The sequence below is a fragment of the Phyllobates terribilis genome, unplaced genomic scaffold, assembly GCF_046119375.1.
Source record: "Phyllobates terribilis strain yellow unplaced genomic scaffold, ASM4611937v1 Scaffold_1__5_contigs__length_1240528914, whole genome shotgun sequence".
NCBI classification, from domain to species: Eukaryota; Metazoa; Chordata; class Amphibia; order Anura; family Dendrobatidae; genus Phyllobates; species Phyllobates terribilis.
Window position 1 is genome coordinate 768,821,820 of NW_027362761.1, and position 72,089 is coordinate 768,893,908.

At 46.5% G+C, this 72,089-nt stretch overlaps 1 protein-coding gene across 2 annotated transcripts; it reads right to left on the reverse strand.

Moving 5' to 3' along the window:
* Positions 1–764: 764 nt before the first annotated feature.
* Positions 765–57,976, reverse strand: FUT10 (fucosyltransferase 10). Of its 2 annotated transcripts, none has more exons than XM_073636965.1 (5): positions 57,711–57,976; positions 40,687–40,871; positions 38,116–38,395; positions 36,994–37,829; positions 765–1,027 (listed from the first exon to the last, which is right to left on the reverse strand). In XM_073636965.1, exons 2-5 carry the CDS (start codon positions 40,762–40,764, stop codon positions 803–805), a joined length of 1,419 nt encoding a protein of 472 aa, XP_073493066.1. In that variant the 5' UTR covers positions 40,765–40,871; positions 57,711–57,976; the 3' UTR covers positions 765–802. The 2 variants fall into 2 exon arrangements, with proteins under 2 accessions (XP_073493066.1, XP_073493067.1); XM_073636966.1 differs by lacking the exon at positions 57,711–57,976 and adding an exon at positions 57,477–57,629.
* Positions 57,977–72,089: the final 14,113 nt, after the last annotated feature.

The window sequence follows — 72,089 nt, forward strand, 5'->3', positions numbered from 1 at the left end:
CACTTGTCGTGACGTTAGCACGGGGTTAAGTGCTGCCTGTGAGCGGCCAAGTATAGCGCTGCTCTCAGGCAAGAACAGCAACGTCAGGTATTTACAAAAATCCTTAGGGGCCCCGGGGGGATACATTGGGGGGATAATATAAAGTACTGGACAACTTCTTTAAGCCTTCGGCCATTTCTTTAGTGGTTAAAGTCTAGGAGTCTCTTCTCATTTTCCCAGACAGAAGTCCTCTTTATCAGCTGTCCTCAGCTCAGCAGTTTTGTAGACTTTCCTCAGAATGGCATTGCTCTTCTGATCTGAAACATGACCTTCCAGAGTTGAAAATGCTTACTTTACACAGGAACTATTGCTTCAACCATTCATACATATGGTACATGAGGCAACCCATTAACCTAACACAGCAAAACACTTGTCTGTACAACTATGTCTGGTACTGCAGCTTCCATGATTAAATGATTCCATGGATTGAGTGGATAGTGCAATAAAAGTGTCCCTTCATTTTGCTGATTGGGATTCCCCCACAAATCACACATCGGGGGCATTACTAAGAGCAGGACAATATTGTTAGTTCTGGAAACCCCTTATAGTTAAAACTTGATAAATGAATGTCCCATTGTATATTGGATCCATAGTACTATTTAACAATGTCCAAGAATATGAAGTTAGAATTTATACATTTGGCTCACATGTTAGTGAAATAGTAGTCTTCAAATGTTCATCATTATCTAGATTTTCCAACCTGCTTGTTAGTAGATATTATCTAGAATTAAAAAAAAAGGTTACAGTTTTCTGTCCACAAAGTCTAATGTTTGAAAACAAGATTCCAAAATTCTTCAGATGTAAAATTTGTGTTCCTGTCGATAAGAAGTCTCAATGCTTTAGCTTCTTTTTTAGACTGTTCAAAGCTCGGTCTCCATAGTTCCCTCATACTGGTCTTCAAAGAACGTTCAGGAATGAATGAAAATGGTTTGGGGGCCGGACAAGACAAATGTTTGGAATCAGCTTTCCATCGCTTAGTTTGCAAACCCTAAAAAAAAAAAATTATCTATTATGAAAGATGAACCAATACTTAGGCATTAAACATATTGTTGTATACTTTTTAGTCCTCATTCACACATCCGTGTGCTGCATGTGTTTTTCACGGACCCATAGACTTGTATTTGCCCTTTTCATCCATGATAACGGGAAAAAAAATGAACATGTCTCTGTGAGTTTTGCACAGATACACGGTCTGTGAAAAAACACCAACATGTGCACCATAGATTATAATGGGTGAAGAAAAACGGATACAACACGTACGTGAAACATGGATGTGTGAATGAGGCCTTAGACTGTATGTACACAAAGTGGGCAGATTATTACTGTCTATCATTTACACACTGTAAATACAAAAAAAGGCAGTCAGAAGTGTCATATCTAAAGGTGCATATTGATAAATTTAGTGTAGCTTTGGCACATAGTACACTCAGTTTCCTATTCTATAGTACTTTTTGGGTGATATGCCCAGTAACTTGAGTTAAAAAAAAAAAAGTGTTGCACACTAGTAATAAATTTGGTGCCTCTTACAACTCAACAAAGTTGAGGTCTCTTTTCAAAACAGTTTAACCAACTGTCCAGCAAACTGCCAAAATCTATTCTTTTTGGCTCATATTTTTAACAGATGTGACCAAAATTATATTTATGCTACAATTTTGGCACAATCACTGCAGGAAATCTGTCACAACAGTAATAGTAAATTTGCCCCAGCATTTAACACATTTTTTTCAGTGTTTCCGTTAGCATTTTTTAATTGCATTAGTTTTAATTATTTTTTTATCTACAGAAGTCTATAGCAGGAAAATACAGAATCCTCTGGTACAGTGTTTTTTTTTATACTTTTGGGTGTAAGGGGTGTCCAGATAGAGGTAGCACCTCTGGGGGAGTGCTTGCCATGTCCTTTTATGACAGCTCGCCCATCTTTGGTCCTCATCTGGTACTCAACTCTCATCTGTATCTCCAAGTAACTACTAGCATGTGGCAGTGGGTACACTCTGGAACACCAACTCGGCAGGTGGGCCAAATCAGGTGAGGGCAGCCATCGGTTTTGAGACCCATAGTGACTTTAGGGGTTTGCCTACCCCAGGGGTCGACAAAGTTGTTCAGAATCTAGGAGCCAGCCAAAAAATTTAGGAGCCAGAATTTTTTTTAAGCAAACTTGGTTTTTAATTTAACAAAAAAAACATTACAAACGTTATAAACAACATTTTACTTTTAAAGATAATAAATATTATATTTTGATATTTTAGATTTTAGGCAACATTCTAGTGTTTTTCACTTTGCTTTTTGTGGCCATGAACATGCCTTGTGATTTTAGAGCTGAAGTACCAGTGGTCCACAGCCTTGGCAGGATCAAACGCCTTCACAGATGGCCCATTCATGGTGATCATAAACAAGTCACTTAAACTTTCTTCTTGCATCCTTGATCTGAATTTATTTTTGACCATGTTCATCAAACTAAATCCTCTTTCACAACATGAGGTTGAGACAGGGAGCACCGCCACAATCGACAACAGGTTTCCCAGAACTGGAAATCTCTCGGTGTTGGAGAGTGCCAAATCCAGAAGCTCACACAGTTTCTTTCCTTTTCCAAGGACCTTAAACTCATACCACTCATTGAGGAGTGAGTGAATGCATTGGTCATCACTTTTAGGTGGAGATAGCTGTTTACGAAAATGATGAGCCAATGCAGTAATCTCAACCACACCGTAGTCTTGCAATGTTGTTCCTGCTGGCCAGGCAAAGGTGTCAAACACTGCGGTGGATCTTTCAATATTTATATCACTTAGAAATCGCACTGTCAAGTATTTAACTGCATGATTAATTAAATTAGCTTTTTCCTGCTGAATTGATGCAGTTACAGTGTTGCTCAGTCCATGTAGCTGTACATTTTGAAACAGTCCTTGAAGAGATGTTCCTGAGACAAATCTGGCCTCATGTTGTTTTGGTGCATCTCTAAGTGAATTGATTGTTGAAATTGTGCTTTTCACATGCAACTCAATTGTGCTTAAAAAAAGCTCTTCCCTTTGAAATATAAGTGACAAGTTTTTAAGAATTTCCAGACAGTCCAGTAGAAAATGGAGCATGTGAACAAATTTAAAATCTGTGAGCTTTCTCAGTAAACCATGGGCAGCTGCAGAGGCACTGTCTTTTTCCGCAGCCACACTTTCTAGGTGGATTGTCACGCATTTCCAGTCTTTGACAAGTGCAGACAGAGCACCGACTTTGCTTGCTACCCATCTGACATTATGCAAGTATTGGAATTTCAGAATTGTAAGCTGCAGGTTTTCTGCTACTTGCTTCAGCTGTCGCATTCTCTTAGGTGAGTATTGATAAAATTGGTAGAGTTTCTTTAAAATAGAGTCAAAATCATCAATTAATTTAGCTTGTTTTACTGAACTTAATACACTTAAGTTCAATCGGTGTGCAACACAGTGAATGCCAATTAAATGACTGATGTTTTGGCGTATTTTCTGCACCAAGCCATTTTCGGTCCCAATCATGCTGGCAGCACCATCTGTACCAATGGCAATCAAGTGACTTGAAGAAAGCCAGCCTACAAGACCAAGTGCTCTAAGTTCTTCTGTGAGCGCTTCTAAATATCCATCTGCAGTAGCCATTTCAAGAGGAGAAACAGAAAGAAATACTTCTTTGACCCTGTTGTCCTTGATGTACCTGACATACAGAATCAGTTGTTCAACCCCTGCTTTGTCACTTGAGCCATCTAGCATCAAGCTGACATATTTTGCCTCTTTGAGCTCACTGATTAGGTTTTTCCTGATTATTTCTGCAATATGGGAAATGAATTCTTTGCATCTTTTATCGTTTGCATATTCCTATTGCACAGCACTCCCTAATTTCTCCGTCAACTCTAGCAACCCTTCAAAATCTGTGAAAGGTCTGTTGTTTTTGGCAATATAATAGGCCACATTAAATAGAATGGTCATATGTTTAAAAATGTCTTCATCCATTTTCCTTATACAAGCAGCCAATGGAGTAGCTTCTGGAGCCAACGTTGCATGTTTAGCCTCCACACAATTTAGATGCTGGAGAGACTTTGCTGCTTTTTGAAGGTTTCAAGTTTAAAGGGTCCTGAAAATCCTTTTACGATCCTAGATGCTTGGTCAGCAATGCCAGGGAAGGAAGCACAAATCTCGCATATAGCTATACCAGTTGTATGGTCAAATTTAAGCCATGCGAGTTCTTTACACCACTCTTGCCTAAATCTCCTGGGTCCAGCAGTTTGACAACGGCTTGTTGATGGGGACTCCTCTGCTGGTGGGTCAACTCTTGTTTCTTCAGTTACCTGTTGCCCGGCACTTTCTACCTGTTGCACTGCGCTTTCAAGAGAGGTCTTTGTAAAGAACTGTGTCATTTTCAGTTGCTTTTCATTTTCTGGTATTCTCTCTGTTGCTCTGCGCTTTATTTTTTTCCTGAACCCAGAAAAGAAAAAAAAATGTGCACTTTGCTCTGCTATGCCAATTATAACTTACACATGATCTCTTTACCCTTCTTTGTCCGAGTGGACGAGGCAGTACTCCGGCTTCGTTCTCCCGGCGGCACCCTACTTTGTTCTTCCAGCAGCACTCCGCAGTCCGCCATATAGTACCCATATAATAATGGGATACACTGTGAATATACTGCCATATAGTAACCATATAATTACAGCATATACTGTGTATATACTGCTATACCCTACTTACAAAAAGATTTAGCAATGTAGGAAACTCCATTCAGTGGTGGTCCAGCAGGATAGGGTCTCTCAGCACTTCTAGAGAAGATTAAAAATCAATCTGCCTTATTATCCATATATTTTATTTTCTAACCATAAGAAGTTTCAAATCCTTTTTTGTAGGAACAACACTTTTCTAAATCAATGAAACAACATACTCACCTTAAATGTTTTTTGGAGGGAAAAGTAAAGATAAATTGTTGTTCCGTTTTTTTCTTGACATTTTTTTTAAAATTTTTACGAATGCTTTAAAAATTGCTTTTTAAAAAAAAATAAATAGATGTCATTACATTTATAAATTTTTTATATTCTCAGTTTTTTTCTCAGAAAAATCAAAGAAACTAATTTTTTTAAAAAAATGCCTGTTCCGTTTTTTTGTTGACAAACTGTACATATAGACCCCCTCACACACGGCGTCTCCCCGGGGAGCACGGCCTTTGTATGTACTTACACAGGTAGCGGGAGATGAGAACGGGCCCCCGGCCACAGCGATCCTTCCCCCGTAACCCAACTCTCCCTGTCCAGTCCCGGAGCATAAGGGGGCGGAGCAAAGTGGAGAAGGCGGCCTGAGCGATACTGTCCCTGCTTCCTCCGATTGGATGACTCCGTGCAGGAGGTGGGATTGGATTGAGAGTATTTTTTTTTCTTCTCAACTCCTCAACTCCTCAAGCACCAGGCAACATTTTCTAGGCGCCACTGGCGACCAGGCGCCTGGGTTTGTCGAGCCCTGGCCTACCCATGCATGTAAAGGCTGGATTCGACGCACTGTGTGGAAGAAATCATCTAAGATTCAATGGACAGAAAAGCGATTAGATTCTCAGCAAAGGGTTATGGAGCGTTGAGAGGTCGCAGCGAGGCACATATGCTGGTCATCCGTTGCAACCTGACAAGTGATGAGCGAGCACTAAAATGCTCGGGTACTCGTTGTTCGAGTTGAGCAAATTGGAATGCTCGAGTCCAATGTAAGTCTATGGGAAACTCGAGCATTTTTCAGGCAGCTCCCCCCGGCGGTCTGCAGAAGGCCTGAAAATTTCCCAAATCGATGGAAACAGTGCTCAGATGACATGGGAACAGCATGGGGAAGACCCCTGGAAGCATTTCGGACTCCCAGATCACTGCTGTCAACAACGTTGTCATGCGTTGTCGACGTTGTCATGTATTACGCCACTATTACGGACTCACAAAACATACAAAAACGAAACCTAAATGGATTTTCCTTGGAAATATTTTAAGGAACATCCTTTTCAGGGTAATGACTTGTATATAAGGCAAAATAAATAACCAAAAATAAAAATGCTCCTCCACACCTTGGGCTATGTTCACACCTAGTGTTTTTGCACTTTTGCATTGCTTTCAACCAAGACAAATGCTTTCACTGGGAAATGTCATTTTAACATTTTACAACCTTATCTGACTATGACGTGTGTGACATGGGAACAGCATGGGGAAGACCCCTGGGGCTGGAAGCATCTCTGACTCCCAGGGCACTGCCTAAAACTGTGGTCATCTGATCAGACGTGATCCTATATTACAGCAGTAATAATACAGACATTTTTGGCGACGTGACAAATCTTAAATTCCATTTAAAATGGGCAAGGTGTGTGTCAAGGGATGGGGAAGTGGATGTTATGGTGATGGTGATAGTGCACGCAGAGGCTATGGGCAAGATGAAACTGTGCCTGCTGAGGGAGCACAACAAACACCCACGTCATGTCGAACTATCTTCCTGTCCCAATTTCTAGGGGCTGTGGAATACCACTATTAAAGCCAAAGCAGTGGAGACTTTATCTGCTATCCAACCAACAACCTTTTCACAGTCAGTTTTCCACCATCACCACCCTGTGTTCCACATGGTCCAGTCTGAGTAGATGTGAGTCTGGATCACATTATTATTATTACTTTATCGCCAATTATTACATGGCACTTTATATGTGAAAAAGGGGTATACATCGCAAAAACAATTACAATAATCTTGAACAAAAATGTGACAGCGACTGCTATAGGATAGGAGAGGAGAGGACTCTGCCCGTGAGGGATCAGCCTACAAGGCATGGGTGAGGATTCAGTAGGTGAGGATAGAGCTGGTTTTGCAGGGGTATGGTGGAGCGAGGGTTACTGCAGGTTGTAAGCATGTCGCAAGAGGTGAGTCTTCAGCTTCCTTTTAAAGGTTTGAACAGTAGGCAAGAGTCAGAAATGGTGGGGTAGAGAGTTCCAGAGAAGGGGGGATGCACGTGAGAAATCTTGTTTGCGATTGTGGGAAGAGGAGATAAGAGAGGAGTAGAGAAGGAGATCTTGTGAAGATCGGAGGTTGCATGCAGGTAAGTACCAGGAGACTAGGTCACAGATATATGGAGGAGACAGGTTGTGGATAGCTTTCTATTCCAAGGTTACGGTTTTGAACTGAAGTCTCTGGGTAATGGGGAGCCAGTGAAGGGATTGACAGAGAGGAGAGGCCAGGGAATAGTGAGGGGACAGGTCGATTAGTTGGGCAACAGAGTTTAGGATAGATTGGAGGAATGCGAGAGTGTCAGAAGGGAGGCCACAGAGCAGGAGGTTGCAGTCGTCGAGAAGGGAGATGATGAGCGCATGCACTACTGTTTTTGTAGATTTGTGGTTGAGGAATGTGCGGATCCAGGAGATTTTTTTTACTTGGAGTTGGCATCTTCCTCACCCTGATCATCCTTCCTCCCACCATTCCCACCATTCCGGGTACCCTGAGACAACTGATCCCACACTTGGACACTTCAAAGAGCTGTTTTGTTCATCTTTCCATTTATAGATTCTGGCCTCTCGCTCGGTCCGCTTGGAAGTGGAAAGAGGTTGGATATGTAGTTTGAAGGAGAGATTAGAGTCCAGGGTTACCCCAAGAGCAGTTCACTTTTCCATCGATAAATTTGGGCATCTCGGCCGGCCAGCTTCGAGCGGGGCAACAGAAACTCACATGTAGCAATTTTAAGGAGGGAAAGTGCAAATACTGTCGCAAGAGGTGGATAATGATGAGACACAATAGACAGAAAGTCAGGAGGAGGACCAGTGTGCAGAAGTGGAAAATGAAGTGGTGGACGATGAAGTCACTAACCCAACGTAGCAAGGGGACATGAAGAGTCAGGACAGCAGCACACAGGGGGAGGAAGGCAGAGCACCACAACAGGCAGGAACAAGCAGTATGGTGGCCACAGACACAAGGCGGGCAACATGACAGAAGTTGCGAGTACAACTGTTAGGTCTTCCCGAGCCTGGTTCTTTTTTAAAGACTGTTTACATAATCCCAAAAAGGCCATTTGCAACATCAGCAAGAGCACCAAAACTACCTGCCTGACCACCACCAGCATGCTCAGGCACATGACACCAAAGCACCTGACAAGCTGGGCCAAATACCAAGGTCCAGAAACAGTGTCTGCGGGAGACACCACTGCCTCTTCCGCTGTTGTGCATGCACGCCAATCCCCTATCCATGGTGCATGCGAAGATGCCACCGGCCCTGCACCTGTCATTGCAGACTTGCAACCATCACCATCCACATCCTTGTCCCTTTGCAGCGTTCAGTTGTCCCAACCACAGTCATCATCAGCCCCAGCGGTCTGCCCTGCAGCGGCGGTTACTAATAACCGCAATCCATGGGTGGCGTAGTCGGACATTATCTAAAGTACAGTAGCAGACTACCATTGGTCTGACCACCCTGAGCCGCGGGACCGGGCCGCCTCTACTACTCCCAGCGTCTCCCTACTGCCCGGTTCCGCGTGTCCCACGGCCCAGGGGGCGAGTCAGCTATGGCGTAGTCGGCAGGATTACGTGCCCGCTAAAAAAGGGTACTGCGCGCCTGAAGAGAAAGAGACTGTTTTATTGAAAATTGACTGTGCTGAAAATGGCGCCCGCCCTAGAAGAACGAGCGCCATAATGTGCGCGCCAAAAGACCACAGGAGGCCGCCTCCCATCGTGGGCCAGGTCCCAGAATGGCGCCAAAGAAGGAGCCCGCCCCCAACAGCCATGAGCACGGCTGTGGAGATGTCCATCAAGGTGGGGGGGCTGCCCCTGAGAGTGATTGTCAGCAGAATGCCCCAGGACCACCCCTCATGGGGGCGGAAAGAGAAGAAAACTTCAGGGCAGGGGGTGGTCTGGATCAGTCTGGCCAGGCCGCACCCGGAGATGGAGAAAGGAACCAGCTCCAGCACTTTGGCAAGGGGCCTGCTGCAAGCCACACCACCATGCAGCTTCATAGAGCTGCTAGCCCACCTCCCCAAGGAGGACCCCGAGTATGCGCGGGCGGCGCTGGAGGAGCTGGACCGGAGGATGGTCCGGGAGCAGCAGGACGTGATAGCCAGGTGGAAAGAAGAAATGACCCGGCGGGCTGTGACCCTGCAGCAGGAGGCGCCGTCGACGTCCAGCAGCACACCAGCCACCGAGGGCAGTGAAGACAGAGTGGAGGCTGAAGACGACGCCGCGGAGGAGGCCGCGACAGCAGAGGCAGGTAACGGAGATGCCCCTACCCCGAACCCTGGGGCCGCCGACCTGCCCCTGCACCCCGTTTTGTGGAGCCCAACGCACCTGGACCCGCCGTCGACACCGTGCCTCCACCGCCATCAACCGGCCCCCAGGCCGTCGATGCTGCCAGAGAGCCCCGCCCCACGCCGTGCCCTCTGACTCCGGGCGTGCTCAGCAAACCACCATCGCAGGCCCGGCCGCAAGGCCTAGCGCCCCCGGGCGCCGCTGCCCCGACGGAATCCCCTGCACCCGCTGTACCACCCCAGGGTGCAACTAGGAAACGACCAGCGCGGGCCTGGTCGCAATGCCACGTGCCCCCGGGCGCCGCCAACCTGCTCGCGCCCCCTGCCTCTGCAGTACTACCACTGGGCACAGATCTTTTCGCCCAACATACCAGTCCGGATGGGCTTCCTTTCATCTGGCCCCCCGAGTATGTCAACCCCCGCTTTCGGAGGAGCCCGCCCGCGGAGGTTGAAGTACCATCTGAGCCCCTCATACCTGCTCCGGCGCCTCAGGAAACCCCCCAGCTGCCGTTGGAGGATGCCCAGTTTGAATGTGACCCCACTGGGGAGGACCTAATGGGGTTCACGAAGGAAACACTGGCGGACGCAGCCGAACGGCGGGAGGCCTGACGCCAACAGCTGGAGATGTTTGAGAGGGAGCAGCGAGAGCGTCACGTGAAACAAGAGAAGCTGCAGGTCCGGAGCGCGGAGCAGAAAATGAAGGCCCGGCGAGATCCCCGAACTGCCCGCAGTCCCCGAGTCACCGGGACTGTTGTGAAGTTCCAGATGGAGCGCGGCTGGCGTTTCATCTGAGACCCTGAGACCATCAGCGACGTGTTCGTGACGAGGAGGGATGTGGAGAGCCACCTGACGGAGGGTCATCGAGGGCGGGATCTATTTCCAGGGGATGTGGTGTCTTACACCCGGCACCAAGGCGTGAAGGGATGGTACGCCCTCCACGTCCACAGAGTAGTAGAGGAGGAGGAACAGCACTACTCGGACTCTGAGTACCAGGAGGGCCCGGACGGGCCTGAAGATTATGAGGAGCACGGAGCAGCTGGAGGGTATCGCTACCAGTGAACAGTAGCATACCAGTGTAAATAGTTACCCGTCAGGGTACAAAGGAACTGTTTGGGACTGTTTCAAATTGAGTGTGGTCCCCGTTGGGACAGATATAGGACTGTTTGACTGTTGCCCTATCCCCTAAGTAACCTGGCTGAGGACTGAGAGCAGCCATCCCTCTTCCCTTTACCAGGCTGAGGACTGTGAGCAGCCATTCCCCCTTTTAAACCGGTTGAGGACTGGGAACGGCCAATCCCTTGTATATAGTTGCGCTTCCTAAAGCGCCCCCTACTGGTTTTATAAAAAGACTGCAACGTCTACCTCAAGACAAGTTTACTGGACTGTTGCACCTTTAAGAAGAAAGAACACCTGGTCGCAAGTTGCACCGCGGCCATGATCCAAGAATCCAAGAATGCGCTTTACTTAAAAATGTTTTACATGAGAAAGTTTTATATGCTGCTAGGTGATAATGCAAGAGTTTTATAAGATGTTTTATACAAAAGAGTTCCGGAAGTATTGAAAATGTTTCTATAATGTCTAGTGAAAAGAAAAGTGTGTCCCATAAAGGGAATTGAACTGTGTCGTCCGTTTCTAAATGTAAAAAGATATTGAAAAAGTTTTGCATGTCCTGTAATCAACTGTTTTGCTCTTTTCCAGCCCGAGGACGTGCTGTGCTTTACCAGGGGGGAATGTAGCGCCCCGAGGGTTCGGCCGCTACAGGGGTATTGCACCTCAGACCAGAGGTGTGATATTCCACTCCCGGGTAAGGATAGAGTATGGACCAGGGCTCAGTTAGCTGCATACAGCACACACACCCCATTTCCGAGGGACAGCTCAACGGTGCTCCCACTAGACAGAAGTGCAGGCACGACCGACTATGTCCCTGTCTGGAGTGGGGAGGGGGGTGGAACACCCAGTGCTGTAGGGGCAGATAGGGGTTGGTTCCTGAGCGTAGGTAGGAGCCCATTGGTTGCTGGTCACCTGGGCTCATGGTCAGAGGGAGGTATAAAAGGTGAGCACCATCTTAGAACAGGGTTCAGTCTGTGCAGAGAGATGGGAAGCCAGGGAGTAGAGGCTCTGTAGGAGCTCTGCTCCAGGATGGCCTACTGAGAGGCCGAGGAGGAGGTGAAAGGGAGCTGTGATTACGTCTCATCCCAGCTCCAAGAGAAAGGAACAGAAAGGAACAGAAAAGGAGAAGAGAGAGAGAAACAGAAGGGCTCAGGAACAAGAAGGTGGAAGGGACCCTAAGAACCCACGAGAATACAGGGTGAAGGGTCAGGCAGATTAAGGGTGCCGGATCCCAAGTTGGTGGAGGAGAAACTACCCTCAGCCAAAGACCGGACGTCGTGATCATTTATTGGTGCGACACCTCATGAAACCTGCTAGGAAGGCACCATATAGGACAGCGGAGGACGGGGCCCACGTTTAACCGCACAAGTCCGCAGCAGCTGGACAACAGTGGGTCACTGGTGAGGCAGGCCAGAGGAAGGATTGAAGGGGGTCCTGAGCCATACTCCTGAGCTGCCTGGGAGTTGACCGAGCCCCTCGCCTGGTGGACGCAGCACGGCTCGGGCAGCCATTCCCTGCAGAAGTGACTTGGATATTAACCGTGAGTAAAGTCCCTGGACTGCAGTACGTTGTCTGTGTGCTTTTTCGCTCCTCCGGCACTACCGGTACTGGGACTCTCACCACCATCACTCCCACCATCCATTACACTGCCCTGGGGCCGCACTCTTCCAGTGGGGAGTCACATCATCCCAGCTGCATACATCATCAGCCCCAGCGGTCTGCCCTGCAGCGGCGGTTCCTAATAACCGCAATCCACGGGTGGCGTAGTCGGACATTATCTAAAGTACAGTAGCAGACTACCATTGGTCTGACCACCCTGAGCCGCGGGACCGGGCCGCCACTACTACTCCCAGCGTCTCCCTACTGCCCGGTTCCGCGTGCCCCACGGCCCAGGGGGCGAGTCATTATCTTCAGCACAGCCTGTTGCAGCTTGGCCAAGGTGGTGCTGCAGTGATTTCAGCTTGTGACTGATGTGGTCATTTCAGAGATGGAGGCCGAACTGGAGGAGTAGGTGCAGGAGCTGAACAATGTGATTACACTAGCGAGTCTGGTTTTTCATACTAAAGAAAGATCCTACTGTGTTTTTATTTTATTTTTTTTTTTTTTTTATGTTTCTTCAAAAGTGTATTGGAGTGTGTCCTAATTTTTGGCAGCCCTTGAAATTGTTGCATATGCAATAACAGTTTAGGAGACACACTCCTTAATAATGGGAAGGACAATTCAAATAGATTCTATGTTTTAGAATATTAACTGTCTTATCTGAAATTCTTTTTCGGGTGAGGTATCGCAATATGGATAGCGTATTACACCTATCCAGCCAGGTATTATTGCCTTTTACTGCGTGCTGCCCAAAAAAATTAAAATCTATTCTATTTCCAATTGATAACGCTGTCAGATGCATTTACAATAGGAACAGGTGCTGCTGCTAGGTGTTATCATCACCATCTACACATGAGTGTTCATTCTGGTCGCATAAATGTCTTCCACAGTCCATAACTTTATTTTTTTTATTTATTTGGCCTTATATACAAGTCATTGCCCTGGAAAGAATGACTCTTAACATTTTTTCCATTTTAGCTTATTTTTTGTATGTTTTTTTTTTGTCAGTCCGCAAAAGTGGCATAATACTCTGACAGCATTGTTCACAGATATGCTATTTGTCAGCGCCATCTGAGAATAGGTTTGAACCCTCAACTGCAATACTTTAAATGGAGTGTGTAGTGCCGGCGTCCCTGCCCTCTGCTAGGCAGGGACGCTGTTCCCCTCACCGCTCTGCTCCGTGCCCGGCGTCCCTCTCCCGCTCTGCTGGCAGCGCGCGCTCCTTCCCGGCCACTGTGCTTAGGGCGCGCGCGCGCGCCCTCCCTCCCTCTTAAATGGGCCGCGCGCGCCGTCCTAAGGAGTCCCCGGCCAATGGCCGGAGGACTTTACCATATATAAGGCACCTCCTCCAAAATGGAGGTGCCCGAGCAATGTTGTTGCACCGTTCTACTCTGCTTCAGCCCTCAGGTCCCGTTGCCAGTTACCTGCCAGTTACCTGCCAGATTCCTGCCAGCTTGCTGTCCTAATCCTGCCTGATTTCCTGTTACCTGCCTGCCTGCCTGAGGTCCGACGGTCTGCCTTACAACTCCGGTCAGTCTGTCTAAGGACCAACTTGCCCGCTCACCTGGGAGCGCACATCAGCTACCTGCCTGCTTGCCTGAGGTCCGACGGTCTGCCTTACAACTCCGGTCAGTCTGTCTATGGACCAGCTTGCCCGCTCACCTGGGAGCGCTTCTCCGCTACCTGCCTGCTTGCCTGCCCGGAGGCTCCGCTGTCACGTGCTGTGACCACCAGCTATTCCAGACTCTTGCCCGCTCACCTGGGAGCGCTTCTCCGCTACCTGCCTGCTTGCCTGCCCGGAGGCTCCGCTGTCACGTGCTGTGACCACCAGCTATTCCAGACTCTTGCCCGCTCACCTGGGAGCGCTTCTCCGCTACCTGCCTGCTTGCCTGCCCGGGGGTTCCGCTGTCACGTGCTGGGACCACCTGCTATTCCAGAGACTCTCGCTTGCTCACCTGGGAGCACAAATCCTCCATCTGCCTTGCTAGCCTACCTGGAGGTTCTGCCATCACAGGTCGTACCTACCCTTTACCTAGAGACTGCCCCGGTCACTTGCCGTGACCTCCAGCCCGTTCTTCCAGAGACTGCCCCGGTCACTTGCCGTGACCTCCAGCCCGTTCTTCCAGAGACTGCCCTGATCACTTGCCGTGACCTCCTGCCCGTACACCCAGAGACTGTCCCGGTCACCTGATGTGACTGCCTGCCTGGTCGCCACCCGCTCCCTTACAAGGACCGCTCCCTTGTATAGTAGCCCAGAGGTTCCGCCTCCCAGACCCGTTACAGTTTGCTCGGGCCATGGAACCCGGTGGCACCCAAGCTCCCTCGCTCTCGGACCTGTGTCATGAACTGTCCCGTCAAAGGTCCCAACAGGAGTCCATCCTGGGTCACCTGCGGAATGTCAATACTCGCCTGGACACTCTGACTGTTCCACCAACAACCTCCGCCAGTGCCATGTCTCGCAATCCGGCAGCTCCGCTGTCCACTAACACCATGATATCCTACCCCGGACCTCGGCTTTCTGCACCTCCTCGCTTCGGAGGCGACTCAGCCCAGGCTCGGGGCTTCATAAATCAGTGCACCCTGCACTTTGAACTATTGTCCCACCAGTTTAACTCCGACCGAGCCAAAATTGCATTCATCATGTCCCATCTCACCGGGGAGGCCCTGGCCTGGCTAAATCCTCTATGGGAGAGAGGAGACCCCCTGGTGTCCAACTTGCCTGCTTTTCTCACGGCTTTCCGGAAAGTCTTCGACGAACCCGGACGGAAGACCTCATCCGCATCATCGTTGCTACGCCTCCGTCAGGAAAGTCTCACCGTGGGCCAATATGCCATACGGTTCCGTACCCTTGCCTCGGAGCTGGCCTGGGATAACGACGCTCTGGTTTCCGTCTTCTGGGAGGGTCTGTCCGGCCGTATTAAAGATGAACTTGCCGGTCGGGACATTCCTACCACTCTCGATGACTTAATAACTCTTGCCACCCGGATTGACCTACGGTTCCAGGAGCGTGCCAGAGAGGTCACCCGTGAGAGGAGGTTACCACGTTTAGCTCCTACTTTTCAGAAACCCGTCACTCCTTCTGTCTCTAACCAGGTACACCCTCCTGAGCCTATGCAGGTCGACCAGACCAAGATGGTCAAGACCCGTCAGGACTTACGCCGTGCCGAGGGGACCTGCTTCTACTGTGGCAGTAAGGAGCACCGGATCCGTGCCTGCCCGGAGAGGTCGGGAAACACCTGTGTCTAGGTTCGCTCAGAGAGGTCCACCTAGACAAGAATAAATCCTCTCCATCCCTGCTGTTGTCAGTTTCAATCGTCTACGGGGAGAACCGTTATTTCGAACTAGCCCAACTGGACTCTGGAGCAGCCGGGAATCTTATTTCACAGTCCCTGGTAGAGAAATACCGCATCCCCACCAAACCTCTGGCTGTACCCTTGTCTGTTGCTGCCGTGGATGGGGGGCTCTTACCACGCCCCATCCAACTCATCACCGAATCCATTACTCTGCAGGTGGGAATGCTGCATTCTGAAAGTATCTCCTTCCATGTTCTGCCTGGACTCTCTCACGCCATCTTGCTAGGCCTACCTTGGCTCCAGAAACATGCACCCGTTCTTGACTGGCAGACCGGAGAAGTCCTTCGTGGGGACAGGGCTGCCATAAGACCTGTCTGGTTCCCGTTCATCCCGTCCGTCCTTCTCCTACCCCAGCTAATCTACCTGGACTTCCGATTCCTTATTGGTCTTATGCTGATGTCTTTAATAAAAAGGAGGCAGAGACACTACCCCCTCATAGACCATACGACTGCCCTATCGACCTGTTACCTGGTACTTCTCCTCCCCGTGGGCGTATTTATCCATTATCCGCTGCTGAGACCCGGTCGATGTCCGAATATATTGAGGAGAATCTGGCCAGGGGATTCATCCGGAAATCTACCTCCCCGGCGGGAGCAGGCTTCTTTTTCGTCAAAAAGAAGGACGGCTCTCTCCGTCCCTGTATAGACTATAGAGGCCTTAACCAGATCACGGTGAAGAATAAGTACCCCCTTCCGCTCATTCCGGAGTTATTTGATCGTCTGAGGGGAGCTAGAATCTTCACCAAACTGGACCTCCGTGGGGCGTACAACCTGGTTCGTATCCGTCAGGGGGATGAATGGAAGACGGCATTCAACACCCGGGACGGCCACTATGAATATCTGGTAATGCCCTTTGGCCTCTGTAACGCTCCTGCCATCTTTCAAGAGTTGGTCAATGACATCTTCCGGGACCTTCTCTACTCCTGCGTAGTGGTGTACCTGGACGACATCTTGGTCTTCTCTCCAGATCTCCAGACTCACAGGAGGGATGTTCGTCAGGTCCTGCTCAGGCTCAGGCAGAACCATCTCTACGCTAAATATGAGAAGTGCCTCTTTGAGCAGACCTCGCTTCCGTTTCTGGGCTACATTATCTCTCAGACCGGCCTACAAATGGATCCTGAGAAACTGTCTGCCATCGAGAAATGGCCCCGACCAGAGGGGTTGAAGGCTATTCAACGGTTCCTGGGCTTCGCCAACTACTACCGCCTCTTCATCCCGCACTTCTCTTCCCGGACTGCCCCAATTTCCGCGCTCACCCGTAAGGGTACTAATCCCAAAGAGTGGCCGCCCGAAGCAGAGGAGGCCTTTCTTTCCCTAAAACAGGCCTTCTCTTCCGCCCCGGTGCTGCATCGCCTGGACGGCAACAAGCAGTTCTTCCTGGAAGTTGACGCCTCCTCCTCTGGAGCCGGAGCGGTACTTACTCAAAAATCATCTTCCGGGAGAATGGTAACTTGTGGCTTCTTCTTCAAACTCTTCTCCTCTTCTGAGCGCAACTATTCCATAGGAGACCGAGAGTTATTGGCCATCAAGCTGGCGTTGGAGGAGTGGCGTTACCTACTCGAGGGGGCTCTTCATCCGGTAATAATTTACACTGACCACAAGAACTTGGCTTACCTCCAGCATGCCCAGAGACTTAACCCGCGCCAAGCCCGGTGGTCCTTGTTTTTTGCTCGCTTTGATTTTGTTCTTCATTTTCGCCCGGCTGACAAAAACGTCAAAGCAGACGCCTTGTCCCGATCCTTTCTGGTGTCCGATCTCGAGGAAGAACCTAAACATATCATCGATCCCGCCAGAGTAATGCAGGTGGCTCCCGTGAGTCTAAATCGTCTCCCTCCCGGTAAGACGTTTGTTTCAGTACCTGATCGGGAGAAGATCCTACACTGGGGCCATTCGTCTAAACTAGCTGGCCACGCCGGTCAGAAAAAGACCCTCCAGCTTATTGCCCGGCACTATTGGTGGCCTACCCTGCACAAGGACATAATAGACTTTGTTTCTGCCTGTGTGTCCTGCGCCCGCAACAAAGTCCCGAGACATCTGCCAGCCGGACGCCTCCTTCCGCTTCCTGTACCTGCTGCCCCCTGGCAGCATATAGCAATGGACTTTATAACTGATCTCCCCGTCTCTGCCGGTTGTACGGTCATCTGGGTGGTCGCTGACCGCTTTTCCAAGATGGCTCACTTTATTCCCCTGCCAGGCCTTCCGTCTGCACCCGAGCTGGCTAAAGACTTTATCCGCCACATCTTCCGTCTTCATGGCCTGCCCCTCCACATCGTGTCGGATCGTGGGGTACAGTTCACCTCACGTTTCTGGAGAGCCACTTGTAAACTACTAGACGTCACCCTGGACTTCTCTTCCGCTTACCACCCACAGTCCAATGGTCAAGTGGAGCGGATCAATCAGAACCTGACCAGTTACCTCCGGCACTTCGTTAATGCCCACCATTCTGACTGGGTGGATCTCCTACCATGGGCCGAGTTCTCTTATAATAATCACGAGAGCGAATCCTCCTCCAAATCCCCGTTTTTTGTAGTCTTTGGTCAGCATCCTCGGATTCCTTTTCCTGTCTCCACCTCTGTGGACAACCCGGCTGCGGAATCTCTCGTTAGCAAATTTTCCTCCATATGGGAGAGTACCCGGTCCGCACTCCTTCTGTCATCTGAGCGTATGAAAAGACACGCTGACAAGAAACGCCTGGATCCTCCACAATTTCGTCCAGGAGATAAAGTCTGGCTCTCATCTAAATATGTTCGACTCAAGATACCTTCTTACAAGTTAGGGCCTCGGTTCATCGGTCCTCTGGAGGTCATCAGTCAGATCAACCCGGTGGCCTATAAATTGAAACTCCCGGCCAACTTACGGATCCCTAACTCCTTCCATGTATCTCTCCTCAAACCCGTGGTGCTTAACTCTTTTTCCAAGTCTACAGGTACGCCTCCTGCTCCGGTTTCTGCTGAGGACGAGTTTGAGGTAGAGAACATTCTTGCCACCAAAAGGGTAAGAGGAAAGACCTTTTTTCTGGTAGATTGGAAGGGGTTTGGTCCTGAGGAGAGAACGTGGGAGCCCCGGGAGAACATCCATGCCCCTCTCATCCTAGCTAAATTTCTATCTGGCCTAAAAAAGGGGGGGCCTAAAGGGGGGGGTACTGTAGTGCCGGCGTCCCTGCCCTCTGCTAGGCAGGGACGCTGTTCCCCTCACCGCTCTGCTCCGTGCCCGGCGTCCCTCTCCCGCTCTGCTGGCAGTGCGCGCTCCTTCCCGGCCACTGTGCTTAGGGCGCGCGCGCGCGCCCTCCCTCTTAAAGGGGCCGCGCGCGCCGTCCTAAGGAGTCCCCGGCCAATGGCCGGAGGACTTTACCATATATAAGGCACCTCCTCCAAAATGGAGGTGCCCGAGCAATGTTGTTGCACCGTTCTACTCTGCTTCAGCCCTCAGGTCCCGTTGCCAGTTACCTGCCAGTTACCTGCCAGATTCCTGCCAGCTTGCTGTCCTAATCCTGCCTGATTTCCTGTTACCTGCCTGCCTGCCTGAGGTCCGACGGTCTGCCTTACAACTCCGGTCAGTCTGTCTAAGGACCAACTTGCCCGCTCACCTGGGAGCGCACATCAGCTACCTGCCTGCTTGCCTGAGGTCCGACGGTCTGCCTTACAACTCCGGTCAGTCTGTCTATGGACCAGCTTGCCCGCTCACCTGGGAGCGCTTCTCCGCTACCTGCCTGCTTGCCTGCCCGGAGGCTCCGCTGTCACGTGCTGTGACCACCAGCTATTCCAGACTCTTGCCCGCTCACCTGGGAGCGCTTCTCCGCTACCTGCCTGCTTGCCTGCCCGGAGGCTCCGCTGTCACGTACTGTGACCACCAGCTATTCCAGACTCTTGCCCGCTCACCTGGGAGCGCTTCTCCGCTACCTGCCTGCTTGCCTGCCCGGGGGTTCCGCTGTCACGTGCTGGGACCACCTGCTATTCCAGAGACTCTCACTTGCTCACCTGGGAGCACACATCCTCCATCTGCCTTGCTAGCCTACCTGGAGGTTCTGCCATCACAGGTCGTACCTACCCTTTACCTAGAGACTGCCCCGGTCACTTGCCGTAACCTCCAGCCCGTTCTTCCAGAGACTGCCCCGGTCACTTGCCGTGACCTCCAGCCCGTTCTTCCAGAGACTGCCCTGATCACTTGCCGTGACCTCCTGCCCGTACACCCAGAGACTGTCCCGGTCACCTGCTGTGACTGCCTGCCTGGTCGCCACCCGCTCCCTTACAAGGACCGCTCCCTTGTATAGTAGCCCAGAGGTTCCGCCTCCCAGACCCGTTACAGAGTGTAATATTTGACACGCTCACAATAATTGCTGGATCATTAGGGCAGTCACATACGAAAACATCTGATGGCCACGGTTTCAGGCAGTTGCCTAATAGTATGGTATTTGTCAGCGACCAAGTGTCAATTGGTTCAACAAAACACAGGTGGCTGACTTTAAAAGGAGTGAAATATTTGGCACGCTCCACAAAATTTCTGCATTATTATGTCAGTAATATGGATTACGTGCGTCTGATCATTGAAAAAAGTTCCTCTGCTTCCACATTACAGTATTATATTCTAAAACAACAAAAAAATGGCTTTATTCTGCAAACAAGCAAATGGAGCTGTAAATTGGTGTACACTGACACACTGCTACAATCTATAAATGGAGGACAATATTTTCCACGTTCACTACAAATGGCTGCATTTGAACGGCAGTTATATTTGATACGTCTGAAAGAAAACCACGGTTTTAAATAGCAGTCCTGTAATTTACTAATATTATTCTACACAGAGACTTAGTGTGAATAACTTGACCGACACACTGCAGCGAAATGAAAATGGAAGAAATGTCTGATTTTGGAACACTCTTATAGGTGATATGTTTGACAGAGGACCACGGTTTTAAATAGCAGGCCTTTAATTTACTAATACTATTTTTCACAGACACCTATTGTGAATAGCTTGACCGACACACTGCAACAGAATGGAAAAGGAGGCCAATATTTTTCACGTTCAGTTTAAATTTCTGGATTTTTATCGCTGAAATATGGAACAGTTCTGGCTTTATTCTGCAGTCACAACAAGCAAATGGAGCAGAAAAATGGTGTACTCTGGATTGTTTTTTAAGCAAATGACCAGCATTAAGATAAAAAAAATATTTCCCTTTCCCGATATCTGTGGCTATGTCTACAAATATCTGTAAGAACAGCAGCAGCAGGAATGTTCAATGGACGATCTTGCACTATATGCACTGCAGTCTGCCACATACACTGCCTGCCTGCCTCATTCCTGCTATCGCTAGTGATGAGTGAACGTGCTCGCCACTGCTCGGTACTCGCCCGAGCATCTCACTGCTCGAGATGCTCGGCGCTCGACGAATATTTCCAGGTTGCTCGGGCGGGAGCTCGGGTACCCTCCCTGCGTGTTTGGCGCTCTTTAGAGAGCCAATGAACATGCAGGGATTGCACTGTAATGCCGTAGCCATGTTGGCTGTGGGTATTACAGTGATTCTCTGGCTGCACAGCATCATCAGGTGTATATAAGAACGGGCGCCGCCATGCTAGTCACAGTCTACCCCGGAATCAGGCAGAGTAGGGAGAGGAGCTGCTGCGGGAGCGAGAGATTTGATTGATTAGCAGCGTTAGTATAGGTATTCCACAACATATATCTATAATATCCATCTGAACCTACAGTCCTTCTGAAGACTAATCCAGCTGCATATAATCCGTGATAGGTAAGCAGACAGTGTATGTTGCAGACTGCAGTGCATGATACAGCAGAAGAGGGTCCATTGAACGTCCTATCTGCTGCTGCTGTAATAATTACAGATATTTCTAGACATAGAAAGGCAAATTTTTTTTTATCTTAATCCTGGTTATTTGGGTTATTTGCTTAAGAAGCAATCCAGAGTACACCATTTTTCTGCTCCATTTGCCTGTTGGCACTGCAAAATATAGCCAGATCCTTTCCATATTACAGCAATAAAAATCCATGAATAAAAAAAGAAAAAGGAGAAAAGAAAGGGGGGCACAGATCTAAGTGTAGTATTTTAGTAATATCGAATTAGAATTAAAAATTGCTCTCACCTCTGTGGTGTCTTGTTATCCAGCATGTTACCCTGTCTTTAGGGAGTGGAGTAGTCATCTGGATCTGCTGGCCTGCAGCTCAAAAACAGGTAAAACGAGCTCCCTTGAAGGAGACTCCTCAGAAAGTGCAAGAAAGAGTTTCCAGTTTGTCAGGGAGCACTTCCAGGTGATTTATTACTTACTCCAAATCCAACACGTTGTTTGTATAAAAATAAACTGGATTATTCCTGAAAGATTTGGAGTAAGTAATGAATCACCTGGAGGCGCTCCCTGACAAACTGGAAACTCTTTCTTGCAGCGATAAAAATCCAGAAATTTGTAGTGAACGTGGAAAATATTAACCTCCATTTAAATTTTGTTGCAGTGTGTCAGTGAAGTTATTGACACGAGGTCGCTGTGAAAAATAGTAACCTACAGGCCAGCTATTTAAAACTGTGGTTTTCTGTCACACGTATCACATATCACTGCGGTTCAAATCCAGCCATTTGTAATGAATGTGGAAAATATTGTCCTCCATTTAAAATGGGCAAGGGGCGTGGCAAGGAACGGGAAAGTGGACGCGATGGTGCATACAGAGGACGAGACCGAGGCCGTGGGCAAGCTGAAATTGTGCCACAACAAACACCCACATCTTGTCGCTCGACCTTAATGTCCCAACTAATAGAGGACCGCAGAACACCACTATTCAACACAGAGCAGTGTGAAAAGGTTATTGGTTGGATAGCAAAATGCTTCCAGTCACTTAGCCACCACCACCACCCTGTCTTCCACATTGTCAAGTCTCAGTAGCCGTGAGTCTGGACTGCATATTTCTCACCCTGATCCTCCTTCCTCCCACCATGCCGAGTGCCCGGAGCAAATGATCCTACACTTGGACACTCCGAAGAGCTGTTCACTTTTACATTTATAGATTCGGGCCTCTCGCCCGGTCCACTTGAAGCAGGGCAAGGGGAGATCACATGTAGCGATGCCCAAGTATTTGAGCAGCCATGGTCACACGAAGGTGATGGTGGGAAACTGTCACAAGAGGTGCATGATGATGAGACACAATTGCCAGAAAGTCAGGAGGAGGACCAAGGTGCGGAAGTGGAAGATGAGGTGGTGGATGATGAAGTCACTGACCCAACCTGGCAAGGTGACTTGCAGAGCGAGGACCGCAGCACACAGGGGGAGGGAGGCGTAGCACCACAACAGGCAAGAACAAGCAGTGTGGTGGCCGCAGACAGAAGGCCGGCAACTATACCTCGTAACATCAACAAGACGGAAGTTGCCAGTACAACTGTTAGGTCTTCCCAAGTCTGGTTGTTTTTTAAAGACTCTGCCGATAACCCCAAAAAGGCCATTTGCACCACCTGCCAGGTCAGCATCAACAAGGGTAGCAAAGCTAGCAGCCTGACCACCACCAGCATAATCAGGCACATGACAGCAAACAACCCGACCACCCAGGGTCCAGTAATAGTGTCTGTGGGTGACACCACTGCTTGTTTCGTTGTTGTGCGTGCACACCATTCCCCTTTCCATGGCATATGCAAAGATGCCTCCCGCCCTGCACCTGTCATTGAACACTCTTAAATAGCACCATCAGCAAGCACGTCCACGTCCTTGTCCTAGTGTAGCGTTCCATTGTCCCTACCCCAGTCCTTGGAACGCAAGCGCAAATGCGCAGCTAACACCCCAAAGGCCACATTACTAATTTCACACATTTCGCGAATACTTGTGCTCAAACTATTGCCTTTTAGGCTCGTGGAGACGGAAGCTTTCCACAACCTGATGGAGGCAGCCGTCTTTCGGTACTCGGTCCCCATCCGCCACTATTTCTCCCGGTGTGCCGTCCCCGCATTACACAAGCACGTGTCCCACAACATTACCCATGCCCTCAACAATGCAGTTACTGGGGAAGTCCACCTAGCCACAGACACGTGGACAAGTGCTTGTGGGTAGGGATGGTACAGCTCGCTTACGGAACACAGGGTTAACATAGTGGAAGCCAGGACCCAGTCGGACCTTGGGACGGAATACGTCCTAACGACGCCGAGGATTGCAGGCCCTAAGTCAATCAGGGTTGCCTCCACATTCTACAGCTCCTGCACCTCATCCTCCTCTTCAGCCTCCATCTACGAAATGACCACATCAGTCACAAGCTGGAAGCACTGCAGCACTGCCTCAGCCAAGCGGCAACAGGTTGTGCTGAAGCTAATATACTTAGGTGACAAACCGCACAATGCTGAAGATTTGTGGACAGCTCTGAAAGAGCAGGCAGATCTGTGGTTGACACCGCTGAACCTACAGCCAGGCATGGTCGTGTGTGCCAATGGCCGGAACCTAGTGGCGGCTCTGAGGCGAGGCGAGCTCACACACGTACCATGCCTGGCCCATGTGCTTAACCTCGTTGTTCAGCGGTTTCTCAAAACCTACCCGGATCTGCTAGATCTGCTTGTTAAAGTACGCCACCTGTGTGCCCATTTTAGAAAGTCAGCTACAGCTTCCGCCGCCCTTGCCGTGCTTCAGCAGCATTTTCAGCTTCCGGCTAACCGACTGCTGTGTGATGTCCCCACGCATTGGAACTCTACATTGCAGATGTTGGGAAGGATTTGTGAGCAGAAGAGGGCATTTGTTGACTACCAGCATCAACAAGGCCGTCGGTATTCAGGTCAGACTCCACACATAAAACCTCAGGAGTGGACATGGATGTCAGACATCTGTACCATCCTCCGAAACTTTGAGGACTCCACCAAGATGGTTAGCAGCGATGACGCCATAATTACCATCACCATCCCGATTCTCTGCCTTCTGAAATGCTCTCTGCTCTCAATTAAAGAGGATGCATTGCAGGAGGAGCACAATGTAATGGAGCAAGGAACCATACAGGTGATTACATACAGCCCAGCCTCATTTCATCCCAATGTGGATTGGGAGACAATGAGGAGGAGGAGAAGGAAAAACAGGAGCTAGTTTCCTGCACTATAGATGGTACTATCTGCACAACTGGCATACCGTCTGTTCAGCATGGATGGTGTGAGGACAGGAAGGAGGAGGATGAGGAGGAGAGCATGGTCAGTCGTCCTTTTGGTGAGGACACGGAAGTCTTGCCTTTTTGCAGGCTGGCACACATGGCTGAGTTTATGTTACGCTGCCTTTCCCGTGACTCTCGCGTTGTCCAAATTTTGGGTGACAGTCATTACTGGTTGGTGATGCTTCTAGACTCACGTTACAGGGAGAAATTTCTGTCTCTTATTCCCTTGCAGGACAGGCCTAATAAAATGGTGCAATACGAGAAGGTCCTGTTAGAACCTTGCTGTTAGGTTTTTTTTCCTTTGCTGGTCACATGACCTTGTTGGCCTATTTAATCCTGCTCCGCCCTTCTGGCTTTGCTGGACTTCATTGTATATCTTTTTTCTAGCTAGCCTGTGCTCTGTATCTAACTCTGTTAGTTTGCTTGGTCTACGGACCTCTATGTTCTATCTATTTTGTTTGTTCGTCTGTCTGCTACTATTTCTGTTAGGAGGTGTCCCATATTCCTCCCAGTCCTTAGTACTTGTAGGGATTCCCTCCCCAAATCTATAGGTCTCCGTACAGACTAGATTAGGACTTTAGCAGGTCTGATCGCAGGATCAGGTTCCCTGTTACTTCGTAGGGATTCAGTTGAGTCTTATAGTAGGGACAGATCTCCTCTCTTTCCTTAGCTTTGGTAGCAGAACATAACAGTAAGTCCAGCCAGTAAATTCTCTAAGGAAAGATTTTTTTTTGTTCCATCATGGTGTCGGTTCAGGATTTGGCTAAACACCTGCAGGGACTCTCTCTGGAAGTGGCCGAGCTCCGTCAGCACGTGAGTAACTGTCCTGGAGCACATTTCTTGGAGCCTAAGGTATGTTTGCCGGATTTATTTTTTGGTGAACATCGAGAATTTTTTTCATTTAAAAATGCTTGCTTATTGTATTTTCGTTTGAGACCCAAGTCCTCTGGGGATGAATCCCAGCGCGTAGGGTTCATAATGTCACTTTTGCGCAAAGAGCCTCAGGAGTGGGCCTTTTCTTTGCAACCTAGTGATACATGCTTCAGATCAGTGGATAGTTTTTTTTCTGCTTTAGGACTATTATATGATGATCCTGACCGTGTCGCATCAGCTGAGACTGAGTTGAGACGTTTAAAACAAGGATCAGGTAATATGGAAAAATATTGTACACATTTTCGTCGTTGGTCCACTCAAACAGGGTGGAACGATTCTGCTCTGAAAAGTCTATTTCTTGCTGGGCTCAGTGAAAAGGTTAAAGACCTGCTAATTGCTTATCCTACACCTGAGGATTTGCAACAGGCTATGCAATTAGCTATACGGGTGGATAGGAGACTGCGTGCAAGGGTTAATGAGAGCAAATCCTCTGCTATGTCAGTTTCTGGTTATGATAATGTGTGTACTAACAGTGGTGAACCGATGGAGATTGGATCGGTGGCACCTCGCTCTCAAGAAAAACACCGTCGTTTTTCAGAAGGCTTGTGTTTCTATTGCGGGAAATCTGGTCATTTGATTAAAGGCTGTGAGCTTCGTATGAAGAAAGAAAAAAAAATGGTCAGTCACGCCCGTATTGCCTGTTTAAATTCCAAGGGTATATTTTTAGCTGCTTCCACGATTGCTCAGGAAAAATTAATGGAATTTCGGGTGTTTGTTGATTGCGGGTCTACACTGAATGTTATTGATGGGGGATTCGTGGAAAAACTCAATTTAAAACCTGAACCTTTATCATCCCCCATTGCTGTGGTTTCTGTGGATGGCTCCCCTTTGAAGAATATTACTCTCAAGGTCAGTGAATTTCCTCTCACTATTAATGGTGTTCACCATGAGAAATTGGATTTGGTAGTGTTGAATAACTTGCCTTCTCCAGTAATATTGGGATTGCCCTGGTTAAAATTTCACAATCCTGTACTGGATTGGTCTACCAGTGAAATTAAATCCTGGAGCCATAAATGTTATGACAAGTGTTGTAACGGGCGTATTGCAGCTTTGGATAGGGGAGAATTACCTGTTCCTATTCAGGATTTTTGGAGAGTTTTTTCTGAGAAAGAATCGCAGGTTTTGCCTCCCCATAGAGACTATGATTGTTCTATTGAATTTGTCCCTGGAGCGACTCTTCCTAAAAGTCGTTTATTTAACCTTACTATTCCTGAGAGGAAGGCTTTGGAGGAATACATACAGACAAGTTTGGCCGCCGGTCACATTAGGCCCTCTAAGTCTCCTGTGGCGGTTGGATTTTTTTTTGTAAAAAAAAAGGACGGCGGTTTACGTCCTTGTCTGGATTTTCGTGAGATTAACAAAATTACGGTACGCAATCCTTACCCACTGCCATTGATTCCTGATCTGTTTAACCAGTTATTGGGGGCCAAGTGGTTCTCTAAAATTGACCTTAAGGGGGCATACAATCTGTTGCGCATGAAGGAGGGTGACGAATGGAAGACTGCTTTTAACACTCCTGTGGGTCATTTTGAGAATCTGGTTATGCCTTTTGGTCTTACTAATGCTCCTGCATTTTTTCAGAATCTGATTAATGACATCCTTAGACCTTTGATCGGTAAAAATGTGGTTGTGTATTTGGATGACATTTTGATTTATTCGCCAGATCTGGAGTCTCATTGGCGGAGCGTACGTGAGGTATTACAGTTATTAATGGACAATTCGCTTTTTGCTAAGCTGGAGAAATGTGAGTTCGCTGTACAGAGAATTAGTTTTTTGGGCTACATTATCTCCAGCAAAGGTTTTGAGATGGATCCGGTTAAGGTTCAGGCTGTGCAGGAATGGCCTAGGCCTATTGGTTTGAAATCGATACAGAGGTTTTTGGGTTTCGCCAATTACTATAGAAAATTCATAAAAAATTTTTCTAGTATTGTCAAACCTCTGACTGATCTCACTAGGAAAGGTGCTGATGCGGTTCAGTGGTCTTCTGAGGCCATTGAAGCTTTTGTGTATCTCAAGGAGAGGTTCACCTCTGCTCCCATCCTTATGCAGCCTGATGTTACTAGGCCGTTTTTGGTTGAGGTTGATGCTTCCTCTGTGGGGGTTGGCGCAGTATTGTCTCAGGATAACGGGGATGGATTACATCCCTGTGCATTTTTTTCAAAAAAATTTTCGGAGACTGAATTGAATTACGATATTGGTAATAGGGAATTATTGGCTATTAAACTCGCATTTGAACACTGGCGCCACTTCTTGGAAGGTGCGGAATTTCCCGTTCAGGTTCTTACGGATCATAAAAATCTGATATATCTTGACGCTGCCAAGCGCCTGAATGCCCGTCAGGCTAGGTGGGCACTGTTTTTCTCGCGGTTTAATTTCTCCGTTACTTACATCCCTGGTACTAAGAATGTTAAGGCGGATGCCTTGTCTCGCAGTTTTTCTCCCATAGTCGGTGCTGAGAAAGAGGAAAACATTTTACAAGAAGGTGTTGTGATAGCTGCTTTAGACTCCGTTTTGGAAGATGAGATTCTTAAAGCTCAGGAGAATGCCCCATCTAACACTCCTCATGGGAGGTTGTTTGTGCCTGGGACCTTTAGGAGAGATTTGTTTGTTGAGTGTCACGAATCTCGGTTGGCAGGTCATCCCGGAATCTCTGAGACCAAGAGACTGGTGGGTCGCAGTTTTTGGTGGCCTGGATGGCAGAAGGAAGTCATTAAGTGGGTGCGCCAATGTACTATATGTGCTAGATCTAAGTCCTCACATACTCCTGCTGCGGGGTTGCTTTGTCCTTTGGAGGTCCCCAGTGCTCCTTGGACACATTTGGCTATGGACTTTATAACTGACCTTCCCTCCTCTGAGGGTTTTACTGTCATCTGGGTGGTCGTGGACCGTTTTAGCAAAATGTGTCACTTGGTTCCCTTCGTCAAACTGCCCTGCGCTAAAACTCTCGCTAAGGCCTTTGTCAAGGAAATTGTCAGACTTCATGGCGTTCCTACTGACATTGTTTCTGATAGGGGTCCTCAGTTCGTGGCTCGTTTTTGGCGTGCCTTTTGTGACAGGTTGGGAATTCATTTGTCGTTTTCGTCCGGATATCATCCTGAATCTAATGGCCAGACAGAAAGGAAAAACCAGGATGTTGAGCAGTTCTTGCGTTGTTTTGTGGCAGACAATCAAGAGGGGTGGTCTGAGTTTCTGCCACTTGCCGAATTTGCTCTGAACAATCATACATCTTCTTCTGCTGGTTGTTCGCCTTTTTTTTGTTGTTCTGGGAGACATCCGTCGTTTGGGTCGTTCTCCAAGTTGGGATCTGCCGTGCCTGAGGAGGAGAATTTTTCCGGTGATTTGGAAAGAGTTTGGACGGATGTGCGTGGTAATCTTCAGGAGGCCAACAGAAAATCTAAAGACTACTTTGATAGGAAACGACAGGAGGTTTTGTTCGCTGTTGGTGACATGGTTTGGTTGTCCTCTAGGAATCTGCGGTTGAGGATTCCTTCTAAGAAATTGGGTCCCAAGTTTGTAGGGCCCTTTAAGGTGCTTCAGGTTGTCAACCAATCTGCTGTTAGGTTGGAGGTTCCTACCTCCTGGAGAATTAATCCGGTCTTTCATGTCTCTCTGTTAAAAAAAGCTGTTGTGTCGGATGGTGACGCCTCTGCCTCTGTTCCTCCGGTGGTGGAGGACGGGGAATATGAAATTTCTCGCATCCTTGACTCTAGACGGTATAGAGGTAGTTTGCAGTATCTTGTGGCCTGGAAAGGTTTCGGACCCGAGGATAACTCTTGGGTGAGGTCAGATGATGTTTCCGCGTCCAGACTTATCAGAGCGTTTCACAGGAGATTTCCTGATAAGCCTGGTCCTAGGGGATCCGGAGGATCCTCTTAGAAGGGGGGGTACTGTTAGAACCTTGCTGTTAGGTTTTTTTTCCTTTGCTGGTCACATGACCTTGTTGGCCTATTTAATCCTGCTCCGCCCTTCTGGCTTTGCTGGACTTCATTGTATATCTTTTTTCTAGCTAGCCTGTGCTCTGTATCTAACTCTGTTAGTTTGCTTGGTCTACGGACCTCTATGTTCTATCTATTTTGTTTGTTCGTCTGTCTGCTACTATTTCTGTTAGGAGGTGTCCCATATTCCTCCCAGTCCTTAGTACTTGTAGGGATTCCCTCCCCAAATCTATAGGTCTCCGTACAGACTAGATTAGGACTTTAGCAGGTCTGATCGCAGGATCAGGTTCCCTGTTACTTCGTAGGGATTCAGTTGAGTCTTATAGTAGGGACAGATCTCCTCTCTTTCCTTAGCTTTGGTAGCAGAACATAACAGGTCCTTGTTGCGGAATTATTAAAAAAATTCCCATCTGAAAACGCTGGCGGCAAAGGTCACAGTTCATTGAACAACCAAGGAATACAGATGAGAGAGCCACAAATGCAATCCAGCAGGGGCAGGGGAACACTGTCAAAGTTCTGGGACAGTTTTCTCAGACTCTCCCATCGCACAGGTCCTGAGGGGCAGGGTACTCTCACAAGGAGTGCAAAGTTTCAGGAGATGGTGAGGGAGTACCTTGCCGACCGTACCAACGTCCTCCGTGATTCCTCTGTGCCTTATAATTATTGGGTATCCAAGCTGGACACGTGGCATGAACTGGCTCTCTACACATTGGAGGTCCTGGCTTGCCCTGCCGCTAGCGTTTTGTCAGAGCGGGTTTTTAGTGCCGCCAGTGCAGTTATAACCGATAGGCGCATCCGCCTGTCAACTGAAAATGCTGACTCTTATAAAAATGAACAAGGGCTGGATTGGGCCAGACTTCTCAATACCACCGAATGATAGCAGTGTAACATAAACTCAAATACAGCTTCTTTTTTTGGGGATGTTTAACTCTATTCACATGCACCTCTGTCTTCACACCCAGACATGGGTATACGCTTCCTGATTTTGTCTATTTGCTCTTGTTCTCCTCCTTCTCCGCGTCCTCATCTTCCACCACCATATCACCACCATATGTACCATATCAACATATCTATGTCTCTTGCAAGGGGAGTTGGAGCTCCTCCAAATTTTTGGCAGCCATTACATTCACTGCATGGGCAAACAGTATGGGAGACCCACTTCCTAATAATTGGAACTTTTTTTTCAGGAGGCCCTCCGACCTCTACGTCTCTTGCAAGGGGTATTGGAGTTCCTCAAAATTTTTGGCAGCCGTTACTTCACTGCATAGGCAAACAGTATGGGAGACACAATTCCTTAAATTGGGAACATTGTTTTCAGGAGGCGCACAGACATCTATGTCTCTTGCAAGGAGCATTGAAGTTCCTCGAAATTTTTGGCAGCCGTTGCAGTCACTGCGTGCTCAATAACAGTATAGGAGACCCACTTGTTAATAATGGGAACAACAAAGCATAGCCGGCTGAAGGCTCTCTAACAATAGCGAGGGTTGACTGCTGGCCCTTTAAGAATAGTAAGGGCCACCTGATGGCCCTATAAAAATAGTCTTTGTGACTTTCAGAGTCCCTCCATCATAAATGAAACAGGATGTGTCTGATGATGTGTCACACACCACATGGCCAAATAAGGTAATAAAATGTTAAAATGACATTTCCTGGTGAATGCATTTGTCTTTCGTTGAAAGCAATACAAAAGTACAAAAACACATCAAAAACGCTACGTGTGAACATAGCCCAATGTGTGGAGGAGCATTTTTGGTTTTGGTTATTTATTTTGCCTTATAAGTCATTATCCTGGAAAGGATGTTCCTTAACATATTGCCCAGGAAAATCCATTTTGGTTTAGTTTTTGTATGTTTTATTGTGAGTCCATAAAAGTGTCGTAATACCTCTGACAAAGTTGTTGACAGCAGTGACCTGGGAGTCAGAAATGCTTCCAGGGGCCTTTCCCATGCTGTTACCATGTCATTTGAGCACTGTTCCCATCGATTTGGGCAATTTTTAGGCCCTCTGCAGACCGCCGGGGGGAGACGCCGGAAAAATGCTCGAGTTTCCTATAGACTTACATTAGGCTCGTTACTTGGACCGAGCACTCGAGCATTCCAATTTGCTGGACTCAAACAATGAGTTCCCAAGCATTTTAGTGCTCGCTCATCACTAGCTATCACCACTGAATATATGCAGCTGGATTAGTCCTCAGAAGGATTGTTAGTTCAGATGGATATATATATTTTGTGGAATACCTATACTAACAGGATGTTCAATGGACCCTCTTGTGTGTATATATATATACGCTGTGGAATACCTACACTAACTATGAAGAAGCAAATCTCTCCCTGATGCAGCAGCAGCTCTCCCTACTCTGCCTGATTCCGGAGTAGACTGTGATGAGCATGGTCTTACATACACCTGATGATGCTGTGCAGCCAGCTAATCACTGTAATGCCCACAACCAACATGGCTACAGCATTACAGTGCATGGCAGGCAATCCATGCATGTTTATTGGCTCTCTAAACAGCGCCAAACATGCAGGAAGGGGACCCTAGTTTCCACCAGAACAACCCGGAAATACTCGCCGAGCTCGTCGAGCACAGTGATGCTCGGGCGAGTACCGAGCAGTGGCGAGCACGTTCGCTCATCACTAAACCCGACCTATTTCCTGTCAGATCGACTGGCTTTTAGCACTGGGACTCGATAGGCATGAACGAGAGAGTGAGGCTGACGATGTGCACAACTCTTACTCACTTTAACTCAAGTCAAGCGCAAGTCATGACTTCAATCACCGCACTTCAAAGTCATGTGGCAATGGGGGATCGGCGAAGCAGCAGGTGTGGGATCACTGGAAGCTGTAGGCACGAACCTGCACACAGATGGCCCAGGGCATAGGGTTGCTCCCCATTGGACTGAAGCAGAAGTGGAGTTCTGCAGCACCCTGGGTGTCTGAGCAGCCTTTTTTAGGATCACTCTGCTCACCTCCATTGAGGATGGGGCTAGGAAAGGTGCCTCAAACATAGTCGGCTTCACCTTGACCTGGGCAGCCTACCGCAGCTGGCATGTATCCCTCATAGTAGTCGACACACAAAAAAGAAAATGTTGGTACTCAATTTTGGCACATGGAACATGAGAACTTTGCTAGATAATATCAAGGTAGACAGACCAAAGAGGAGAATGGCACTGGTTGCTAAGGAGCCAGCTCGCTACAAAGTGAACATAACAGCTCACAGTGAAATGTGCTTAGCAGATAAGGACCAACTGACAAAGCATAGTGGTGGATACACGCTTTTCTGGAGTGGTCAAGGCAGCATTGAATCAAGAGTAAAGTTGTGGGATTTGCTATCAAATCTCACCTTGTTCATTAACTTGCCCAGCTTCCGGAGGGCATCAACGACTGATTGATGATACATCAGCTCCCATTTACAAACAAGAAGCATGTTACGCGGATTAGTGCCTTTGCTCCCACCATGGATTTAGAGTAGGAATACTAGGGAGCAAAAAGAGCGCAAATAGGGTTTTAACCGATTAAAACAAAAGATTTGTAAAGGAATGCACGCTCATCTGGTGCTATTGCACATTTGCAACCATTCAATAATATAGATCAGCTGCTGCAGGATACGGGTCGTCAGACAAAGAGAAATGGCTATCCAGATATAGTGTGATTTTCCTGCACAGCTGGTGGACTCACGAGCGAAAACTCGAGAGGCGAAGTGTTCATAAGCAAAATTTTATTTATGCAGTTATAAAGTCAACGCGTTTCAAAGTTATCCTCAATTAGATAAATTAGGTTATGTCCTGAAGAAGAAGTTGAGGATAACTTCGAAATGCGTTGACTTTATAACCAATAAATAACATTTTTTGCTCACGAACATTTCGTTTCTCGAGTTTTCACTCATGAGTCATCCAGCAGAGTATTAAAATCAGCCATATACTCCCACCATGACCAATCAAAATGACATTAAGGATAATTTCTATGATGAACTTGACACACTTATCTCAGAAATCTCACATTCAGACAGCTTAATATACTCGGAGACTTTAAATCCAGTGTGGGAACAAACTATTAAAACTAGGAGGAGTCATTGGGAGACAAGTGTAACAGTGTAAAATGAGTGCCACACATGACCTTGTCATCATCACCAACACTCTACCCACTTGCAAGAACACATAGTGGATGCACTGACGCTGAAGGCACTGGCATCTTATTGACTATGTCATTGCCGGGATGAGGGATAGGGTGGACTTTAGAGTAACGAGAGCCATGTGTGGTACCGACTGCTGGACCGAACACTGCCTCTTTGTGTCTAAGTGCAGACTTTGCATTTTGCTGTCGAAGAGACCCCTAGGTTAGAAGACTACAAAGCGACTGAATGTCTTAAAACTGTAATGAAGAAGAATTGCAGGGAAATTTGCCAATGACCTTGACGGCAGACTGTCAGACACACCAGAGGAAGATGAGAGCGGAACTGAAGAACAGTGGAAGATTCTTAAAGATGCTATTTACAATTCTGCCCTGGAGCATCTCGGACCAGCAGGCCAAAGTAAGCAAGATTGGTTAGATGAAAACAATGAAGAAATAAAGGCACTCCTAGAAGAGAAACATCAGAACTACAAAGAGCATCAAAATGACCCCACGTCACTATCCAAGAAGGATTCCTTTATCAACACAAAAAGGAAGGCACAGATAAAGCTACGTGAGATGCAGGACAGCTTGGTTTAGCAAGAAGGCTGACGAAATGCAGAGCTATGCAGACATCCATGACCGCAAGTGCTTCTATGATGGGCTAAAGGATGTATATGGACCCCAATCATCCAATTCCTCATCTCTCCTCAACGCAGATGAAACGAAGCTGCTGACAGAAAATAAACAGATTTTGGAACGGTGGGCTGAGTACTTCTACAGTGTCCTTAATCGTTCTGCCAATATTAATGACGAGGCCATTGCTCGTCTGCCTCAGGTAGAAATAACAAGGACCTCATCCGTCCTGGCCCGACAAATGATCGTCAGAGGTCAAGCACCGAACACCGATTGCAGACTCCAATCCGAAAGTGGACATGTACTGCAGTGATCAAGAGGCGCGAATTAGCCAGCCCATTACTTCCTATACTGACATATGGTACAGGATTCGATCTGGGGCGGTGCAGCAGACGGGATGGGGACCGGCCAGTGTGAGGAAGGCCCAGAAATTTTTAATTGACTTTGTTACAAATATTTGCGGCTTAGCAGGAACACCCGGTGACCCCCGTTATAGCCTGTAACTTGAGTAGAACCACATTAATGACACCTTTATCCATGTGAACACTACACCCACTCAGAATCAGCTAGCAGTAATCTGCTTACAAATGCAGCGTTGAGCACTTTATTGGTTGAAATATTGCATGTAGAAATGAGCAAAACAATTATCGGTGAACCAAATCAACCTCAAACTTGACAATAAGTTTGGCACAAATCCTTTTTTGTGATTTACTTCACACATATCCTGCAAAATTTCAGCAAGTGGCAAAAGGTTCAGGGAGACATACATTTTTTAAAAAAAGTAATATTCCCCTCTCCCTGAGTCTTCACTTTTCTGCACAATTCCCTGCCCATTCCTGGTCAGATTACTGACTAGGCTTCACACAAAATCATGACATTGTGAGGCCTAGTGAGCCAGGACAGTTGCATGAGCAGAACCCAGGATCAAAAAGCTGCAGAAAGATCCTTTGTGAGTTCTATCCTGGTGGGACAGGAAAACAATGCAGTTATAGGCGGAAGAGGGGCTTTTCTCCACTACTTCTGCTACCATAGAGTGGTGTCTGTCATACATATTAATATATAATTAGAAGATTATATGCAAATTTGGCACAACAAACCAGGATGATAAAAGAAACACTACCAGAATTTTTTATAGAAAAATGTAGACTAAATAAAAAACTACAGTGTCAATATATTTTTATTATATTAGGTTGAGTGAACTTTGCTGCCTATGCCCCATGCCATCAGAGGCTCAATCTGCTGATCAGCGCATCAATATTCTTTACACTGCTATTCTGCTAGTATACTTTGGCTACTGCATTGATATTAAAAGCCATCACAAGAGCTGAAGAGAAAGGGGAAGCCATTTTCATTATAGCAAGCGCACAATAAGTATAAACCACAAGTGGGTCAACCTCCAGAAAGAAGATGATGATAGATGCCACACAAACTCTAAGACAAAGGAGATTCAGTAATTCACAGAGTGTTACAATGCTTTGTCAGTGGTAACCCGGCAGCTCTAAAAAAGGCTACTATGGACAGCCTAAGGCTATGTGCCCACGATGCAGAAATGAAGCAGAAAATTTCTGCAGCATTTCTGCATCTCCCTGGCAGAAAAAACGCATGCAGATTGTGCATGCGTTTTTCCTGCAGAATACATGCGGATCCACATGCGGATTCACATGCGTTTCCGCATGCAGATTGATAAGCGCTTTCCAGGCGATTAGCATCACTTGGAAAGTGCTTGACAACTAGGTCACACTATATAAATCCCTGCAAACAGCATGGATTTATACAGTGTGAACCGTAAAACAATGCTTAAAATAAAGCTATACTCACCCCCGATTCCCCGGCGTGTGCTGCTGCGCTCGTTCCTGTCTGGTTCCCGGCTGCCGGCATATCGCGAGACACAGCGGTGAAGGGCCTGCGGTCACATGACTGTGACGTCACCGAAGGTCCTTCAGCGCTGCCAGCATGCAGAGAGAGACGTCGGGCAGGTGAATATAAACTTTATTTGTTATTTTATTCTTTTTTTCACAGGTACAATGGTACCCAGGTCTGGATGAGAGTCTTCTCTCCTCCAGACCTGGGTACCATCCGCACATTGAATCGCATATAATCCGCGTGTAAAAATGTACAGACACGGATTATATGCGTCTCAATGCAAGTCAATGGCGGCGCTTCCGCAAAATTAATGAACATGCTGCGGATTTATGAGCGCTGCAGAAACGCTCCGGAAAAATCCGCAGCATGTGCATTGACATTGCGGAATGCCATTGGGGACCATGGGGTGCGGATTACCATGCGTTTTTGATGTGTTTCCGCTGCGGAAATTCCGCAGCAGAAACGCATGAAAAACGCGTCGTGGGCACGCAGCCTTAGCGCAAACCACTCCATTTACTAGATACCAGAGGTTGCCTTGGCCTTTAAACCACAGGGGCAACTGGGTTAGAGCCATGGATTCAGCTGCTGGTCAATGGTGCAGGTTGGCAGAAATGTATAGGTAGGCAAGTCGAAACCATACAGGTCAGGAAACAGGCAGTGGTTAGACAACAGGAAAGCAGGAGCTGAAACCACAGGACTAATCAGAGAAGATAAACTTTAACTGGCAGTGGAAGTCAAAGGTTCTGGTTAAAATAGAAGACAGCCCCATCCAAGGTTTGTATAAGTTTAAACAGCCAGGAATTAACCCTTTAGTGCCCTAACGAAGCAGCACAAAAAGTCCCAGGGATTAAATAGGACTGCCACGCTGCTACACCCCGCGTTGTCCACAACAAATGGTTGGTCCTGCCAAGCAATTGAATATATGACCCTCTATGAGTATGGGTTTGAGGATGGGTTTTTAAAGCTACAATAGAAAAAAATGCTACCAGTTATTATTATTGTTAATTTCATGCATAGTTTAGATATCTATTTCAGTTCTCATTTTACCTATGAATCATGAAGATGTTGCACCTACCTTTCTTTGTAGTCGCATGTTATCCCATACTCTTCTGCATACCATACACTCAAAGGCATCAATATAATTGTCCTGAGTTACATCTTGCACACCCCATGTTCTATCTTTGATTGCGTGGATTAATGGATTGTTGTTGATATGTCCTTGTAGCTTCCACTCTAAATACTCCATATACAAACTGTCATTTCTATCAAGCTGTTTAATGTATTGCGCCAGTTCTCGAGGATGAGAAAATCTGCCCACAATTATCACACTTTTGTTACTGGGGAGCCAGTCTTCAATATTAGCGGCACCATAGTATATGGGAACACTTCCCAGCTTTAAAGGCCTCCAAAGTTTCTCAGTTATGTAATCATCACAAACTGCATTTTCAAATGCAAGGATGAACTTATACTGAGCAAGTATATGATAAAACTGAGTGTCATCCATAAAAGATGGGTTATTGACTTGCGGAGGCAAGTCGCGATTATGCAGACATTCTCCATAGGAATCAACAGAAATATATTTCATTAGTTCTTGTACATAAGTGTCCCGATCTGATGGAGGATCACAGTCAGACTGCACATACACCACAGGAGCAAGTTCCCTTCTTAGAATATTCTTCTTCTGTACAGACACAAAGTACTCAAGTGATGTAAGGGTCTGGAGATCCTCTAAATATTGGCTTGTCAAAGGCAGGTGTGAATGTCGGCTAAATGTAGCTGTATGGTTAAACAAAGTAATGGTTGGTGGATGAAACAGTTTGTAGTTGTTTTTTGGAGATTCTTCATGAAACAAAGCCCATTCGTGGTACGGCTTCCGTGGAAGTGGTAAACTGTCTATGTTCAAATCTGTTCCTAAAATGGTAATAAAATATATATTTTGTTTGTAAATACAATCTCTAGAGAATTCCAATGTCCTTCATTGGGCAACTATTCAATATACTATACATTTTAAGATCCAACATCCAAATCTTGAAAATCAGTCCTGAGCATGTCCTTGCACCTGTGTCCGCAAGACATGATCAGGATGTGTTTCACACTCTTGAGAAAAGCAAAAAAGTAAAAAAAAAGTGATTACACTATATTCATATAAAACCAGAATACCCATAAAAGCAAAGCAACAATTTTGGCTTTATCATACCATAGAACAGGATAGCTTTTGTTGAGGGATTCTGAAGGTATGTTCTGTTTATAGTGAAAAAGCAGGTCTCTTCTCCACATTGACCCAGCCTTACAGTCTCACCAGTCAACGGTGACCACCAAAGCATAACGGGATAGCTGCCAACTGCATGCTCCAATTTTCTATAGAAGATGGATTCATGTAACTCCTTCAGCAATGGACTGGATTTTTTCTGGTGGTTAGCATCTTGTACAAGGGAGTTCACTTTCTGCTTTTCAAAATTACCCAGTTCAACTACGACCTGAGGAAAAGATATTTTTGGATATAATTTGTGGATATAAGTTGGAGGAATATATATTTATATTTTCACTTCTAGTCAATAGCACCTTTGAGATTTCTGCCCATATCGGTAAAATTCTGTTCACACGGCATTTGTTATTAGTGGTGCCATGACTTTTTTGCCAATTCTGTTATCTTAAAAGATCTCAGTGATGTAGTTTTCATGAAAAGCTTTCAAAACTAAACCACTCTTCATATAAAAAAACACTAGAAACCATTTGTGTGGATAAAGATATTTCCATGTATTTCCATAATTTTTCCAGTTAATGTTGTGTGCAGGAAAAACTTTGGAGGATACGCAACCTACTCAATCCCTGGATTGGAAGGATTCATGGCAATTGGAGCCCCATAATCACAAAGTATTGGCATAACCTAATGTATTAAGAGTAAAACTGGGCACTCAAAAGAATACATGGCAAAATATGTGATTTTTATTACAATTCAACCAGTCCGGAGAACAGCTTATGACATTTCGGTTCACTGTGAACCTCCATCAGATAATTGCTATGTAACACAATTGTACAAATAAAAACAATAATATTATCCAACTTGATTGTACATAAATATTATACAGTTAAACGCACAAAATAATAACAACTGACGGACCAAAAAGTGATCAGCACAGACTGCTGAAAAAATGTGATAGTTTACAAAGTATAACAGTGTGGCAGGATATAGAGCCATACGCTGCAAGGACGAAACAAAAACTGATCAATCTGACACTCAATTTTATGAATACCAACTGTGGACTAAAAGCGAAGGAAAAAGGAAGAACAGAACACGGAGGGAGATAAGAGGCAAATAGGAAATGGAAGAGCGACTGCTAGAGGAGCAATACGAGAAAGGATTTTATAACGATAGTGGTATACTAAATGGGCTATAGATACCAAAACAGTAAGGGGAGTGGCTGTATGGACTGCACAGGAGAAAAGATAATGGAGACCTACCGGAAATAGCGTGGTATGGTGTGTGAGCTATAACACTCACAATGTGCTGTTTAGGGTTCAACTGTATGGAAAAAACAGGAGTGTAAATGAACCTTGTTGTGGCAATATAAGAGTCTGAGCAAATGATCCAAAGCATGTAAGGACTTATCGGACTATGTCAGCAGGAGAAGTATAAATACTAGCACTTGAGTGTTGAGACCATGTCACGTTTTGGGTAGGCAATGATGAAGTGAAGAAGTCCTGGCTATGTGTGTCCCTCTTATACTGTGGCTCTAGAGTACTTCCTGTGTGATGTCACAGGGGGAGGGTAGAGGGTTCGGTCAAAGGAATATCCCCCATTCGTTACCTAGTTGAACAGGGGTTGTGTCCCAGTGTGAACTCGGCGACCAGACTAACGCGTCATCCTAATCCTGCCTCCCGATGATGCTGACGCATTAGTTTGGTCGTGTCATGTGGAGGCAGAGTTATAAGGATACGACTGACGTGTGGGTCAGCGTCACTAGGGGGCCAGGGTTACAATGAAGCAGTGGTCAGTCGCGCCACTAGAAACCAGAGTTACGACGCGGTGGATGCGTCGGTCACTATGCAGGGGCTTGGTCAAAAACTGTGTTCTGTAGCCTATGTTGCTTGTGAGGGGGGGGGTGTCTAATAGTAAAAAACATGGGGGCAGTACACTGTGGAAAAAATAAACGGCAGCAGTGGATAGCAAAATCAAAGAAGGAAGCTATGTTATGGAATGTGGGGACAGAATGCAGTGGTATATAACACAGGAGAGAAGGGAAATATAGACAAGAGGAGAGAAGGAGGGGAGTGTAGTGATACTGTTGCCAAGCATCCTTCTGAGTGCCGAATCTTAGGCCACGTGCACACGTTGAGAATTTGGTGAGTTTTTTACCTCAGTATTTGTAATCCAAAACCAGGAATGGGTGAGAAATACAGAAGTGATGACGTATTTCTATTATACTTTTCTTCTGACTGTTCCACTCCTGGTTTTGGCTTACAAATACTGAGGTAAAAAACTCACAAAATACTTAATGTGTGCATGTGGCCTTACTCTTACTATCAGCTTCGGATTGGAACCCTACTCAAGCACCTTACTATTCATCACTGGAGTGCCGTATTTGATTTTTCTACTGAAGATAACCTAGCGATATGTCATTCCTTGATGTGATGGGGATGATTCTTAAAAACTAGAAATGTCTGACCATCACTAAATTACAAGATATACAACTCAAATGCATCTCAAGAACATCATAAGATCATTTTCTATAGACCCACTAAATTGTAAAGGATTATCATGTCTTACCTGAAGTGTCACCAAGAGAAAAAAGAATGCCACAATGAGGCATGAAACCCAAAACTTGACTCCCCAGATTCTAATCATTGTTTAATGCACATCATGGCCAATGAATCTTTTTCAAAGAGAGGTTTATCTGCCTTTATATACCGCTGACTGCAAATTGTGCGCCATTTAATGGCCTAATATAGATCCTGAAAAACAAAAATGCAAATAATTTACCAGTATGGTTTTCAATGCACATTTTACCCAAAAAGCTGCTTTGATGATATTAACCTTGTCATAATGTAGTGAAATAATTCACATATAATACTAAGCTCCTATGGAAATACAATGTTATTACTAAGATATTTGTAGGCCTACCTTATACATAAAAAACTTCATTTCGACCTGGTATATATTATTAGGGGCAAACCTTTACCTAGGGTATGTGTACATGACCACTTTTTCAGGTGGATTCCACCGTAGAAACCGCCTGAAAAACCTATCAAAAAAACATTCAAAAGAATGAACATATGCATTTCTATATCAAAACGATTTGCTGTGCACAAGTCTTTTAACAACCAAAAAAAGTAACATGTCCATTCTTATCACGTTTTCCATTCACAAGACACTCTAATTTGCAGTACAGATCAATGAGAAAGCTCGGAAGAAGACAAGGCATTTTTTGGAGCGTTTTACAATCAATATTTGCTTATAAAAACACTAGAGGTTACTTCAAGTTTATTCAATGGAGAGATAAAAATTCCTGGTACACTATAGTAAAAAGGACTTCAAACAAAAACCTCCACTGCAGTTTCCTGAAGTGTCTTCTGCTTGAAAAACTCGTCGTGTTTGCCTGAGTTTAAAAGACACCTTGTGCACATACCCAATGTCTGTTTTTACTGTGTGTGTGTGGCCATTTAGTTACCACAAATGTGAGTTTCCTATTGCTGCAATTAAGAGTAGGAATTATTAAAGGGAATCTGTCAGCAGGTTTTTGCTACCTCATCTGAGAGCAGCATGATGTAGGCAAAGAGAAGCTGAATCCAACAATGTATCACTTGGATTATTGGGTGCAGCCGTTCTGACACAATCAGAGATTTTAGATTTAGCAATGCAGTAGAGGTGAGAAAGCTAACCCCGCCCCTACCAGGCTCTCCATATATAATGTCTATAGACAAAACCCAAGACGGAAACAAAATAAACATCGTATTTTTCGGACTATAAGAAAGCCGGCGCCGAGAGGTGGGCGGGACTATGGGCGTGGGGAGCAGTGAATATTCATTCTCTTTAATAGCCGGCACATGTGATCACCCAGGAGAAGCAGGTGTGGCTAACAGTGTGCCCACTATTAAAGAAAATGGAAATTCACTGCTACATTCCCATAGTCATGGGCGTGGGGAGCAGTGAATATTCATTCTCTTTAATAGCCGGCACATGTGATCACCCAGGAGAAGCAGGTGTGGCTAACAGTGTGCCCACTATTAAAGAAAATGGAAATTCACTGCTACATTCCCATAGTCATGGGCGTGGGGAGCAGTGAATATTCATTCTCTTTAATAGCCGGCACATGTGATCACCCAGGAGAAGCAGGTGTGGCTAACAGTGTGCCCACTATTAAAGAAAATGGAAGTTCACTGCTACATTCCCATAGTCATGGGCGTGGGGAGCAGTGAATATTCTGGCAGTTGACCTCAGTGTTTAGGGGCGCATGGCAGTGACATCATGTGCTGCTTACATGCTGAAATCAGCTGCTGGCATCAGAACAGGATGCCACGCTGCGAAGAAACAAAGGGAAGGTGAGTACAATCTTTATTTTTTTTATCTGTGCAGCGTCATGGTGGCAAAGTATACCACTAAGGGAATAGGGTGGCCATGTATTAGTACAGAAAAGGGGGACATTATCCCTATAACAGTGTCAGCAACAGATTCCCTCACCCATAACAGTGTGTTATGACCACACTTTTTGCTTCATTTTTTTTTCTATTTTCCTCTTCTAAAGCCTACGTGAGTCTTATGGTCTGAAAAATACAGTATGCCCTGCTATAAGTAAAAGAGTAAAAGCAATAGTGCATATAAATAACATTGGTTATTAATAAACACCGTTTTTGATTAAAAAAAAGCATAAAAGCCATCCCACCAGTCAAGGTGTACCCAAATTAGTATTAAAATCTTACAATGCGACAAAGTGACGTCTGTGTGAATAAGGGCTGAGCAGGACCGGGTTCCGAACATGGATACACAGCAAATGGGAAGCTGTTTAAATGTAATGTCCACCTCATAGAAATCCATTAAATACAGAAACATGAAACTAAACCAAAAAATATGGACTAGAATATAAGTTGGTATGCATGCAAAATAGGAGCATGGTAAGGTTTTAATACTAGAGGTTAGGACCATCCCGAATTTGGGTATACCTTGACCCTGGTGGGATGGCTTTTATGCTTTTTTTGATCAAAATCAGTGTTTAATAAGTACCCAATGTTATTTATATACAATATTACTTTTACTCATTTACTTACAGCAGGGTATATGTTTATTCAGTTTCTGTCGTCTTTGTCTGTTTGATGGCCAGTGTGAACATGCTCCTATTTACTGCTATTTAGCGGTATTTACCACTGTCAATCGTGACAGCGGTGTTTAAGTGCTTACAAGGGGGTCTTGCGACCCCCTTAGTAACCATCATTCCCCCGCAAAGAGAATTGCGGGTCCCGATGGTTACTGTGATACCCTGAGATCATGTGCAGTACAGGAGTAGTGCAGTGAATGAGATCACTGATCAAAGTGAAAATTACACATGTCCCACAATGGGACTTAGTGAAAAAGTAAAAAAAGTGTAATGAAATATGTAGAAAAGTAAAAAAAACACACAAAAAATTGCACACAAATCACTAAAATCCGTTTCGCCAAGCAAAACGCAGCGTTTGTGATAAAACAAAAATAAATGAAAAAACGTACACACAATTGGTATCGCTGCATCCGGAATGACCCGCTGTATAAAACTGTCACGTTATTTAGTCCGTTTGGAGGGCGCCGTAAAAAAGTAAATAAAAACATGCCAAAAATTATGCTTTTTCATCATACTGACTCACAAAATAGTGAATAAAAAGTGATCAAACAGTTGCATGTAAAAAATATATATGAAATAAAAACGCCAAACCGTCCCGCAAAAAACAAGCCATAATATGGCTCATTCGGCAAAAAAATAAAAAAGTTACAGCTCTCAGAATGCGACAATGCAAAATCAAATTCTTTTTTTGTAAAATACTGGATTTAGTGTGTAAAAATAGCAAAGCATAAAAAAAAAAAAAATCTGGTATCGCTGTAATCTTACTGACCCAAGGAACAAATCGGTCTTTTACCGCACGGTGAACGGTGCAAAAAAATAAAAACAATAACTGAATTTCTGGCTTTTGTTAATTCTGTGTCTGAGAAATCTGAATACAAAAGTGATCAAAAATTACTATGTGTCCCTAAATGGTACGAAAAAAATCTGCAACTTGTCCCGCAAAAAACAAGCCCTCATACAGCTCTATTTGCCAAAAAATAAAAAAGTTATAGCTCTCAGAATATGGCGACGAAAATAACTACTTTTCATAAAAATAAAGCTTTTTTACTGTGTGATAGCAGCAAAACCTAAAAAAAAAACATATAAATCTGGTATCACTGTAATTGCACCGACCCGAAGAATAGATCCACCTTATCACTTATATCGCACAGTGAACTGCACAAAAATAAAAATAAGGACTATTCCGGTAATACTGTCTATTTCTTCATTCTACCTCAAAAAAAATCGGAATAAGACTCGGCTCACGTTTATCCTGCGTTCTCTGCTGAGCGCTTACGTTGGGGTTTCTTTGTAAATACACCAAAACCGCAATTCAGACAAAAAACCCAGATGGAGGCACTCACTTATGAGGCCGATGGAGTCACTTTGGACTGGTCTCTGTTCGGGTGGTGTACCATCATTTTAGGCTTTTTTTTAGAGCACAAGTGTGGACGAACACAGATCTGTGTGCGCCTAAAAAGATGGAGACCACCAGAGCAGACGTCAAATGGACTCCAAAGTGTCTCCATCTGCCTCTTTGGGGTGGGTTGTTCCATCAGGGGTTTCGTCTGAATCGCATTTTTTGTGCGATTTACAAGGAAAATTCAACGTAAATGCTCAGCGTAGACTGGCGATCCAGCCTTATTCTGGAAGCAATCGCAAATTATGTACCCCAAAATGTTACCAATAAAACACATAATTTATCCCACACCAAACCAGCCACCCCTCAGGTTCATCATCTGTCACTGGAACTATAGGGGGTCCCATGTTACTGGTAGAACAAAAACTCTGGAAAAGTGAATTCTGCGCTCCCAAATCCAAATGCCCCACTGTGTCTAAACCACAGTAAGCGCCCACATGTTTGGCATTATTGTAGCAGTGAGAGCACTTAACAATTTATGGGGTGTGTGTCACCAGGGGAAATGTATGGGGGCGCTACAATATATTGGGGCACTACACTATATGGGGCACAATGTATGGGCACTAAACTGAGATATTTGGAATTCTCCACAATAAAGCCTGGCATGGAAGTTACATAATAGTCACTGCAGCAGTAGATGAATTCATTGAGTTGTGTAATTATACAATGGGATCACTTTTCTGCTGTTCTGGCACCTTTGGGGCTCCGCAAATGTCACCCACAAACTTTTCTACCAAAATCTATGCTCCAAAAGCCAAATAGTGCTCCTTCCTTCTCAGCCCTGACATGTGGCCTAACAGTAATTTCTGATAACATATGGGGCATCATCGTGTTCAGGAGAAATAGCATAAGAAATTATGGGGTCCGTTTTCTTCTATTATCCATTGTAAAAATTACAAATTTGGGGTTAAAACTACATTTTTACATTTTCTTGAAAAAGAAACGAAAATTTTCAATATGACCTAATGTTATCAAATTCTGTGTAGTACCTGTGGGTTCAAAATGCTCACTAAACCCCTGGATAAAATCTTTGAGGGTGTAGTTTCCAAAATTTGGTAACTTGTCGAGGTTTTCCACTGTTTAGGCACATCAGGGGCTCTCCAAACTGGACATGACACCTGCAGACCATTCCATCAAAGTCTGCGTTCCAAACGTCACTCCTTCCTTTCCAAACCCTGCCATGTGACCAAACTTCTGTGAAGCACCTGGGGGTTTAAGATGCTCACCAAACATCTAGATAAGTTCTCTGAGGGGTTTAGTTTCCAAAATGGTGCTCCTTCCCTTCCGAACCCTGCCGTGCGCCCAAACAGTGGTTTTTCCCCACATATGGTATATCTGCTTACTCAGAAGGAATTTCACAACAAATGGTATGGGGCAATTTCTCCTGTTACCCTTATGAAAACGCAAAATTCGGGGCTGAAAAACATTTTTGTGGGAAACGTTAAAATTTTATTTTTACGGCTCAATGTTATAAACTTCTGTGAAGCACCTGGGGGTTCACGGTGCTCACCACACATCTAGATAAGTTCCCTGAGGGGTTTTGTTTCAAAAATGGTGCCAGTTGTGGGGGGTTTCCACTGTCTAGGCACATCAGGGGCTCCTCAAATGCGACATGGCGTGTACTAATTTTTCTAGCAAATTTTACATTCAAAAAGTAAAATGGCGCTCCTTCCCTTCCGAACCCTGCAGTGCACCAAAACAGTGGTTTTCCCCCACATATGGGGTATAGACGTGCTCAGGAGTAAATGCACAACAAATTTTGTGGTCCATTTTCTCTCGTTACCCTTGTGAAAATAAAAAAATTGGGTCTGAAGTAAACATTTTGTGAAATAAAGTTAAATGTTCATTTTTTTCCTTCCCTGTTGCTTCAGTTCCTGTGAAGCACACAAAGGGTTAATAAACTTCTTGAATGTGGTTTTGAGCACATTGAGGGGTGTCACTTTTGGGTTTTTACTGTCATATAGACCCCTCAAAGTCAGTTCAAATGTGATGTGGTCCCTAAAAAATGGTTTTGTAAATTTTGTTGGAAAAATTAGAAATCAATAAATAGAATGGTGGCGCTAATGGGTATGCCCTATGCCTGCTGCAAGAAAGGACAACTACCACAGTTGTCTGGGGATTTTTAATATTAAAAATAAGTGTGCTGGTACGTAGGGTATGGATCATTAGGATAGAAAATTACCTGATTGGATGTATAGAGGGTTGGGTAGGTCCGGTCAGGTGTGGGGTATCCAGATTCAGGTAAACTGTAGAGGAACAAGAGTCGGTTTGTGCCTCAATTGCGAGAGATCCTAGTTACCTAGGGGAGGTTCATGTACCTGTAATGGTTGATTGTAGTTGGAAGAATTTGATGTATAGAAGGGAGCGACTTCCAATTGTATAGGGTGAAGGCGGTAACCTGTATTTAGTGACAAAGGAGCAGGGACAAATGATTAGTAGGAATATGGCGGTAATTTAAGGAGCAAAAACTGCTGTGGAGTAGGGATAGAGTATACCTGTGTAAGCAGGGTCACCTATCTTGGTTAATGGCTGGTGCTGTTTGGAGAAAAACCCGTAATAACTGGTTACAAGGTGCTAGACACTGGTGGGTGTAGATGTGGACCCAGGAGTGACTAGAGCAGGCAGGTTCCTTGATGGAATGGAATGGGATGAAAGTCCTGCAGCACAAATAAAGAATCGCTTGTCTGATTTGTAATTGAGCTTTGGAGTAGGGGGTGGCCCTTAAACGCTGTTATTTGAATCTTTGAGTGGGTCAAAAAAGCAGATACTTAATCAGAGGTTTTCCGGCCGGAAAAGACGTGATGTCACGCAGGTCCTTAAACAGCCAGTGTGCACAAGCGCGCAGGTCCTTCACTGCATCGCCAAGTGCCAACACACGGAGTCTGGTGAGAGCGGCGGGTTTCTGGCCTGGACCCTGCCCCTTCCCTCTCTGCACCACGCTACCAGCGTCCAGCTATACAGCGCAGGAAGCAACTTCCCCCGCACGGACCGACAGCCTCATAGGTCCGCCGACACTAGATGTCCACCGTCGATGAGAGGAGTTCAACAGAACCATAAGTCACATTGCTGACCCTCTACAACATGTGCAGCACCCTGGAATAATGTATGTATGCTTTATCTGCACCTCCTTTGATTAAGTATCTGCTTTCTTTGACCCACGCAAGGTTTCAAATAACAGCGTTTAGGGGCCACCCTTTACTCCAAAGCTCAAGTACAAATCAGACAAGCCACTCTTCATTTGTGCTACAGGAATTTCATCCCGCTCAATTCCATCAAGCAACATACCTGCTCTAGTCACTCCTGGGTCCACATCTACACCCACCAGTGTCTAGCACCTTGTAACCAGTAATTGCGGGTTTTTCTCCAAACAGCACCAGCCATTAACCAAGATAGGTGACCCTGCTTACACAGGTATACTCTATCCCTGCTCCATAGCAGTTTTTGCTCCTTAAATTACCGCCATATTCTGACTAATTATTTTTCCCTGCTCCTTTGTCACTAAATACAGGTTACCGCCCTCACCCTACACAATTGGAAGTTCCTCCCTTCTCTACATCAAAATCTTCCAACTACAATCAACCTCTACAGGTACATGAACCTCCCCTAGGTAACTAGGATCTCTCGCAATTGAGGCACAAACCGACTGTTGTTCCTCTACAGTTTACCTGAATCTGGATACCCCACACCTGACCGGACTTAACCAACCCTCTATACATCCAATCAGGTAATTTTCTATGCTAATGATCCATGAAGGTAACCTCTAAAATTTGTCAATAAGCCAATTCCTCTCCTTTTTTCCATGGTGGGGACCCTTGGATGTCATCATCCTCAGACAATCCAGGAAGCTCATATTGCACCTTAACCAGGACTAACCTCCAGTGTCCCTATTGTTATTAACCTCTCTCCTTCCACCGTTTTTAAGCTTCCCAGTCACCTTTTAAAATAATTATTTTAAACTTTTTGTAACTTACGTATTTAATAAATTTGGTTATTTTTTAATATCCTCAAAAATTACAAATCGCTGGTCAAATTTTAACCCTTATAACTTCCTAACAAAAAAAAAATTTGTTTCTAAAATTGTGCTGATGAAAAATAGACATGTGGGAAATGTTATTCATTAACTATTTTGTGTGACATATCTCTCTGATTTAAGGGCATAAAAATTCAAAGTTTGAAAATTTTCTACATTTTCACCAAATTTATGTTTTTTTTTCACAAATAAACACAAGTGATATCGAAGAAATTTTACCACTATCTTGAAGTACAATATGTCACAAAGAAACAATCTCAGAATCAGTGGGATCCATTGAAGTTATTATCTTATAAAGTGACACTGGTCAGAATTGTAAAATTTGGCCTGGTCATTAAGACATAATAGGCTCCGTCCTTAAGGGGTTACTACACGTTAGGAGCATCCCAAATTTGGGTACACCTTGACGCTGGTGGGATGGCTTTTACGCTTTTTTGATCAAAAATGGTGTTTACTAAGTACTCAATGTTATTTATATGCACTATTGCCTTTACTCATTTACTTACAGCAGGGTATATGTTGATTTTGTTTATGTCTTGGGTTTTGTCTGTTTGATGGCCAGTGTGAACATGCTCCTATTTTGCATGCATACCAACTTATACTCCAGTTCATTTCTTTTCAGTTTAATGTCTATAGACATAAGGGAGCGGTGTCAGAAGGGGCATAGTCGGACTATAGCCAACCTGCCTGATAGTCACAGCAATGTTAATTACAAGTTGATTAATCCTTCAGTCTAAGTAAAAAACACCAATCAGCCGGACATGTGACACATTGTTGAGTTCAGTGTTTTAATTCCTAACTCACGCTATCCTGAGTTTACATGGCAAAAACCTGCTGACATATTCCCTTTAAACAACTGACTTCTCTAAATATTTTATGTGAACAGGAGTTTTGCTTTATAATTCCAAAAGGTTATTCTTAATGTATAATATATATACAGGCAAATGTTCTTTAGCCTATGTATTACTAAATGGCATATTGAAGTGTGGCAGGCAATATGCATATATAGCTCTTTTGTCCTTTAAATGGAATCCATCAGCAAGTTTTTGTCATGTAATCTGTGAGGACAGCATGTGGTAAGGGTTAAAACACAGATTTCAATGATGTGTCACATGTTAGGCTGTATGCTGTTTACTTACACTGAAGGTTTTATCACCTGGTGTTTATCATTGTCTGGACTACAGCAGTTACAGTAGCACATGATGGCTATACTGACTCCGCCCCCTACTGTGATAAGCAGCTCACTGGCAATAGCCTAAGTAAATACAAATCCTGGTGTTGGTGGGGGCAGCTTTCTCAGCTCTTCTGCATTCTACATCTAAGAACTCTCATTGTGTCAAAACAGCTGCACCTAGTAAACTAAGTGATACCTCGTTGGATTCAGGGTCTCTTTGCCTACATCATGCTGCTCTCAGATGAGGTAGCAAAAACCTGCTGACAGATTCCCTTTAATAATTCCTACTCTGTCTGGACTACAGCAGATACAGTAGCACATGATGGCTATACTGACTCCGCCCCCTACTGTGATAAGCAGCTCACTGGCAATAGCCTAAGTAAATACAAATCCTGGTGTTGGTGGGGGCAGCTTTCTCAGCTCTTCTGCATTCTACATCTAAGAACTCTCATTGTGTCAAAACAGCTGCACCTAGTAAACTAAGTGATACTGACGCGCCCCCTGGGCCAGTGCTGTTAGGGATACCCGGAGCCGGATCAGATGGGGGTTGTAGTCTCCGAGTGGCTGTGACCCGGTCCGTGCCCAGGGTGTCAAGCTCAGTGTGTGGCAGTCCTTATGATGTTACTAGATGTTCTTTTGTGTCGACTACGCCACCCGTTGATTTGCGGTCAATACGGCCGCCGCTGCAGCAGGGTCCACTGAGGCTGATGATGTGAGTGCAGCTTAGGTAGTATAACCCCCAACGGGAGGGGTATAGCCTCAGGGGGTCAGCCGTGGAGGATGGTGGTTGTGAAGGTGCAGCAAGGAGACTCAGAGGCATAAAATGCAGTTCCAGGGTTTTACTTACTGGTGTTGCTCGGGTCACTGTGTACAGCAGTGACCACCCAAGCCGTGCTGGGTCCACCAGGTCCTGGACTCGGTCAACTCCCAGGCAACTCCGGAGTGTGGTCCTGAGCTCCTTTCTGTCTCTCCCTTCTTCTGGCCGTTCCCACCAGGGATCCACCTAAGTCCGGCTCCCTCGGGCCTCTTGTTGGTCAAGCCTCCTCTGGGCTCCCTGACCCTATTCTTGGTCTGCCTTCCGGGTGGATTTAGTGGGTGATCGTGGCAGATCCTGCCCACGACCTCCGGTTCCTGGCTAAGGTGTGCTGTAGCCTCTGCCAGCTTGGGATCCGGTACCCTGTTGCCGACCCTTCACCCTATTAGCTCTCTTATGGGCTCTTGGGGTCCCCTCTGCGCCTCTGGGTCTCTCTCTCTTCTCCTCTGCTCTGCTTCTCAGGCTCTCAGACAGACTGTCTGACTGACTGACTGTGGCTGACTGACAACTGACTGACCCTGATCTAAGATGGTTCCCACCTTATATACTCCCTCTATGTGTGAGCTCAGGTGACCAGCACCCAATGAGCTCCTAGCTTTACCCAGGCTGCTCCCCCTATCTGCCCCTACACTACTGGGATGTTCCACCCCCCTCCCACTCCAGCCAGGAACAGACACTGTCGTACCTGCACATTTCTCTAGTGGGAGTACCATCGGTCTGTTCCCCGGAAATGGGATGTGTGTAGTGCATGCAGCCTACTAGCTCAGTTCCACACTCCATCCTTACCCGGGAGTGGAATATCACACCTCTGGGTTGAGGTGCAATACCCCTGTAGCAGCCGAATCCTCAGGGTGCTACATTCCCCCCTGGTAAATCACAGCACGTCCTCGGGCTGTAAAATATAAACATCCAAAACATACAATTTTTTTCATAAACATATAAAACAATATATATATTATCAGCTATCAAACTTTTCATATAAAACTTTTCATTGGAAACATTCTTATTCCTCCGGCCACGGTGCAACTTGTGACCGGGAAAAGTGTGACAGTCTCCTTTGGAATAAAACAGTTCCCTATAAAACCGGTAGGGGGCGCTTTAGGAAGCGCAACTATATACAAGGGGATATGGCCGCTCTCAGTCCTCGGCCAGGTATTAGGAACTAGGGACACACGGACATCAGTTCAATTGGCTGGTCCCAACGGGGACTATATTTTAACTAGAACAGTTCTTATACCCTGACGGGTAACTATGTACAGTCTCTCTCTACCGTACTTCAACGATGGCGTCCTCCTGCTCTTTCTTGTTGGTTGGTTTCAGTTTCAGACCCGTCCGGGTCCTCTTGCTCCTCCTCACACCGCAGCTCCTCCTCTGTCAGGCGATGCACATGGAGGGCGTAGGGTCCTTTGGCACACTTGTGCCGGGTGAATGTGACCTCGTCCCCTACATACAGGTCACGACCTCTGTGTCCCTCCGGCAGATGGCTTTCTACATCTCTGCGGGTTACAAAGACGTCGCCGGGGGTCTGATGGTCTCTAATGAAGCCCCATCCGTGCTGCATGTTGAATTTTATCACAGTCCCGGTGGAAGGGGGACCATGTGCTGCACGGGGATTCCTCCTGGTCCGGCTCTTCTGCTCCGCGCTCCTTATCTGCGCTTGCTATTCCCGGACCCGCCTCTCTCTCCGCTCCCTCTCGAAGACCTCGAGCTGCTGCCGGCAGCACTCTGCACGCTCTGCTGCGGCCGCCCGAGTCTCCTGAGTGAACCCCATGAGGTCTTCTCCGGTGGGGTCCCACTCGAACTGTGCCTCCTCCAGCGGGGGCGAGGTCCTCTTTACAGGCTTCTGAGCCGGAATCAGGGGCTCGCACATGGGCCTTGCTCTCTGGAGTTCCAGCTGAATGTACTCCTGGGGCCATATGAAGGGCTGCCCATCCGGGCACGTATGCTGGGCAAATAGATTTTCACCCAGGTGCGGCACTCTAGATGTTGAGGGCGCGTTGATGGTAGTGGCGCCCGGGTCGATCAGGCCTTGCGACCAGGCTTGGGGCACCCTAAAGGCAAAGGGCACCGTAAGAACGGCGGCGCCCGTGGTTACTCGGCCCTGCGGCCAGGCCGGTGGCTCCGCGGAGGTAGGGGGCGCTGTTGGTATTGCGGCGCCCGGAGGTACTAGGCCTTGCGACCAGGCCGGTGGTATCTCCTGCTTGGCCACGCTCGAGGTCGAGGCGTGTGACGTCACAGGGGTCGCGGCCGCGGTTTCCGGTTGAGGCCTAGTCGGCGGCGGTGACGATGCAGCGACGGGCACGGCAGGGGGAATTTCGGGCTCTGCGACGGGGAGCTGGGGCAGGCACGCGGTTTCCCGGCTCGGGGTAGAGACGTCCCCTTTACCTGCCTCCGTCCGTTCAGCTCCCTTCTCGGCGCCGTCTCCGGCCTTCAGTCCTCCTGCACCATCCTCAGAGGCGGTCTGTCTCCTCGTCTCGGGTGGCGTGCTCCGCTGTCGGGTTTCGGTCTGCTGGGCCATCTCTCGGCTCCACTCCGCCAACGTCTCTCGCTGCACCTGGGCCATCCTCCGTGCGAGGCCCTCCAGCGCAGTCTGTGCACACTCCCGGTCTCGGGGGAGCTGTGCTAGGATCTCTAGCAGGCCTTCTGGAGTGGCGACCTGCAACAGGCTCCTGACCACTGGGTCGGTGCTGCCTGACTCTCCCTCCATCTCCGGGTAGGCTCTCTCTGGACTCTCTTCCAGACGTCTTGTCTCCGGGTGCGCTCTCTCCAGACTGCTCCAGGCGACATCCATCTTTGTTCTCTTCTTCTGTCTCCGCCCACATTGAGGGTGGTCCCGGGGCAACTTCAGTTCCAGGGGCAGTTCTCTTACGCTGATGGACACTTCCAGCATCACAGTCTCTGTTGGTGGGCGCGGTTTCCGCTTTTGGCGCCATTCTTCGACCTGGCCCACGATGGGAGGTGGCCTCTTGCCACCCTCTGGCACGCCCATAATGGCGTCCGCTCTTCCAAGGCGGGAAATCTTTGGAAATGGCGGGAATCGCTTCCCAGTGGCGGGAAACGACCTGTGATGGGGTCCGTTGGCGGGGACCCTCCGGAACCGGCGGGAGACTTCTTTTTAAGGTAACAATGAACTTTTCTTCAGGCACGCAGTACCCGGTTGTTGCGGGCACGTTATCCTGCCGACTACGCCAAAGTTGACGCGCCCCCTGGGCCAGTGCTGTTAGGGATACCCGGAGCCGGATCAGATGGGGGTTGTAGTCTCCGAGTGGCTGTGACCCGGTCCGTGCCCAGGGTGTCAAGCTCAGTGTGTGGCAGTCCTTATGATGTTACTAGATGTTCTTTTGTGTCGACTACGCCACCCGTTGATTTGCGGTCAATACGGCCGCCGCTGCAGCAGGGTCCACTGAGGCTGATGATGTGAGTGCAGCTTAGGTAGTATAACCCCCAACGGGAGGGGTATAGCCTCAGGGGGTCAGCCGTGGAGGATGGTGGTTGTGAAGGTGCAGCAAGGAGACTCAGAGGCATAAAATGCAGTTCCAGGGTTTTACTTACTGGTGTTGCTCGGGTCACTGTGTACAGCAGTGACCACCCAAGCCGTGCTGCGTCCACCAGGTCCTGGACTCGGTCAACTCCCAGGCAACTCCGGAGTGTGGTCCTGAGCTCCTTTCTGTCTCTCCCTTCTTCTGGCCGTTCCCACCAGGGATCCACCTAAGTCCGGCTCCCTCGGGCCTCTTGTTGGTCAAGCCTCCTCTGGGCTCCCTGACCCTATTCTTGGTCTGCCTTCCGGGTGGATTTAGTGGGTGATCGTGGCAGATCCTGCCCACGACCTCCGGTTCCTGGCTAAGGTGTGCTGTAGCCTCTGCCAGCTTGGGATCCGGTACCCTGTTGCCGACCCTTCACCCTATTAGCTCTCTTATGGGCTCTTGGGGTCCCCTCTGCGCCTCTGGGTCTCTCTCTCTTCTCCTCTGCTCTGCTTCTCAGGCTCTCAGACAGACTGTCTGACTGACTGACTGTGGCTGACTGACAACTGACTGACCCTGATCTAAGATGGTTCCCACCTTATATACTCCCTCTATGTGTGAGCTCAGGTGACCAGCACCCAATGAGCTCCTAGCTTTACCCAGGCTGCTCCCCCTATCTGCCCCTACACTACTGGGATGTTCCACCCCCCTCCCACTCCAGCCAGGAACAGACACTGTCGTACCTGCACATTTCTCTAGTGGGAGTACCATCGGTCTGTTCCCCGGAAATGGGATGTGTGTAGTGCATGCAGCCTACTAGCTCAGTTCCACACTCCATCCTTACCCGGGAGTGGAATATCACACCTCTGGGTTGAGGTGCAATACCCCTGTAGCAGCCGAATCCTCAGGGTGCTACAATACCTCGTTGGATTCAGGGTCTCTTTGCCTACATCATGCTGCTCTCAGATGAGGTAGCAAAAACCTGCTGACAGATTCCCTTTAATAATTCCTACTCCACCGACTGCATCACAGTTATCTACAATTCTGCCTACTGAAGAGGGATATTCACTGTATTTATAGTGAATCAAATTTGCAATCTTTTTGTGATTCAATTCATTCAAATCCAGCAAAATGGCAGCCATCTGCTAGTTTTCTGGATTCTTTCTAGTGCCTTTATTTCCCTTCCTATATTTACTAAGACCTTGTTCAGATATCATTGAATTTTCTTGTCTCAAAAAAACTGTCCAATTTTAATCAGTATTTTGGAATAGATTTTCACCAATGCTTGGTGAAATGTGTCAGTTCTTTCCATCAGTGATTTTCTCATATGCTAAAAAAAGTGTGACAGGCCTCAGCGGGAAGTCTGCGCCACCCAGATGCAGGTCACTGCCTGGCAAGATCTGGATCCCCTGTAGGAGAACTCCAAGTTCTGCCTTCACTGGTCAGGACCAGGATCCGCACCCTGCGCTGGTCAAGCCTCAAAAACCCGGTGTGACTGTCAAGATCCGATGCCTAGTCCTCTCTGCCCAGAGCCTAAGATACTCCCACCGACGGTTAAGCCGAGAAGACCCGCGAGGAGAACCGTGACAGGAGAGACACGCATGTGATTGCGGAGGAACAGCGTGAGTGAACAGCGCCATCACTTCCAGGTATCACCTACGGTAACGGCTGGGACAAGGATTTCAGGTTGGGATGGGGTTGGCTGGTGTGTGGGAGGTTCAACTGGCTTTGATAGACTATGTAAGAAAGAGACTTGCGGCCTAAAGTGACCACCACTAGGGCCAGATAGGGAGAGATAACTTACGTGGTGACTCCTACGACAGGGCGCACCACCTTTGTGAAAAGAACATTACCGTTAATTAGTGAAAGACTTTCTTTGCTACTTCAAGCTTAGTGTTATTAGTTCTACTGTTCATTTGCCTCGTTACTAACACTAATTGTTTAAAGTCATTGCTGTATATAAATTGGGTTATATCAATCCTTTAGGCTATGTGCCCACGATGCAGATTGCAAGCAGAAATTTCCTGAGCATTTTTTCCTTTCCCTGGCAGAAAAAAAGCATGCAGATTTACATGCGTTTTTTCTGCCAGGGAGAAGTGTTTTCTAAGCGTTTTTACATGCATTTATGCATGTGTTTTTTCAAGCACTTTTCCAAGCAATTTTGAGCATCACTTGGAAAAGGGCTTGACGAGTTGGTCACACAATATAAATCCATGCAACTGGCATGAATTTATATTGATTGTGTGACCAGAGAGTTCTGCTTGCAAATGCTGCATCCTTACTAAAAAAAAAGAAATAAAAAGTTAAAAATAAAAAAAACCTTATATTCACCTCTCCGGCGGCCCCCGGGCTCCTCCCGGCGATGATCCTCTCTCCTCTCCATCACCTGACCACTGACGTCAGCAGTCGCGTGACCATCAGCTGACTAAATGACGTCACCGCAGGTCCTGCCAGTACACCGCGTGACGCCCAGGAGAGAGGATCGTCACCGGGAGGAGACCGGGGGCAGCCGGAGAGGTTAGTATGAATAATTTTTTTTTATTTTTTACTTTATTCTTTTTTAAACTTGCAGGTACGATGGTACCCGGGTGGATGAGAGTCTCCTCTTCTCCCAACCCAGGTACCATCCGCGCATTGAACCGCATAGTATCCGCATGTATACAGGTATACACGTGGATGTTATGCAGTTCAATGCAAGTCAATGGGCGTGATTTCGTGCCCAAATTGGTTGTGCTGTGGATTTTTCCGCAATGATAATATCCAGAGGAAATTTCCGCAGCATGTGCAAAGCACATGCGGATTATCATTTAGAAACATGGCAGACATCTTAACAGGCGATTTTAATGCATTTCCGCGGTGGAAATGCCGCCGCAGAAACGCATTAAATCTGCATCGTGGGCACACAGCCTTACTGTTTCTGACTCGTGATCTATGTGCATTGCATCCCGACACCTGTATTACATATGCACAGACCCACAGACTACATGTGTGATTTTGATCCACAGCTTGAATCAAAAACTCACGTTTCTTTTTTGCAGCCCACTTGATTCATTAAAAACATGTACAAATAGACTATAGAGGGTACATAAATGCTCTGTGAAAATACATATACAACACGTACTGTACATGAAAAATAGATATCTGAATGAGGCCTTATGGATATTACTGCTGTGCTACACTAACAAATTCTATTTCATAGGAAATTTGTGCCAGGAAAAGAGACAGGAGGCATGATGAATATGTTGCATAGCCTGAGCATGTTCTTCTCAATGAGATGCCACCAGAAAAGTGACATAATAGCCTTGATAATTACATCCCGACATGATTTACCAAAATTCGCTTTTATCAGAAATATAATAGGTGAACTCACGTTCTTAACTATTACGTGGTCCTAAACCTTGCAATCGCAGATCTCTGTAACATGGACACATTGAGACATCTTTTGGAAGCTCTACCTCGTGATGTAAACATGAAGCAATATACATGTCTAACATCCGAATATCACACATCAATAATACGTCACAATCGCCGCAGCAGAACTGGAGTGACAGTAAATACAGAGAGTGAAGGGGATGACAAGAGCAGGCATGCTTCCATTACTAACCAGCCTTCTTCTCACAGCCTCTACTTCCTCCATGGCTCAGCTCAGCCAGCTGTAAACTCTGGCAGAAGACTTCTCTCCCAGGCTGGAGACTAGTATGTTCATGCCCTGAGCCCCATTCACTCACAGGAATCCAGCTCACAGCTTGCTAGATGAAGTCACAGCATCTGGGAATACAATGACAGCAGGCTGAGAGAGAACCTGGCCTGGATTCTTTCTGGCTATAGCTACAGCTCTTCAGTTTTTCCTATTAATGGCTGCCTCCTATTACAGTGGATCATACCCAGAGTTTTCAGTTTACTTCTTGTACTCTGGAAAGCTATAAGTAGGAGCTTTGAAAGACAGAAACTGAGAAAAGCAGAACTCCTGGCATTTCTGATGAGGACAAAAGGGACTTATAAGCGTATCTTTTGCACAATAACGCTTATAATTATTATTTGACAGCTTTGATTAACTTATTTCAGTTCACAAACTTGTTTGCACTAAGTAGCCATAAATCAGTGTGAGGCTATGTTCATATAACTGTATTTTCTGGCCGAGTGCATAGGGTGAATAGGGCTCTTTAGATGTCCACATTAAAAAGAAAATCGCAGTGTGCACTATTCTCTTTTGTATATTACATGACTTACTTCTTTAAGTCAAAGAGTGCAGAAAAAAAATGGATACCATACAGATCAACCATATAGCATCTTGTTTCTACAGAAACATTGCCATTAATAACAAAGGAAACTATTTGGCCTTGTACATTTTATTCAATGCTAATTACAGATGAGCCGATCTTTTGAAATTCAAATTTGCCAACTTGCCAAAATATTAAATTTGCAGCAAATGAATTCATCTCAATCTGAATACTGGAAAGCTTGCAATTGCTTGAAAAAAACACACCATTGAGAAGAGAGCGATAAAACCTAGCTGATCATAAGAGCTTACATTTTACAGGCGAGAGAGGGAGGACCCCACTGACCACAAGAGCTTACACTCTACAGGTGAGAAAGAGGACCCCACTGATCACAAGAGCTTACACTCTACAGAAGAGTGAGTGAGGACCCTGCTGATCATAAGAGCTTTCACTTTATATGAGACAGAAAGAGAGAACCCTGCTGACAATAAGAGCCTACACTCTACAGGAGTAAGAAAGAGAGGACCACGTTAACCATAAGAGCGTACACGCTACAGCAGAGAGAGACTTATCCAGTGACTCGAGATGGAAACTGTCTCTGCCATACAAAGTTTGCTCCACTGGGAACCAGTGATCTCAGATGGCCCAGGCAACCCTATACATGGTATGATAATCCGTGACATGTCATAGCTGCAGGGCAGCGCAAAATGACATTAGCCTGTTCTCTGATGCTTCAGCAGTGTGGGAAATAGTGCCAGGCATGTTTTTTTTGTGAACCGCAGATTGAATATCAAAATGGTTGAATTTGTGTGAACCTGCGAATTTCAGGAAATCTCTACTGCTGGTGTATAGAAACGGATGCCATACAGATTCCATACGAATGACACACAGATGAAAAAATGTCTGTTTTTTTTTAGATAAAAATTAGATGTTTTTTCTTAAACGCTTGTGTGAACTTAACTTTATGCTGCATTAACACATCTGTGTGAAATGTGCATGTGCTGCCCAATATTTTTTGCAACACACAGATCCATTGAGTAGAATGAATGCATACAGACATTTCTTAAATCACGGATGTGGGGTCGAGATTTAGCAAGGCTTTACAAATATCCCTTTAATTGCTACCCCTTGGATGGACCTGGCTGGGGTTAAAGAACTTAAAACACATTTCACGATTGTGGCTACCCGTACCTGCTGTACTCACCAAACAGTCCACTCTCAAATCTCACTTTGGAGCAGGACATATTTGACCATCGAGTAAACACCTCCTTGGCCTCTCTGCCCCATCCCCACTGGGAATCTGGAGAGTTGGACAGGTTTCCCATGTTCTACACTCTCTCTTTTTTAGGCAGTTTTACAATAATAACAAGATAGTCTTCGAAACAGCCTGCTTGGACACAGTGCCCCTACGCCATACGTTGTCCTTTTGATACTTTCTATTGATCGAGCCCTTGGACGAAACTAACATCCATTTTCAGACCCAATGGGAGAATGATGTGGGTCTCAAAAAACCAGTAGCATATATTTTTACTCTAATGCACAAATCCTCTATCTTTTTTTCCTGACACATTGTACTTCATGATAGTGGTAAAATGTATTCGATATGACTTGCGTTATTTTGTGAAAAAATCAGACATTTGGCGAAAATTTTTAAAATTTTGCAATTTTTAAACTTTGAATTCTTCTGCCCTTAAATCAGAGAGGTGTCACACAAAATAGTTAATAAATAACATTTCCCACATGTCTACTTTATATAAGCATTCAGCACAATTTTGGAACCAACATTTTTTTTGTTAGGCAGTTATAAGGGTTAAAAGTTGACCAGTGATTACTAATTTTTCCAACAAAATTTACAAAAAAAATTTTTTTAGGGACCACATTACATTTGAAGTGACTTTGAAGGGCCTTTATGACAGAAAATACCCAAAAGTGACACCATTCTTAAAACTGCACCCCTCAAGGTGCTCAAAACCACATTCAGGAAGTTTATTAACCCTTCAGGTGCTTCACAGGAATGGAATGTGGAAGAAAAAAATGAACATTTAACTTTTTTCACAAAAATGTTACTTAAGGCTGTGTGCCCACGTAGCGTTTTTCAAGCGTATATGCTGCGGAATTTCCGCAGCGTAAACGCTTGAAAAACGCATGTATATCCGCACCCCATGGTCCCCAATGGCATTCCGCAATGTCAATGCCCATGCTGCGGATTTTTCCGCAGCGTATATGCTGCGGTCAAAAATCCGCAGCATGTTCATTAATTTTGCGGAAGCGCAGCGGAATCAACGTGCGGATGGTACCCAAGTCTGGATGAGAGGAGACTCTCATCCAGACCTGGGTACCAAAGAACCTGTTAAAAAAAGAATAAAATAAAGTTTATACTTATCTTCTGATGTTTTCCCTCCGTCGCGCTGTTGTCTGAAGGACCTGCCACGTCATTGAGTCATGTGACCCACCACATGACTCAATGACGTCACCGCAGGTCCTGCACACAACAGCGTGAGCCGCTCAAGCCTCCGGACGGGGCAGAGAATGCATCAGAAGGTGAGTATAAAGGTTTTTTTTTTATTTTTTACCATTCTGAACAAGTTGTCAAGCACTTTTCCAAGTGATGCTTGGAGAAGTGCTTGATAACCCGCATGCGGAAATGCATGCAAAGACGCCTCACAAACGCTTCTACCTGGCGGGAAAACCGCATGTAATATCCGCATGCGATTTTCCCGCCAGGGAGAAGCGTAAAAAATATGCTTCAGGTCCGCAACGTGGGCACATAGCCTTAGACCCAAATTTTTTTATTTTTGCAAGGGTAACAGGAAAAAATGGACACCAAAATTTGTTGTGCCATTTCTCCTGAGCACGCCGATACCCCATATGTGGGATAAAACCACTGTTTGGGCACACGGCAGGGCTCGGGTAGGGAAGGAGCGTCATTTGACTTTTTGAATGTAAAATTTGCTTGAATAATTAGCGGACGCCATGTCGCATTTGGGGAACCCCTGATGTGCCTAAACAGTGGAAACCCCCAACAAGTGACACCATTTTGGAAACTAGACCCCTCAGGGAACTTATCAAGATATGTAATGAGCACCTTGAACCCCCAGGTGCTTCACAGAAGTTTATAACATTGAGCCGTAAAAATAAAATTCTCACATTTTTCCCACAAAAATGTTTTTCAGCCCCTAAGTTTGCATTTTCATAAGGGTAGCAGGAGAAATTGCACCAAGCATTTTGTTGTGCAATTTCTCCTGAGTAAGCAGATACCCCATATGTGGGGGAAAACCACTGCTTGGGTGCACGGCAGGGTTCGGAAGGGAAGGAACACCATTTGACTTTTTGAATGTAAAATTTGGAATAATTAGCGGATGCCATGTCGCGTTTGGGAAGCCCCTGATGTGCCTAAACAGTGGAAACCACCCACAACTGACCCCATTTTGGAAACTAGACCCCTCATGGAACTTATCTAGATGTGTGGTGAGCACCTTGAACCCCCAGGTGCTTTACAGAAGCTTATAATGTAGAGCCGTGAAAATAAAAAAATTTAACTTTTTCCACAAAAATTATCTTTTAGCCCCAAATTTTTTACTTTCACAAGAGTGCGAGGAGAAAATAGACCCCAAAAACTTGTGCAATTTCTCCTGAGTACGTAGATACCCCATATGTGGGGAAAAAACACTGTTTGGGCGCACGGCAGGGTTCAAAAGGGAAGGAGCACTGTGTGACTTTTTGAACGCAAAATTGGCTGGAATCAAGAGCAGATGCTATGTCGCATTTGGAGAGCCCTTGCTGTGCCTAAACAGTGGAAACCCCCACAAGTGACTCAATTTTGGAAACTAGACCCCTCAAGGATTTTATCAAGGGGTATAATGAACATTTGAACACAGAGAATTGATAACATTAGGTCATCATATTGAATAAGTTGTCATTAGTTTTGAGCGCAAGTGTTCGCTACTTGAGCTTGCATCAGGTACTCAGGTATGCACCAAGTATAAACATGCGGACTTGAGCATGTCAATCGAGCATTAGCGATACTTGGTGCATACCTGATCACCCAATGCAAACTCAAGTAGTGAGCACTTGCGCTCAACACTAGTCACCATATCGTCATCATTTTTTTTTCTTTACTTTTGAAAAAATCCCAAGTCCAACAGAACCCTTAACACAACCCTAACCCCAACCCTAATACAACCCTAACCCTAACACAACCCTAACCCCAACACAATCATAACCGTAACACTAACCCTAATGGTAACTCAAACCCTAGTACAACCCTAACACAACCTTAACCCTAACACAACCCTAACTGTAACCCTAACCCTAGAGTTTATTTTTTACGCTGTTCCTCGTGCAGTATAAGTGATTAGACGACTTTATTCTTCGGGTCGGTGCGATCACAGCGATTCATATTGAGTTTTTACGTTTGGCATATGTCACACAGTAAAAGATGCTTTTCTTGGACAGGCTATTTTTCCATATTTCGGCCGACAGAGTCATGTAAGGGCTTGTTTTTTGTGGGACAAGTTGACATTTTTATTGGTACCATTTCCGGACAAATGGAATTGTGCTGTTCCACATGCGGTAAAATTGATAAGGCAGATTTATTCTTCGGGTCAGTACGTTTACAGCGATACATTTATAGCTTTTTCTATGTTTTGCCGCTTTTACACAAAACTATTTTATAAAAAAAAATTTTTTTTTTTCATCACTTTATTCTGAAAGCTATAACTTGTTTATTTTTTGGCTGATGGAGCTATATGGTGGCATGTTTTTTTTTGCGGAACAAGATGACGTTTTCAGTGGTACCATTTTCATTTACATTCGTCTTTTTGATCGTGTTTTATTCCATTTTTTGTTTGGCTGTATGATGAAAAGCATCATTTTTTGCTTTGCTTTTTTATTACCGTGTTCACTAAAGGGGTTAACTAGTGGGACAGTTTTATAGCTCAGGTCTTTGCGGATGCGGCAGTACCAAATATGTGTACTTTTATTGTGTTTTTTTTGTTTTTTGTCATAACAATATTTATTTATGGGTACAGCATATTTTTATTTTTTTTGGATGTTATGCAGCGTCAAACCCCCGGTCGGCCAGATGTTATAACATAGTGGATGAGATTACTAGAAATCCCATGTCCACTATGCGTCTCTGGGCACCTGCGGCTCACCCGCGGAAACTGACATGCGGCGCATCTTTCAGACCCTCAGCATGTCAATTTCTCTTGCAGGTCCACATGTGGACTTTCCCCATAGACTTAACATCTATAAGGAAAGTCTGCATGTGAAAAAAATGGCGCAACTCATTTGGATAATGAGGGTGGAAGCTGTGCGGCTATTCCGCAGAGTCGGGGCCGCAAGCGACTCCGTATCGTGGGCACATAACCTGAATGTGCAAAGCTGATAGAGACATACCCCAAAAGACTTGCAGCAGTAATTGCAGTGAAAGGTGGTCCTACAAAGTATTGACTCAGGGGGGTTAATACAAATGCACGTCACAATTTTTGGGATTTATATTTTTAAAATATTTAGACAATGATGTATCATTTCCTTTACGCTTCACAAATATATGCTTCTCTGTGTTGGTATATCACTAGTGTTGAGCATTCCGATACTGAAATATCGGGTATCGGCCGATATTCGCGGTATCGGAATTCCGATACTTAATTCCGATACTTTTACAATATCGAATACCGGAATCGGAAGTTTCCATAATGCCTGCGCTCTGCAGTGTCTCTGAAGGATGACAAGCTGGGTGGCAGCGCTCAGCTGAGATCCAGCCTGTCATCAGAATGCCATCCCAGCGGGGGAGAATTCTCCTGATTGTTTAAAAGCCGGCGCGCGGTAAAAAGCCGCCGGCTTTTAAACAATCACACAGCCCCATACTGCTTCCCCGCAGCCTCCCACCCCGATCCTCCGCTCCCCTCGCCACCTCCCATCCCGATCGTAAGTTAGGACCGGGCGGGGAGAGCAGCACCAAGGAGCGGGGAGCGAAGGACCCGGGCGGGGAAGCCGGCAGTGAAAAGACTTCACCGCCGGCTTTCCCGTTCTGTGCTGCGCTTTCCCGCCGGTTATTTCAAATGAACAGCTGAGGTATCAGGTGATGCTGATCAGCTGTTAATTTGAAGTAGCTGCGGTGCCCTCAGAGGGTTCATGTGACTTCATGCTTGACTGCATTGCATGAACTCACATGAACTTTCCCACGGCCGCACAGGTCAGCCTCACCTCCCAGACCATCAGACCGGTCATGATTAGTGTGTGTGCGCGTGTGTGTGCGGGGTGTGTGTGCGATGTCTGCGTGTGTGTGCGGGTGTGTGGGGTGTCTGTACGGTGTCTGCGGGTCTGTGCGATGTTTGTGGGTGTGTGCGGGTGTGCGCGGTGTCTGTGCGATGTGTGCGGTGTCTGTGCGATGTCTGCGAGGGTGTGTGCGGTGTCTATGCGATGTCTGGGGGGTGTGTGCGTGCAGGCAGACATAGGCCGATGTGACACTACTACTCCCATCGGCCTATGTCTGTCCCCCGTCCATTCGTGCCAGCAGGATCAGCTCGATGGGAGCAGTAGTTCCCATCAGCCTGATCCTGCTATTTAAATTGCCCTACTGTGTCCCCAATAAATGTTAAATACATGTCATTGGTGGCTAGTGGTTGCCTACAATAAATTAGTTCATACATTACCTGTCCCCGCCGATCGCCACCTAAAATAAAGTAAAAAATAAAAAACTACACCTATACTCACCTAGACACCTAATTCCCCGAAGCCATCGATCTGCTGTAATAAAATATAAAATAATAAACCACAACCTTATCCATACCCCTCCGTAGTAGTCCACGAGTGTCCCACGAAGATCTCCAGTTCAGAGCAGCCACATAGAATGTGACCGCTCTGAACCGCTGCCGCCGCTAGAATGACGGGGCCGTAAGGGTTCGCCGGAGTTCAGGCAGCGCTGCTCCGGTTAGCTCCTTTACGGCCCTGCTGTATCGTGAGAAATTCCCACGGTACAGCACTGCCATAAAGGAGGTCTCCGGAGCAGCGCTGACTGAATGCACTCCGGTGACCTCAGTCAGTGGCTCCCGCTGCCGGGAGCGGACGTGTTCCCGGCAGCGTGAGCTTACAGCAGCCATGCACAGCTGTCACCATCTCCAGATGTGACAGCTGTGCATGGGAGATCAGCGCAGGAACGTGGACAGGTAACTATTATTTTTAGTAAACTAAGAATTAAATAAAATGGTCTGTTTTATTTCAAATAAATTATTTTTTTCTGGGTGTAGTGTGTTTTTTCTTTTCAACACTTTGTAGGTTAGTAATGGGGGTGTCTTATAGACGCCCATCATTACTAACCTGGGTTTCATGGCAGCTGGCGCTGACATGAACCCCACCACTATTACCCCCTGCCACCGCACCAGGGCAGCGTGGAAGAGCGAGGCTAAGTGCCAGAATTGGCGCATCATATGGATGTGTAGCACCCTGAGGATTCGGCTGCTACAGGGGTATTACACCTCAAGCCAGAGGTGTGGTATTCCACTCCCGGGTAAGGATGGAGTGTGGAACTGAGCTCAGTAGGCTGCATGCACTACACACATCCCATTTCCGGGGGACAGACCAATGGTACTCCCACTAGAGAAATGTGCAGGTACGACAGTGTCTGTCCCTGGCTGGAGTGGGAGGGGGGTGGAACATCCCAGTAGTGTAGGGGCAGATAGGGGGAGCAGTCTGGGTAAAGCTAGGAGCTCATTGGGTGCTGGTCACCTGAGCTCACACATAGAGGGAGTATATAAGGTGGGAACCATCTTAGATCAGGGTCTTTGTGCAGAGTCAGAGGAAGAGAGCAGAGGAGAAGAGCAGCTCCAAGGCCAAGAGAGAGAGAGAGGAGAAAGAAGGACCCAGAGGGGGAGAAGAGAGAACTCCAAGAACCCAAGATTAGATCAGCGGGTGAAGAGTTGGCACAAGGGTACCGGATCCCAAGCTGGTGGAGGGCATTAATCCTTAGCCAGAGACCGGAGGTCGTGGGCAGGATCTGCCACGACCACCCACTAAATCCACCCGGAAGGCAGACCAGGAATAGGGTCAGGGAACCCAGAGACAAGGGTTTACCAACAAGAGGCCCGAGGGAGCCGGACTTAGGTGGATCCCTGGTGGGGAAGGCCAGAGAGAAGGAACGTCAGAAAGGGAGCTCAGGATCACGCTCCAGAATTACTTGGGAGTTGGCCGAGTCCAGGACCTGGTGGACGCAGCACGGCTCGGGCGGTCACTCAAGGCCGGAGTGACCAGAACAACAGCAGTAAGTAAAGACCCTGAACTGCACAGCCCGACTCTGAGTCTCATTACCATCCTCCCTGCACCTCCACAACCACCATCCTCTACACCTGACCCCCTGAGGCTATACCCCTCCCGTTGGGGGTTATACTATCTGAGCTGCACACACATCACCAGCCTCAGCGGACCCTGCTGCAGCGGCGGCCGTATTGACCGCAATTCAACGGGTGGCGTAGTCGACATAAAAGAACATCTAGTAACATCTATAAGGACTGCCACACACTGAGCTTGACACCCTGGGCACGGACCGGGTCACCGCCACTCGGAGACTACAACCCCCATCCGATCCGGCTCCGGGTATCCCCCAAACAACACTGGCCCAGGGGGCGCGTCAGATGCGCCATTTCTGGGGCGGCTGATGGCTGGTGTTTCTAGCCTGGGAGGGGGCCATTATTCATGGCACCCTTCCTGGGCTATTAATATCAGCCCCCAGCTGTCTGCCTAGCCTTTGCTAGCTATTAAAATAGGGGGGACCCCACGTCATTTTTTTTGGGGGGTCCCCCATTTTAATAGCTATTAAAGGCTAGGTATTCAGCTGGGGGCTGATATTAGTAGCCTGGGAAGCTCCGTGGGTTTTACCCCCTTCCCAGGCTTCAAACATCTGCCCCAGCCGTCTGCTTAACCTCCGCTAGAGACTAAAATTATGGGGGATCCCACGCCATTTTTTTTTTTAAATAAATCCTTTATTTTAACACTAAATGACATTTGAGGAGTTAATAAAGATGCAGTCCCTAAATTATTATTTATTTTTTAATTAATTTTTCCCAAAACTTTTGACGTGGGCTTCGCCATATTTTTGTATGCCAGCCAGGTACAGCATCCAGCTTCTATGAACGCGCCATTTTCCGGGGCGGCTGCGGACTGCAATTTTCAGCGGGGGGGGGGGGCAGAAAGCTTGGGCCTCCCTGCGCTGCAGATTCCATCCCCCAGCTGCCTAGTTGTACCTGGCTGGACACAAAAATAGGGAGAAGCTCCACGTTTTTTTTTTTTTTAATTATTTCATGAAATTCATGGAATAATTAAGAAAAAAAGGGCTTCCCTTTATTGTTGTGTCCAACCAGGTACAAATAGGCAGCTGGTGGTTGGGGGCAGCCCGTTCCTGCCTGCTGTACCTGGCTGGACACAAATATAGTGCAAAGCCCCACGTCAATTTTTTTTAAATTACTTCAGGAAATTCATGAAATAATTAAAAAAAATTGATGTGGTGCTTCGCCCTATATTTGTGTCCAGTCAGGTACAGCAGGCAGGAACGGGCTGCGCCCAACCACCAGCTGCCTATTTGTACCTAGCCGGACACAACAATATAGGGAAGCCCTTTTTTTCTTAATTATTCCATGAATTTCATGAAATAATTTAAAAAAAAAATACGTGGGGCTTCGCCCTATTTTTGTGTCCAGCCAGGTACAACTAGGCAGCTGGGGGCTGGAATCTGCAGCGCAGGGAGGCCCAAGCTTTCTGGGCCCCACCCGCTGCAAATTGCAGTCCGCAGCCGCCCCGGAAAATGGCGCGTTCATAGAAGCGCCATCTTCTGGCGCTGTACCCAACTCATCCAGGGCCCTGGTGCGGTGGCTCACTGGGTAATAAAGGGGTTAGGGCCAGCTTGGCATTATCAGCTGGCCCTAAGCCCGAAATTCATGGGGTCACGCCAATATTAGACATGACCGCCATGAATTTCTAGTAAAGTATTTAAAAAAAACACAAACACCCAGAAAAAAGTCCTTTAATTGAAATAAAGACACAATTCTTTATTGTTCTAAATTAAACCATACTTACCGTCACGCCCATTCCAGCTGAAGCCAACGATCTCCTGCAATAAAAGAAAAATAATAAAGCAACCTCATCCTTACCTTTCCATGGTTCCCAGGACAGCTTCAGCTCTGCTACATCGAGATGACAGGCTGGACCGCAGCAGAACGCTGCCATCCAGCCTGTCATCCCGCGGACACTGAGAAGCGCAGGCATGCTTGCGCTCCTCAGTGTCAGGCTGTGATGGCATAAAGATGAGCCGAGGTCATGTCCAATGAACTCGGCTCACCTCATGCACGTCACTGACAGAGTGAGAAAATTCTCCTGCACTCAGCGCTTCAGCGTGAGAATTCTCCCACGCTGTCAGTGACATACATGAGGTGAGGTCATGTCCAATGAACTCAGCTCACCTCATGCACGTCCCTGACAGCGTGGGAAAATTCTCCTGCACTCAGCGCTTCAGCGTGAGAATTTTCCCACGCTGTCAGTGACGTGCATGAGGTGCGCCGAGTTCATTGGACATGACCTCGGCTCATCTGGATGCCGTCACAGCCAGACACTAAGGAGCGCAAGCATGCCTGCGCTTCTCAGTGTCTGCGGGATGACAGGCTGGATGGCAGCGTTCTGCTGCGGTCCAGCCTGTCATCTCGATGTAGCAGAGCTGAAGCTGTCGTGGGAGCCATGGAAAGGTAAGGATGAGGTTGCTTTATTATTTTTCTTTTATTGCAGGAGATCGTTGGCTTCAGCTGGAATGGGCGTGACGGTAAGTATGGTTTAATTTAGAACAATAAAGAATTGTGTCTTTATTTCAATTAAAGGACTTTTTTCTGGGTGTTTGTGTTTTTTTTAAATACTTTACTAGAAATTCATGGTGGTCATGTCTAATATTGGCGTGACCCCATGAATTTCGGGCTTAGGGCCAGCTGATAATGCCAAGCTGGCCTTAACCCCTTTATTACCCAGTGAGCCACCGCACCAGGGCCCTGGATGAGTTGGGTACAGCGCCAGAAGATGGCGCTTCTATGAACGCGCCATTTTCCGGGGTGGTTGCGGACTGCAATTTGCAGCGCGTGGGGCCCAGAAAGCTTGGGCCCCCCTGCGCTGCAGATTCCAGCCCCCAGCTGCCTAGTTGTACCTGGCTGGACACAAAAATAGGGCGAAGCTCCACGTATTTTTTTTTTAAATTCATGAAATTCATGGAATAATTAAGAAAAAAAGGGCTTCCCTATATTGTTGTGTCCAACCAGGTACAAATAGGCAGCTGGTGGTTGGGCGCAGCCCGTTCCTGCCTGCTGTACCTGACTGGACACAAATATAGGGCGAAGCCCCACATTAATTTTTTTTAATTATTTCATGAATTTCCTGAAATAATTAAAAAAAAATTGACGTGGGGCTTCGCACTATATTTGTGTCCAGCCAGGTACAGCAGGCAGGAACGGGCTGCCCCCAACCACCAACTGCCTATTTGTACCTGGTTGGACACAACAATATAGGGAAGCCCTTTTTTTCTTAATTATTTCATGAATTTCATGAAATAATTTAAAAAAAAAAATACGTGAAGCTTCTCCCTATTTTTGTGTCCAGCCAGGTACAACTAGGCAGCTGGGGGCTGGAATCTGCAGCGCAGGGAGGCCCAAGCTTTCTGCCCCCCCCCGCTGAAAATTGCAGTCCGCAGCCACCCCGGAAAATGACGCGTTCATAGAAGCTGGATGCTGTACCTGGCTTGCATACAAAAACATGGCGAAGCCCACGTCAAAAGTTTTGGGAAAAATTAATTAAAAAATAAATAATAATTTAGGGACTGCATCTTTATTAACTCCTCAAATGTCATTTAGTGTTAAAATAAAGGATTTATTTTAAAAAAAATTGATGTGGGGATTCGCCCTATATTTGTGTCCAGCCAGGTACAGCAGGCAGGAACGGGCTGCCCCCAACCACCAGCTGCCTATTTGTACCTGGTTGGACACAACAATATAGGGAAGCCCTTTTTTTCTTAATTATTCCATGAATTTCATGAAATAATTAAAAAAAAAAATGCGTGGGGCTTCGCCCTATTTTTGTGCCCAGCCAGGTACAACTAGGCAGCTGGGAGCTGGAATCCGCAGCCCTGGGAGGCCCAAGCTTTCTGGGCCCCACCCGCTGCAAATTGCAGTCCGCAGCCGCCCCGGAAAATGGCACGTTCATAGAAGCGCCATCTCCTGGCGCTGTACCCAACTCATCCAGGGCCCTGGTGCGGTGGCTCACTGGGTAATAAAGGGGTTAAGGCCAGCTTGGCATTATCAGCTGGCCCTAAGCCCGAAATTCATGGGGTCACGCCAATATTAGACATGACCACCATGAATTTCTAGTAAAGTATTTAAAAAAACACAACACCCAGAATAAAGTCCTTTAATTGAAATAAACACACAATTCTTTATTGTTCTAAATTAAACCATACTTACAGTCACGCCCATTCCAGCTGAAGCCAACGATCTCCTGCAATAAAAGTAAAATAATAAAGCAACCTCATCCTTACCTTTCCATGGTTCCCACGACGGCTCCAGCTCTGCTACATCGAGATGACAGGCTGGACCGCAACAGAACGCTGCCATCCAGCCTGTCATCCCGCAGACACTGAGAAGCGCAGGCATACTTGCACTCCTCAGTGTCTGGCTGTGACCGCATAAAGATGAGCCGAGGTCATGTCCAATGAACTCAGCTCACCTCATGCACGTCACTGACAGCGTGGGAAAATTCTCACGCTGAAGCGCTGAGTGCAGGAGAATTTTCCCACGCTGTCAGTGACGTGCATGAGGTGAGGTCATGTCCAATGAACTCAGCTCACCTCATGCACGTCACTGACAGCGTGGGAAAATTCTCCTGCACTCAGCGCTTCAGCGTGAGAATTTTCCCACGCTGTCAGTGACGTGCATGAGGTGAGCTGAGTTCATTGGACATGACCTCACCTCATGTATGTCACTGACAGCGTGGGAGAATTCTCACGCTGAAGCGCTGAGTGCAGGAGAATTTTCCCACGCTGTCAGTGACGTGCATGAGGTGAGCTGAGTTCATTGGACATGACCTCGGCTCATCTTTATGCCGTCACAGCCAGACACTGAGGAGCGCAAGCAAGCCTGCGCTTCTCAGTGTCTGCGGGATGACAGGCTGGATGGCAGCGTTCTGCTGCGGTCCAGCCTGTCATCTCGATGTAGCAGAGCTGGAGCAGTCGTGGGAACCATGGAAAGGTAAGGATGAGGTTGCTTTATTATTTTTCTTTTATTGCAGGAGATCGTTGGCTTCAGCTGGAATGGGCGTGACTGTAAGTATGGTTTAATTTAGAACAATAAAGAATTGTGTGTTTATTTCAATTAAAGGACTTTATTCTGGGTGTTTGTGTTTTTCTTTAACTTTGACTATGAGGTTAGTAATGGGGGTGTCTTATAGACGCCTCTCCATTACTAACCTGGGCTTGATGTCAGCTGGCATTATAAGCTGACATCAACCCCAGCCCTATTACCCCACTGCCACCGCTACAGGGCAGTGGGAAGAGCGAGGCTAAGTGCCAGAATTGGCGCATCCTATGGATGCGCCATTTCTGGGGCGGCTGACGGCTGGTGTTTCTGGCCTGGGAGGGGGCCAATATTCATGGCACCCTTCCTGGGCTATTAAAATCAGCCCCCAGCTGTCTGCCTAGCCTTTGCTAGCTATTAAATTAGGGGGGAACCCACGTTATTTTTTGG

Excerpts from the sequence above, each read along its gene's own strand:
- FUT10 (XM_073636965.1), bottom strand. The coding sequence starts at position 40,764 with ATGATTAGAATCTGGGGAGTCAAGTTTTGGGTTTCATGCCTCATTGTG. Across the intron at positions 37,830-38,115 it reads AAAAGCTATCCTGTTCTATG|GAACAGATTTGAACATAGAC; the intron begins GTATGATAAAGC and ends TTACCATTTTAG. Across the intron at positions 1,028-36,993 it reads ACATGCGACTACAAAGAAAG|GGTTTGCAAACTAAGCGATG; the intron begins GTAGGTGCAACA and ends TTTTTTTTTTAG.